Source organism: Emys orbicularis, chromosome 10 (genome assembly GCF_028017835.1).
Source record: "Emys orbicularis isolate rEmyOrb1 chromosome 10, rEmyOrb1.hap1, whole genome shotgun sequence".
In the NCBI taxonomy this organism is placed as follows: Eukaryota; Metazoa; Chordata; order Testudines; family Emydidae; genus Emys; species Emys orbicularis.
This window is the reverse complement of record NC_088692.1, coordinates 4440940-4511751: the sequence shown is the minus strand read 5'-3', so window position 1 is coordinate 4511751 and position 70812 is coordinate 4440940. Positions and strand designations below refer to the sequence as shown.

The 70812-nt window shown below is 43.4% G+C and overlaps 4 protein-coding genes and 1 long non-coding RNA gene across 9 annotated transcripts in view; 2 read left to right on the top strand and 3 right to left on the bottom strand.

Moving 5' to 3' along the window:
* LOC135884301 (hydroxyacylglutathione hydrolase-like protein) overlaps positions 1-15681 on the bottom strand; it is a 16336-nt gene extending 655 nt beyond the window's left edge. The window contains exons 1-9 of one of the 2 annotated variants that reach the window (XM_065411587.1): positions 15565-15681; positions 13886-14021; positions 8707-8771; positions 7562-7679; positions 5058-5166; positions 4371-4474; positions 3154-3255; positions 2845-2924; positions 1-2235 (exon numbers count right to left, since the gene is read on the bottom strand). The exon at positions 1-2235 is cut by the window's left edge and continues 655 nt beyond it. In XM_065411587.1, the coding sequence (XP_065267659.1) occupies positions 2070-2235; positions 2845-2924; positions 3154-3255; positions 4371-4474; positions 5058-5166; positions 7562-7679; positions 8707-8771; positions 13886-13990 (849 nt within the window). In that variant the 5' untranslated portion in view covers positions 13991-14021; positions 15565-15681 and the 3' untranslated portion in view covers positions 1-2069. Of the gene's footprint in view, positions 2236-2844; positions 2925-3153; positions 3256-4370; positions 4475-5057; positions 5167-7561; positions 7680-8706; positions 8772-13885; positions 14022-15113; positions 15186-15564 lie in introns of those variants that run through there. The other variant, XM_065411586.1, reaches the window with a different exon arrangement.
* Positions 15682-20103: 4422 nt separating this feature from the next.
* Positions 20104-36531, bottom strand: HAGH (hydroxyacylglutathione hydrolase). Of its 4 annotated transcripts, none has more exons than XM_065412536.1 (9): positions 36471-36531; positions 29453-29634; positions 28839-28903; positions 27406-27523; positions 26218-26326; positions 25427-25530; positions 24824-24925; positions 23824-23903; positions 20104-22946 (listed from the first exon to the last, which is right to left on the bottom strand). In XM_065412536.1, exons 2-9 carry the CDS (start codon positions 29555-29557, stop codon positions 22847-22849), a joined length of 783 nt encoding a protein of 260 aa, XP_065268608.1. In that variant the 5' UTR covers positions 29558-29634; positions 36471-36531; the 3' UTR covers positions 20104-22846. The 4 variants fall into 4 exon arrangements, with proteins under 4 accessions (XP_065268608.1, XP_065268607.1, XP_065268606.1 ...); XM_065412535.1 differs by having other exon boundaries at positions 36424-36504; XM_065412534.1 differs by lacking the exon at positions 36471-36531 and adding an exon at positions 35921-36005.
* LOC135884946 (uncharacterized) lies at positions 36156-46364 on the top strand. The gene is made up of 5 exons (XR_010561724.1): positions 36156-36342; positions 36491-36586; positions 42000-42113; positions 43220-43307; positions 45712-46364. It is a non-coding gene; the product is annotated as an uncharacterized LOC135884946 (long non-coding RNA).
* On the top strand, positions 36793-38178 carry FAHD1 (fumarylacetoacetate hydrolase domain containing 1). Its single transcript, XM_065412577.1, has one exon. It carries the CDS (start codon positions 36825-36827, stop codon positions 37494-37496), a length of 672 nt encoding a protein of 223 aa, XP_065268649.1. The 5' UTR covers positions 36793-36824; the 3' UTR covers positions 37497-38178.
* MEIOB (meiosis specific with OB-fold) lies at positions 40429-58283 on the bottom strand. The gene is made up of 13 exons (XM_065412531.1): positions 58215-58283; positions 54831-54888; positions 52282-52413; positions 51391-51463; positions 49112-49307; positions 47852-47952; positions 46712-46764; positions 46518-46613; positions 44937-45038; positions 44127-44280; positions 43084-43267; positions 41973-42059; positions 40429-41007 (listed from the first exon to the last, which is right to left on the bottom strand). Exons 1-13 carry the CDS (start codon positions 58281-58283, stop codon positions 40897-40899), a joined length of 1416 nt encoding a protein of 471 aa, XP_065268603.1. The 3' UTR covers positions 40429-40896.
* Between the last annotated feature and the right edge of the window lie 12529 nt (positions 58284-70812).

Genomic DNA, 70812 nt, shown 5'->3' with positions numbered 1-70812 from the left:
TTTACAATAGACGTTTTAGTGGGCCCAATCTCCCTTCCTTTGTGTTCTCATTCACCTGCGTGAAGTAGGTGTAAAATCACTGCCATTTTAATGGAGTAGTGCGTACATCTACTGTTGCACTTTGGTGTGAACAGTAACTCAAGGTAGTGGAGAATGAGGCCTGCTATTTAATAGTAAAAGCTATGGAATCATGAAACGGAGCAACTTGCTCCCTAGAACTGCTCCATCTAATCCAGGCATCGGCATTTTCACAGCTGTTTACAGAGCTACTCTAGATTTTCTTTCAAAGGAGACCACACTTAAGTCTAAATATTGTAATAAACTGCTCTGGTGCCTTGCAAACTTAAGTACTATACACAGTTTTCAGATTTTAAAAAAGTTGCAGTATTATTTTTAACAAACTAAAATTGGAAGGCTGACTTTTTTTTTAAAAAACTGATAATTTTTACTTTAAAATAATAATAATAATTAATAATTAAAAAAAGGTGATGCAAACACAAGTTCTTCCAAATTTCTTCCCCTTTCCACTATTTTAAACAGGCATGTGGGAGGGGAAGACTCTTTGATGTTCTGTAGTGGGAGAAAAGCAGCAAAACAGATGCTGCTTACTGACCCAAGGCCCTGATGCTGCAGACATGGATGTGCTTAATTTCATGGATGTGAGTAATCCCCTAGTCAATTGCATAGAATTAAATGTGCATAAGTCTGCACAGGCTTTTAACTGTGATTCCTTAATCTGCCTCTGCTGGTACAGGGAGTGCGTATAAGCATATTTTCAAACTAGGAGACTAGGGGAGGTGATCCATCAGGCCTTATGCATGAGCAACTCCCAGTGAAGTCTTGCTTTGAAGGACCACAAGCCTGGGCTCCAATTTAAAGCATTTTGGGGGGTTAATCTGTTCCCATGTTATGTCCCTAGTAATTGTTTTGCAAATCCTATAACATTTTCATTTGGGATTATTAAAAACCAGTGTTTTTTTAAAATGCTGCTTTTGACTTAAAGATATTCCTAAATATTAAGCAAAAAGACAATTCCCCTCCAACCCACTCATTCCAATTACCCTGCGGCTAGTTTCACCTTGCTGTGATTAAGAGTGATACGTTTTTGCCTTATACACTATAATTCTATTACATGAAACCTTTCCAACGTGTCAAGATGGCAAGGGGCCAGTGTCGGCTCCTCGAAAAGATGCACTGCTTTATATACTCTACTGAATATACATGCAGCTGCCAGATCACACTACAAGGGGCCCATTCACTGCCCGTTTTGATTTTCTGGAGATAATTGTCTTCAGTTGTTAAGGGGAGGTTGGCACAGAAATCAGCACTTTCAAGTTTCTCAGTTATAGTTTGAGAGAGTCACTGTTGACAAGGACAGCCATGGCTTAGTGCAAAATAAGTGTTTTTTCTAATGCTACATTGGTACACAGAATAGTTTCGTTCCATTCAGAGAGCAGCCCCTCCCCCAGTAATTACTAGATTAAAAATTTTAGATGTCCCCAAAATATCTTGTTTTGAGGAGCAACAAAACAGCCTTTTAAAAACAGGAATAGCTCTGGGCCGAACTGTTCCACGTATAACCCTTATGTTTCCCTTTTCAGCTTTCCCCGTTTTCCAGAAGCCCCCAGTTTACTTCCAGGTACAAAAACAAACCTGTTTCTTACATAGCCCCTTTCAAGAGGCAGGGCTCAGAGAATCAGCCCATTCTCAGAGGGGTGTAAGAGAGGAATTGCTTCGGGTGGTTAACACGTACAGCTAGAAGTGAGGGGATCAAAAGGAGTAAAGAAAAAAACGAGGCTGAATAACAAGCCCCACTTCCCAGCAGCGAGGCCCATGCAGTAGGGGAAGCTGCAGTGGCCGAGTCATTTAAAGCCAGACAGGACAAACCCCTACACATTGGGCTGCGGGGAACGATCCTTGCCCAGCTGGGAGACAGGCTGGCCTAACAGGCCTCCCCCACAACAACGATCAGGATACTGCAGTTTGGTAAAAGGCCTGGCCCTCGCTGGGGCCTTGGTTGCGTTTATATATTGGCACAAAATAAACGATCCGACAAACCTGGCTGCATTTCACTTCTTCCCCATGAAGGGGCCGAAGAGTCCCCACTCGAACGCCAGCATGGCCTGAGGGGTCAGCCTCTCTTTGGGCTTCTTGAAGTTGTCCTTCTCTGTGCGGAGAGCTCGCAGCACGGCCACCGGAGCCGTCTGGCCAGTGAATTTCTGCACGGCTTCTTCCCTGCAAGTGAAAGCGACACCCGTTGTGTGCCCCCGTGCGTAGCAGCAAAGGGAAGCGAGAAGACTCAAGGCCAGGTTTGGTTTTCTGGGACACCGGTGGCCATCTGGAGTCTTGTTTTTAGAGACTCCCTTTGGCTTTACACCAGAGTAACAACAGAAGCTGGTTGTAGGCTGTCTCCTCCCACCACCCTCACTGGTGGGGAGCAGGGAGCCAATGGGGAGGGTATCTTCCTCCGTTATATCCCTGTAGAGAGCTGGCTAGGAATGAGTTATCCTGGATGGGGAGCTAGGGGGAGATGAGACACCCCCCCACCCCATCACCCACCCGATGCTTCTCGTACTGGTGGGAGAGCAAAATTGCCCTTCCCCTGTGAGTCACCAAGTGAAAGGTCTGTTGCTGGAAGGCAGGAAAAGCAGCAGCATTCCTAGGCCTGGGGAAAGGGCGCTCCCTTGCTTTGTGCGCTCGGCCCAGTGCGGGACAGGGCAATGCTACGGGGCGTCTCCGTTCCCGCGGCTGGCGCGGAGCCCGTTGTCCCCTCAAACTCAACTGGGCCTGCCAGCAAGGCCCCTAGTGCCCAGGGGGCTGCGGGAGGCACGGAACTCTACTCACGAGACCCGCAGGAAGGGGTTGTAGTGGAACTCCTCCTGCAGGGTGGAGGGCACCGTGGGCAAGTCCTCGTCGTCTCGGAGCTGGGGAGAAACCACAGACTCGTTCAGCGTCTGGAGACCGTCCCCAGCACTGAGCTCACGGAGAATACCAGAGGCAGATGCTTAGAGGCTCCTAGACATTATGGGGACAGGCACCTTAAACACACAGACCGATTAGAGGGGCAACAAATCTAGCGTTCACAGAACTCAACGTTCGTTCCAGCCTCCCCTTCCCACAGGGGCTCTCTGCTTCGGAAGGGGAAACACCTACTTTTGCCCAAGCGAGTTTCTTTTTCACACTCTCGTTCTCCGGTTCCACTTTCAAAGCAAACTTGAGATTCCTCACGGTGTACTCGTGCCCACAGAACACTTTCTGCAATGCAAACGACACAATGCACCTTTACGGCCTGCATATCCCCCTAGGCGTGGTACCTCCCCACCCAGGATAGCGCCTCTTGAGCGGCGTCCCAGCGGCGGAGACCCCAGGTGAGCTCCGGGGGACTAGCGTTCCCTCCTGTAGAGGAGCCTGGATGTGGAACTCCCTCAGCCAGAGCCACAGGCTGATGGTCTTCAGGGTGCAGCGCAGAGCTCCGCTGCTTGGCCAAGCAGCTGCTTGACCTTGGACGGAGATTCTGGAGGGCTCTTCTCTCTAGTGGGCTGGGTGTCCTACCAGGGGAGGATGCATTTAATGCTTGTGGTTTGCCCACTGCAATTAATGCCGGGGGAAGCAGCTGCCTGGGGGAGAGCTCTGGGCCTGATCCCCATAGTCACAGTGTCTAGGAATGATTTGGGGGGAGCTCTCCGGCCCGTGTTACGCAGGAGGTCAGACTAGATTATCACCGTGGTCCCTCTGACCTTGGAATCTATCACTCATGCTGAGGGGACAGTGGGAAGTAGACGCTGGTGGAGGGTTCTGGGCCCAGTCCCCACACTCATGGAGCAGCTCCTGCTGAGGGGGGGTGGCCAGAAGTAGCTGCCTGAGCAGAGCACACATCTCCCTCAGAGCTCATCCCAGTCTCTTGGGGGAGACCTACCGCCTTGGGTCAGGTCTCCACAGTCACAGAACAGCTCACACTTGCAGGGGAGCCTGCGGAGGGGTATGTAGCCCTGGCCCAACTGGCTGACAGTGAAAAGGCCAGGTCACCTTGGCCCGGAGAGCTTGTCCTTTAGGCCTACAAACCCCAGAAATTGGCCAGAGGTGCCCAAAGCACAGAAGCCACCCAGCTACGATCTCACAACATCAAATCCGCGCTGCGGCCATTCCGGTCACAGAGTGGCATTTGGCCAACATCTCAAATTACAAAAGGCTGGTGGCCACCCAGAGAAAATCCGGGCAGCGCACGTTGCTCAGGCAGATTGAGAAGCCCGTTGGCGCCAACGCGCTGCGGGCATAAAGCTCTGGCCTGCTTGCTCCGAGACACAGAAAGGGAGATGAAGGGAAATCGGGGAGAGGGCGCATGCACCCCCTGAAATAGTCGCGACACTCACAGTGTCCTTCGGCAAAGCACCCAGGATTTCAGTCAGGTTCTTGTACATCTGCTCAGCCGTCCCTTCAAAGAACTTCCCACAGCCACCAATGAACAAGGTGTCACCTGCGCGGGGAAACACGTCACCTTATTTGGGGGAGGGCAGGGAGGTTCTGCCTGTAGGGCAGGCGGGTGGCATGTGGCCAGGGGCTGATGCCTGGGGGAAGCCCGCCCTGCTGTTGTATCTGTGCTGAGGGTGAACAGGACTTTACTCCCCGGAGCTGGCAGTCAGGCACTTTTTGATGGTCTATCGGGCAGGGCACCTATTCCTACCTCTGCCACAGGCTTCCTCTGTGCTCTTGGGCAAGTCACTTAGGCATATACATACCTCAGAGGATCTGGACCTCTGGGTTACAGTTCCCCATCTGCACAATGGGGATAACAGCTCTGCCCTGCCGCCGACCCTGCAGGGTTGGGGGCCAGATAAGGGCCTAGACAGATATGACTTTAAAGGAAAACAAATCCCGTCTTGCTCAGGCTTACTCTTAAAATGAGGTAGTCCCATGCAGATCGCGGCGGAATCTAAATGATTCTGGGTAGAATACTAGCTTAATGATAAGTCCCCCTATAGCTCATTCAAAGAGATCCCAATCAGAGACTGTCTGAGACTTTTTAGCTCCTGCTGGCTTCTCAAGAAGGTGCTGAATACCTGAAAAGAGGGCTGGAGCATCTGGGGAGTTCTCTTCCCACATGAAATAACACATGTGGCCTGATGTATGGCACGGCGTGAACAGGCACCTCACGTTAATATCTCCGAACTGCAGAGAAAAAGGGGCAATCCAGGTTGGTAAGACACAGGGGATTTCCATTGTTGGTATTATCACCGCACCTAAGGACCCTACTCAAGGACTGGAACCTCACTGGGCGCTGCATAAACACAGAGCAAAGAGATGGTCCCTGCCCCAGAGAGCTTCCAAACAAAGCAATATGGACTTCCCTTCTTCACGACATGATGCTACAGCAAATCAGCTTACTTCCATCCCAGCCGGGATCTGCTAGCCGATATTTTTCAGAATCATAGAAGTTTAGGGTTGGAAGAGACCTCAGGAGGTCATCTAGTCCAACCCCCTGCTCAAAGCAGGACCAACCCCAACTAAATCATCCCAGCCAGGGCTTTGTCAAGCCGGGTCTTAAAAACCTCTAAGGATGGAGATTCCTCCACCTCCCTAGGTAACCCATTCCAGTGCTTTACCACCCTCCTAGTGAAATAGTGTTTCCTAATATCCAACCTAGACCTCTCCCACTGCAACTTGAGACCATTACTCCTTGTTCTGTCATCTGCTACCACTGAGAACAGTCTAGATCCATCCTCTTTGGAACCCCCTTTCATGTAGTTGAAGGCTGCTATCAAATCCCCCCTCACTCTTCTCTTCTGCAGACTAAATAACCCCAGTTCCCTCAGCCTCTCCTCATAAGTCATGTGCCCCAGACCCCTAATCATTTTCACTGCCCTCCGCTGGACTCTCTCCAATTTGTCCACATCCTTTCTGTAGTGAGGGGACCAAAACTGGGCACAATACTCCAGGTGTGGCCTCACCAGTGCCTAATAGAGGGGAATAATCACCTCCCTCAGTCAGCTGGCAATGCTCCTACTAATACAGCCCAATATGCCATTGGCCTTCTCAGCAACAAGGGCACACTGCTGACTCATATCCAGCTTCTCGTCCACTGTAATCCCCAGGTCCTTTTCTGCAGAACTGCCCCAGCCAGTCAGTCCTCAGCCTGTAGCGGTGCCTGGGATTCTTCCGTCCTAAGTGCAGGACTCTGCACTTGTCCTTGTTGAACCTCATCAGATTTCTTTTGGCCCAATCCTCCAGTTTGACTAGGTCCCTCTGGACCCTATTGCTACCCCTCCAGCGTATCTACCTCTCCTCCCAGCTTAGTGTCATCTGCGAACTTGCTGAGGGTGCAATTAATCCCTGTCACTCACCCTTACCGCCGATAAAAGTGGGGGGCCATGACCCCTGCCTCCCCATGTTCTGGCACCCCTGCCCCTCCCTCACCTCAATAACTAGATGACTCAAGATGGAAATGGTGCAACCAAAAGATAAATTCCCAAAGACAGACATGTAAGAATATTTTCCACGTTCCCCAGCTGCTAATGCCAAAGACGATGCAGGACAATAAGTGACAATTATGCTTAGTATTTATAAGGCATTTTTCCTCTTCCTGGCATTTCACCAACAGGACAAATATTAGCAAATTAAGATTTACAAGAGGCGGAAATTATCCCTGTGTTACACGTGGGGAAATTTAGATTAGGAATTGGTAGTTTCTGGCTCGCAAGCCTGTGCTCACATCTACCCCAGAGTATATAAAGCCAGCTATGAAGTTTGTCCAGAGGATCTATTTGAACAAAGACGGGCTGCAAAATTTCTGGCACTTTGTTGACTGGCAATGTTCAGATCTAGGAGTTTGGTTCAATCCGTTCTAAAGAAAAGGGTCATTTGTAAAATTCAGATCCGCATTTGGAGTTCAAACAGTCCCAGAGCAAAGCTTTCCAGCAGAGGCGATCACATGTGGATTTATTACCTTGGGGAAATGCTACCATCTACTGGCTAGTTGTTCAAAATGAGAATCTGCTGCAGAGAAACCTGGCAGCAATATGCCAGGGAAGGTTTTTGATGCTGGATCCTAGCGCCGCCCCCCTTGCAACGATCCCATAGATTCCCATGCACACTAGAGCAGAGACAGACCTAAATGAATTAGTAGTTGGTCTCCGGGAGCAACTGACAGGCAGCAGCTGTAATTTTTAGCTTCCTCACTGTTCCCCCAGCCACAGCAGTGAGTTACACAGCAGGAAAAAACAAAGACATTAAGAGTGTGTGTAGTGGGAGCATGGACCGAATCCTTCCCTTGGTTACACCCCTACAATCTCATGCACATTCAACCCAGGGCAAGCAAAGGACTCTCTCTCTCTCTGATCCCCGTTTTCACATTGACTCACTGCAGGTCTTTGGGCACATCACTTCCCAGCTCTGTCCTTCACCATCGCCCTCAATAAAACAGGGATCCCGACACCGACCTCCCTGCCAGGGCTCAGGAGGTGTCATTCAATCACGCGTGTAAAGAGCTTTGAGATCCGGGGGGGGGGGGGACGTTAAGCGAGACAAGAGCAACAACAACATTAATAATAAACCTCCAGTCTTGTACCTTTAACTCCTCGTTATGAGTCACCTTGTGCGTCAAGGCTCCAATCCGCTCATCCGCCCCATACACCTGCAGCTCTGGATACACCTTCGCCAGTTCTTCATTTCCTCGGGCGTGGTCCCTTCACAGACAGGGAGTGCGCTTAGTGTCTCCGCAATCACTCGGCATTTACTGATACCCCAGAGGAAAGGGGAGGGCTAAAACGAGTCTCGGGCTCCTGCATCAATGTAACCCTAGTACTGCGGGGACAGCCCTGGTGTATGTTGCAACACGAAAAATACCGTGACTCAAGATTTCGGAGCATGAAAAAGGGCCACCTGACATTCTGAAAAAGGACACAACTTCTCCATATGTGAGCCCAGCAGCCCAATAGAACTGTTCTGCATTCGGGGCCCGATCCTGGGGAGTGCTGAGAGCGCTCTGCTTCCACCTCGCAGGATCGGGTCCCTTGATATTGCACAGATCACAGTGTGTGGCTGTCACATCTTACAAGCAGGGATTTCTGCATAGATCTTCCCCCGAGCCTCTTGCACTCTGATGAGAATACTAAGAACATAAGAATGGCCACACTGGCTCAGACCAAAGGTTCATCGATCTAGCCCAGTGTCTTGTCTCCCGACATTGGCCAATGCCAGGTGCTTCAGAGGGAATGAACAGAACAGGGCAATTATCAAATGATCCATCCCATCGTCCAGTCCTAGCTTTTGGCAGTTAAGAGGTTTAGGGCACCTGGAGCATGGGGTTGCGTCCCCAGCCATCTTGGCTAATAGCCATTGACAGACCTATCCTTCACAATACCCCGGCAACAATTTCCACAGGTTGGCTGTGTGTTGTGTGAAGAAGTACTTCACGGTGTGTGTTTTAAACCTGCTGCCTGTTAATTTCATCGGGTGACCCCTGGTTCTTGTGTTACGCGAAGGGGTAAATAACACTTCCTTAGTCACTTTCTCCCATCATTCGTGATTTTATAGACCTCTATCATATCCCCCCCTTAGTCATCTCTTTTCTAAGCTGAACAGCCGCAGGCTTTTTAATCTCTCCTCATATGGAAGCTGTTCCATATCCGTAATCATATTTCTTGCCCTTCTCTGTACCTTTTCCATTTCTAACATACAGTAATGTACCCCTTTACTCTCCACAGCACTTACCAATGGTGATGGGTGGTAAGAATCGCTTTAAGGGCAACGCCTTCTTTTCTGACAATTTCTAGTAACTAAAATGGGGGGGGAAAAAGTCACGTCAAAGAGCATAGTTTTAAAAAAGATTCCAGCTACTAACCTGTGTCAGAAAGTTAATCATTAAAGACCCTAAAGACAATCTTGAAAGCCTTGTTGCTCTCTGAAACATGACTCTGCAAAGCTAGCCTCACGCAGGGTCTCCCAGTGACTTCAGATTATGTGTGAACAGATCCCATTTCAAGAGGCAGCCCTGCAAACTCACCCTGCGATCGGAATAATACCTGGCGACGGAAAGGCAGCGTAAAAAACATCTGACACACAAAAAGCCACACGTACAAGAAACTAGGTGCAGCCTCTTGGGATGGATTTTCATGCAACATAGTATTAAATGTTGTCAAATGCTCTTTAATTTATAAATGAGAACCCAGCGTCAGTGAGAGAGTTAAGTGATGGATATTTTTGTTATAAGAAAGAGGTAACCAGAACAATAGGTCTCTGCCTGGCATTTTGAACGTGAGCAAAGAATACTATATCCAGCTCCTGACTGCCCCTCTCCTGGGAATAAAAAGAAGCCCTTAGTACATCATGTATCTTCCCATAAACTCTTTCAAGATGTCTTATAGCAAATGTCACAAACTCAGCCCATTTCTGGTAGGATCTTTAAGCACGATGCCTTCGGGAGTTTCCTAGAACACGGGGGAATCCACTCGGTGATCCCGGACAGATCAGATCGGGGTAACTCACACTACGCCACTGGAAATCCAACTGCAAATACGCTCCTAATTCGAATTCCCCCTCTCAAATATTCCCAGCATTGATACTGACAGGGATTCCTACCAATCGGGAGATTGCGATATTGGCTTCCACTTGTGCAATAGCGCTTTATGGCCCAATTTGCATAAGTGTGTGCACAAAACTGTATGCATGACATTTGCACATGCAATCACCATGACTGCTCGTGCAATCACAGCACTTCCAGGCACAAATTATGTGCCTGCCTTTTCACATCTGCAAATATGAAAGTCTGGCCTTTGGTTATTTGCATCATTTCGGTCTGATTAAGAGTCAAACTGTGATCAAAAAGGATGCAGGGCACAAGAAGGGTGCAAAGGGCAACCCAACTGCAGGAGAGAAAAGACTGCCCAGAGGCAGCGATGCTATCAGCATGACCACCCCAAAGGTGACGAGGAGGTGAGGCATAGCCCCACTGTCTCCCACCCCAGCCAGCACAGCCGGCCAGCCCTGGAGAGGAATGCACCCTGCACCCCTTTCAGGGAGATAGCAGCAGCCATACTCCCCCACACTCCCTGGAGGCATCATGCTTCCAGAGCCTATCAGAAATGGAGACAGATCCTCCCCCCTGCCCAGTGACTGTATTTGATGGCCAGGTTGGCAGTGGATGAAGTCAGTCAGATGCAAGCTGTGTTGCTATAAACGGATGCTTTTTTCCATGCTGCTAAGTCCAGTAGCTCCAACCTGCTGCACCATGATTAGCTGCCAGTCCCAAGGCCAGCTAAAGCAGGGAGAGTTGAGCGCAAGACTAACCCCTAGCAAAAAAAAAAAACAACCCAGAACTCTTCACTGGTTATAGAAACAGAACCAGGCTGCCATTCCGGTGAAAAGGAACACTAGCAACCCCTCATGCTGCATGAAGCCTCCTGGAAGCTTGAGGCTATTAGCAAGAAAACACTTCAGAGTTGGCAAGTGGAATGCAATCGCACGGATCATGAGGGAGATGGACAACGATAGACTCGAAATCCTGGGCATCAGTGAGAGAGGAGTGATAGGTGTGGATAAGAAGTGCATCGAGCAAGAGGAGACACTTCTCCTTTGCCTAGGGCACAGCACCACCACCACACGGGGAGCAGCGCTCAATACAACAGATTCTGTGGGGGGGGAAATCATTCACCAACTACAGTCTATTAACCAATGCAATGTAGACGCCAAACTCCAAACCAGAGGCCTAAAGATATCAATCAGTGCTCCGCTCCAACAGAGGAACACAGCGATGACGATAAGGAGAAGTTCTACAATTGCCTCTGATGTGTGATTGACAGAATACCTAAACGTGACTTACTCCTTGTCATGGGCGACTTTAATGCTAGAGTAGGATGTGATAACCAAGGTATGGAAAGAGCAACAGGGAAGCATGGGCTGGGAACCATTAACCAAAATGGCAAGAGACTCATTGAATTGTGTTTGGTCACCAACCTGGGTCTTGCAAGTAGCCTGGTCCCTCACAAAGACATAGATGAAGACACGTGGAATTTGTCAGATGGCAAAACGAAAAATCAGATCGCCCACAACTGCATTAGCCGAAGATGCAGGTAATCTGTCCAAGACCTAAGGGCATACTGAGCAGCAGATGTTCACAGCAACCACAATCTTTGCATTGCTAAACCGAAATTAAAACAGAGGAAGATCAACTTTAAACAGAAAGTGGTAAAGAAAATCAACAGTACAAAACTGAAAACAAAGAGTCCCATGAGAAATTCCAGCATGAACTAAGGAACAGATTGCAGGCACTGACAGAGGCAGAAAAGGTGATTCACAGAATGGGCCTGAAGAAAAATGGGCAGCACTCAGAGACAATGTGATTCGAGCTGTCCCAGTCCCAGTCGGATATCAACACAGACAGAGCAAGAACTGGATGAGCCAAGAGACGTGGTGTCTCAGTAAGGAAAACTCCTGAATTCTAAGACAAACAAACGATTGGAAAACATAAAGGAGGAGTATAAGAAAGCAGACAAAGCAGTGAAAAGCAGCTGAATGAGAGAGAAACGGAGATATGTTGAAGACCTAGCAGCAGAAGCTGCTGCTATGATGGGAAACCACAGAGCCCACTTACCAAGTGACTAAAACCCTGTGTGGAAATTTCAAAACAGGACATGGGCCAATAAAAAGCAAAGACAAAAGAAAGCTTACAACTGAGGTAGAACTGAAAAGCAGATAGGCTGAGGATTTCAAAGAAATCCTCAGCCTTAGACCCAGCTCCACTTCAGCATCCGATGTTGATGAAATACATGGACCTGATCAACTTGACTTTAACATCAGTCACTAGAGAAATATCAGAAGTGGAGGCTGCAATCACAAAGCTGAAAAGTAACAAAGCAGCAAGAGATGATCAAATTCCAGCAGAAATGCTAAACGTAGTTGATACCACCATCCTAACGAAACTGACAGAGCTGTTCAACCAAGTTTGGGGAAAAAAGACCCCTCCTGACCAGTGGAAACATGGAATCATTGTCAGAATACCCAAAAAGGGTGATCCTACTGATTGTAACAACTGGAGAGGAGTTGTAGGGAAAGCCTTCTGCAGTGATACTACACAGGATGAAAGAGGCAGTGGATGCAAAGATTAGGGAAGGCCAGGCTGGATTCAGGCCCAAGAGATCCTGTGTAGATCAGATATTCACACTAAGGACCATCATAGAGGAATATGTAGAATGGCAATCTCCCCTCTTTGTCAATTGCATTGATTTTCAAAAGCCTGCACAAGACTGTGGAATATTCTTCAATCCTACAGAATCCCAGTTGAAGCTGTCAAGATCATCAAGGAAGTGATTTCCCTTGGTACTTGCAGTATTTATCCCTTTAGTGTAAAGAACGCAGCACACAATGTGGAGATGTATCAGAGACCCAGACCCTCCAATGAACTCAGCCTGGGTGGAGGTCTGTACTACTGGGGTTCTGCATTGGCGCAAGGATCAGCCCACCTGGAGCTCAATGCAGAATGGAGGCTTCTGTTATCAGAGGGTGCATCTGCACGGCTAAAAAAGACCTGTGGCACAGTCGCCCTGACTCAGCTGACTTGGGCTAGCAGGGTTCTGGCTGCGGGGCTAAAAATTGCAATGTAGATGTCCAGACTTGGGCTGGAGCCCAGGCTCAGAGACCCTATGAAGGGGGAGGGTCCCAGAGCCCGGGCTCCAGCCTGAGCCCAAACGTCTACTCTGCAATTTTTAGTCCCACAGCCCGAGCCAATTGACCCAGGCTCTGACACTTGGTGCCCCAGGTTTTTTATTACCGTGTTGATAAGAATAGATCCTCAACATTTCCATCTCGTCATTAATGCTGCTTGTTTGCTTTTATGCCTCCAAAGCTCACAAATCACAAGTCAGGCCTCAAAAATCATGAGATTATTTTTAAAAACGGATCCTTTTTTAAGCCAATTAAATAATTTTAATAAAATAATTTATTAAAAACAATTAATAATTTAAAAACTAATTTGGGATTTTTCTCTTTGCCTCCTGGTTTGTGAGACTCTAGGGTCAGATTTTCAAGCTCTTCCCCAAACCATGAAGAGGACTAGAAGCTTTCATTTAAAAAACAATTAAGCTGAAATTCTCACATAATGATACGACTCCAGCAGCATCACTCCAAAAACCTAGTCTTGCCAGGCCCATAATAAAAATCACAAGAGTTGGCAACACAGCATTTTGGATAATGAAACAGGCCAGTTTCACATTTGTTTTTAGTCAGTTTCATTTTCTGTCCTCTCCACTAGCACAAGACTGTTCTTGTGTTTGGGTGTCCAGCACTGCAAGGCAAAGTGTGAATCAAGAAAAACAAAACAAAAACATTTTCACTTCAATTTAAAAAAAAAAAAATCATTTAAGGCACTTCTGTTTGTTTTAGGTTGTGTAACCCCTTTTTTGAGCTTTCCCCCTAAAACAATATAAATTTTGGGCCTAAGCCATAGTCAAGTGTCATTTTACAACACACAGTTGCAGTCCCAGGGTCCATCCTGCAGACCCACACTGAGTAACTTTTAATCCTGCAAACAAACAGAGAAGCATTTACAAGATTGGGCCTCGTTTGTACAGCACCTGGCACAACGGGACCCAATTGGACTGGGAACTTTAGGCACTATCGCGATATACACGTTTAAGAAATACAATTGCTTCTTGTTTTTCCTGATCATAACTTTCCACTGAGCTCAGCCCTGCTGCAGACATCCAACCTGGACTAACTAATTCCTATAGCTCTTATTTTATGTGTCACTATGTGCTCCTCGTGGAAGCCAAATTAACACAACACTAACCATTCCCAGAGCTCTAGATTCCTTCCTTTAGTGTCTATAAACAAGCCAGCCTGCTCTGAACAGATGTCCTTTAACTTCAAGGCTTTAAGTAACAAAATTCCGAGTTACCCTCTTGGGAACAGCTGCGTCCACTACAACTGCTTCCTTGGTGTTTTCTTCAATGACCAAGTACATGTAGTTATCTTCCAAGACTGAAATCACTTTGACCTTCATAGTCCCAGGGTTGTGAAGCTACACAGGTGAGCTGTAAGGGAAATTACATTATTTTAGAACCATCCCATAAAATTAAAAAAATAAAATCAATCCAGCAGCATCAGAAACATTTAGAACAAGGTCCCGGGCAGAGAGCAGCACCATAACAGCTCCAAGTCCCAGCCCTCCTGCGTCTATTTGCACAGACTCCACCTGTGGCAAACAAGCCCAGGACCGTGACTTACTGGGACAGGTGCAACTCCACTATGAAAAACAGCCTTTCGCCTCTTGGCCTGCTCCACTCTCCTTGCCTAGTCAGAAGTAAATCGACAACACTGTGGCAACACATGCCCAGCCTCAATGCACTAGCTAACAGTTCCCATCGAGCTCATCTCATGTTTAATTCACTGTTTTAGCTCTAATTTGGGCTTTCTGGGGATTGTGAACATCCAAACTGCTGCACACAAATGCCTCAGGACTCAGAAAACTGTTCCGCATGGAAGGCTCAGTCTAGTTTGGTTGAAGGCAGGGGGAGTCAGAGGCAGACCACGGCCCAAAGCCGGACTGCCAGACGCTTTTGAACGGACACTGAAATCTTTTTATTTACTTACTATCATTACGGGGGGGGGGGGGGGGTGTTAATTATTTTCTCTGGGGTCTGGACCTTGACCAAGAAATTTGGACTTTGACAAAAACTCATTCGCTACACCTAGTTTAAGGTCTCAGTTTAGAGCTGAGAGTTGCAGCCACTCCTAATACACCTGTTCCCAGAAGGGGACCCGGGCTAGCTGGAAATGAGTTCCCAGAATACGGGGTGGGAGAATTAATTAGACACATGGCAACCCCCAGCCCACGCGCAAAGCATCCCCCCCGTGTGAACCCCCCACCCCACACACCCCCAAACCCAGGTGCAAATCGCCCCCCACCAATGTGAAAATCCCCGGGGCCCCCACATGCCGACCACCTCCTCCACCCATGTGCAAATTAATCAGCTGTCTGCTAGTGTCACCCCCCCTGCCCACGTGCACCCCCTTTCACACGCGTGTGCAATAACCACCCGGACCCCCCCGTGCAAACCCAGCCCGGCTGCGGGTGCTCGCTGCAGCCCCGGCCCCAGAGCCCGCAGCGCCCAGGGGTTCGGTACCTGCTCGGGGCGGGGAGCTCCCTTCTCCGGGGTCCGGGGCAGGCTGCGGGGCCCGGGAGGGCCCGGGCGGCGGCTCGGAGCGTAGCCCTGTCACTGTGCGCCAGGGCCCGCCCCCAGGGCCCGGAGCCAGCGAGCCGCACCGGCCGCCTCCATCCCCGGCACCCCGCGGGTCCCACCCCCCGGCCCGGGGATCAGGGCCCCGGAGCCCCGCGGTTCTGCCCATCACCTGCACTCTGCCGCCCGTTCCCCTTCGCTGCCCGGGCACGATGTGCATGACACCAGCAGCAGCTGCCTGCTTCTGGGGCTGCAGGCGCTGCAAGGCCCGCTGCTGCTGGGGGTGGGGGGGGCAGCAATTCCCCCCCCCCTCCCGCTTGACCCTCCTCTTTCTCTCTCAACGCCAGCAGCCCAAACCCCTGGCCCAGGAGGACCCCCCCCCCATTCCCCTCCTTACCTTCCCCCTTCCTGGTGGCAAGTCTTGCCCTCAGGGGACAGGTGTGTCCTGCCAGCCCCTAGCAGCCCCTAGTTTCAGTCGCCGGCAGGTGAGGGCCCAGCCTGCGGCACGCTGCCCATGCAGAACGGGCACAGGATGCTGGTTGTGGCACGTTCCCAACCCTGACGCGCCTGGCTGCACGTGCTGCCGCATGTGCAGTAAATTACATCTCTTGACCAGCAGCCAGCAAGAGAGTAGAGAAATGGGCCAGGCTGCCAAATCCTCGCCCGTTGGCAAGCCTGTGTCCGCGTACCTGCTTCAAAGCCATGGCCTGGGGGGCCCACATGGCTTTGCAGCCTATGCTGTCATGGTAGGGTCAAGGGGAAAAGCCATTTGACCTCAGACTGGTGGCTAATTCTTCCAGGCCTCACGTCAGGACAGCTGTGTCACCTCGCCTCGTCATTCCCTCCCATCAGTACCCATCTGTAAAAGGCATAAATGTTAAATCCTCCACCATGTACCTGATCCCCTTAGCCCAATCCCTTCCAGCTACGCTGGGATGGCCTGGCAGTGGGCAGCAAAACAATTTTGGGGGGAGGAGAGGGAAGGTCTTAAAATACTTTCAGTCCTCTGTGTGCCATGGAGAGGAAAAGAAACCTCAGCCTTCCCCCTCAGCCTCAGCTTCTCCCACCCACCAACCACTTATCAACATAACCAGCTTGAAGCAGCAACCGTGCTGCTGGCACCTTGCCGAAGCACATGCAAAGGTTTTATATTTCTTTGCACCTAGAAAGAGCTTTCAACCCCAGGGTCGCAACATGTTATACAGCCCCATTTTACAGTTGGGGAAACTGAGGCAGAATCTGAGTGCATTGACTGTCTTTTTACTTCACATTTGTACAGCACCTAGCGCAATAGGGTCCTAATCCCTGCTTGGAGCCCTCAAGCATTACAGTACTACAAATAAATAATAATTAATGGCTTGTCCATGTCAAACAAAAAGGCTGGGGCAGGGCCAGGCCTAGAACTCAGATCTCCTGAGGCCAGGGTGGGATTAAGGTATAAAATAACTAAACTACAGTTAAGGGCCTTGCAATATGAGGGGCCTCTAAAAAAGAAAAAACTGACTCCATTTCAAATTTTATCAAAATCAGTTGATAAGGAGATATGGGAAAAAGAAGATTCACTCTAAATACAGACATTTTTGTTCAAATATGACAAAAATATACACATCATTATTGACGGTCTAGAGGCCAGGTCTGAGAAAAAAAACAATAAAAGCACTTGTAAAATTAGTATTTCTATGAGTAAGTCTGCTATCAGTCTCCTGAGGCAGCATTTTGTTGGCCAGTTGCTACTGGTAAAATTCTGTCTGTGCCTTCATAATTTATGAAAATAAATAAATAATCTCACCGCTGATAAAATCGGGAAAAATGTGAGGTTGGAGATGGCGGTGTCGTCAAGCCATCCTGCCAAGCTCATACTCATGTTAGTGTGTTCTTTCTTCTTTTGATCTGTACATCCATACAACTGTGTATTTTAGTGTGCATGCTTCATGCGCTATACGTGCGTCATATGATTGAGTTTGCAGGTGATCATCTTATGGACTTGGGTTGAGTGGATCTTGAGGAGGATACATTTGTGTTGGCTTCCCTCCGTCAGTTTTGAGAACCTTCACAGTAAATATCAGAGAATGCTGCCCAAAGGATACATAGAGGATTTTGAGAGAAACGAAGGAAGATATACATATATATCAAAATATTCTGAGTACTTGGTGAGCAAGTTATTTCAAACTATCTGCATATATGATTTATAGGCTATTAAAGCCTATAATATTCATAATATTTGCCTGAATATAGGCTAGTTTTTCTCACTTTCTCAATGCCCGTCTGGAGATTACCAGTCTTTTTTCTGGTAAATTCTTTCTTTCTCTTTTGCACATATAGCTTGTTGTCCCTCTGTATGTCCGAGGTGTTTACTAGAGATTGATTGGTGGTCCTTGGGGAGACAGAGGATAGAGAAGTGAATGCGAAGAAAGATGTCTACCTAGAAAAAAGACTGGGATTTTCTGCTTGGCGGGTTTGGAGCATGCAAGAGAATATTTTATTATAGGTAGTATGCTATGTAAAAATTCTTATATAGACTTATAAATCACACATCATATGCGTAATACATTGTATTTTTATAGTATGGCAAAAGAAAAATCCCAACAATTCATTGGTTTGTAGCAAAAATTAAATCAGAATAAACGTTTGTAAATATATTTTATATATAGTCTGGATGAATGTATTTCCCTAAAAAAATTAATCAAATATTTTTTCATTTATTCATATGAAAAGAAGGATAATTTTCCTTATTCATGGTGTAAACAAAATTATATATCCTCTTGTTTTCCTGTGAGAACATAGACAAAATAGCACTAACTTTCACAGAAATATCCTGGTTTCAGAGGGGTAGCTGTGTTAGTCTGTATCAGTAAAAACAACGAGGAGTCCTTGTGGCACCTTAGAGACTAACACATATCCTGGTAAAATAACACAGGCTTTTGGCATATAATTTGTTGTGGTACAGATATATACATCTCAATATTTACAATATAAAATTAATTTTTTTACTGGTTTCAATAAAAACTTTCTGCTACTAATTTTAGTACCAATATTAGGTAATTCAGCATAACCGTTCATAAAAACAAAACAAATCAATTTATTGGAAAAATACAACCCGCATACAATTTTCTGATGGTTTGCTTATTACCTGGGTGTAATTCATATCAATATAACTAATAGTTGAGCTTTAAGCTTGTGGGTTATCCGCATCCTATATCTCCTAAGAGTCTCATTGCGTATTCAGACCAGGAATGCCACAATTTAGATGCCCCAACACAGAAGAAAATTTTTCTGAGAACTCTTCTAGTAAATTGTATTATTTACTGTACTGTTTTTATATTGTATTGTTTACTTATGTACGCAATTAGTTCAAAAAAATTGTCTAAAATTTATTTCTGTCATGATGTCAACATTAGAGGGCTGCTGAAAATGAAGATTATTCTATTTTTACAGCTTTGCCTTTGTATATATGCAAATATAAAGCTTTTGTGTTTATATATTCAATGTCCTTTCTGTGAAAATAATAAATTCTTTTTTTTATGGTATGGGGCCTCTTACACTTGACATAGCTTAGGGCCTCAGAATGTTCTAATCTGGCCCTGCCTGAGGTCCAGTAAAGCAGCTGTCTTGTAACAATCATTGTACTTTAAAGTGGTTATTTCTTTTAATTAGATTTTTAAAAATTGCTTCCTTTGCTACTATAATTAAACTGAGGGCTGATAATGAATTTTAAGTTCATACATCTGTGTCTTCCTGTTTATTATAGCAGGTACAGAATTCGTCTTGGACTTTTTGATGTCCTGATTGTGTATTAACCTCACTGCTGGGAAATAGCAAATAAAGGATAAGCCATATTGTGTGAGGGAGGGGGTAGATGCCAGCACTCCCAAATTCTAATCTCACTTATGCCAATGATTTACTGTGTGATTGTAGACAAGTCACCAACTGGTCTGGACCCAGTGCAGCCCTCATAAGCAGGTGAAATCTCCTTTGGGGGTGCAGTGGAGATTGGACACTTCCCCCCAGGGCTGAATTTAAGCCTCTATGCCTCCATTCCCCTCTTCTCCCCCCTCCCCCCCCATGACGCTGCAGATAACAGCAAACTGCTCCCTGCAGAGGTGTTATGTAGTTTAATTTGTAAGTGGAGAGCCAGGGCAGACCCGTGGAAAGAACATTTGACTAAGTGCATCTGCTCTATTGCCAACCCCAAGTATTCAAAAATCATGAGGCAGTCCTCCCAAAACCATGAACTATAGTTTGACTGTGGTCTGTCTTCTGCTTACTGAATCCCCCTCACAGCTGTTTAGTGTTGCTAACTTTCCCAACTATATTGAATAAGGTGGTTTGGGTCTTGCTTGCTAGCTGATGGTGCAGAACTTCCAGCTTCTCTCCATCCCCCCAAATTGTAATTAATCGTGTGCTCTCTCCTTCCTCCATGTTAAAGAGAGACAGACTCTTCCTCTAATAGAAATGCCAGTACCGAAGGCTCAAAGGGCACAGTGTGTTTCAGGGCTGTCTTTTGATTTCCATTTTAAAGGAACAACCCTTAGTAATAAGTAAAATATTTAAATTTTCATTCTTTCCCTTTAGATTACTGCCCCCAGTGATGCTCTGTTTACTCTTCTCTCCACGTTGCAGTAATAATGCTCAAACTGTTTTTCTTTTTTAATTGAAAATGTACAGGTTTTAGAGACAGTTGGGAAATCTTTGTTTCAGAAACTGCAGTATTTAGACATTTATATCACTTTTTAGAGTGCGTAAAAAAAGTCACCCATCCCTAAATTTAAGTCATGTCTCTTTAAAATACTTTCATCATGTGACTGCGCTGGATGGCAAGCAAAAAATTAACTCGAATTCAAGAGAAGACAAAGTCCACCAGGCCCACATTACTTATCAGGCCATAAACAGAAGAGGAGGAACTAGATTCAGCAGAGGCTTGAAATGACTCAGCATTACTGTTTCAGCTGTGAAGCATTTATTGAAAAACATACATTTAGTTGGTAACTGTGCAATCAGAAGAGACACAGGAGGAGAATGTAATTAGGAGCCCAGTTCATTAAGATATGGGTGTCAGAATTTTTCAAGTGTGTATTCTACCACTTTGTGCTCATATCATGTTCTCGCTGGCAAGATGAAAACACCGCCCGGTCAACTCCTACAGAAACTGTCCCTGCAAGCTTCCCTCCCCTCAGGCCCTGCTCCTAAGGTACATGCATCTGTGGGCATCAAACGTGACCCTAAGGACACAGAACTTGCACCATAACAGTGACAGGTGTTCGAAGGGAAAGTATTAATAGCAACATGCATCTTTGCTGCATTTGAGCAGTAACCACTGCAGAGCTTAAAATAGATACTACAGTAGCCACACATTGGATAGTATTCACCCTCCCAGTTATCACATATCAAAATGCGGGCACTGTTACATGGCTTATGGCTCTTCAAAAATAAAAAATGGGGAAGGGGAAGAGAGTGAAAGAGGTTTATAGTGATATCCCTGGATGAAAGCGAGAGTCTCGGAGCACTTTACAAACCTAGATACACATTAGCCCTAGCCCCCTGGAAGGCAGGAAGTCCATGCATTGTTTAACCATGCAGAAATTGAGGGACAGAGAGGTCAGGGGCCTGTCCAAGGCCAGGAACAGACTCCAGAAAGGGGAGCCAGGACTCCTCTGCCCTAGCCACTTGGGGTGGGAGGGAAGTTACTTTTGAAAACGATCCTCCTTAAAGCGCAGTTCTCCGAAGACTCCAGTGACACCAGCTCTGGCTCAGAGATGCAGATGTGGAAGTTGCTCCGAGGAGGACAGAATGAGCAGCTTGTGTTAATAGGCTGCTTTTGGCCATGTATTTAAAAGAAGCCTTTTTCATAAGGGGGCCGAAACGAACACGGATTCATGGCAGAGATGGCATGGGGGCACTGACACCATGGCTAGGCCCCCGCCCCCCACCAGCTCACTTGAAGCCTATCTTCCAACACGGACACTGAAAACTCTGGGTAGCAGTTCTTTGACATGGCAAAATTCTGCGTATTCTCTCCCCACCCCAGCAGTTACCAGGAACCATCCTTTGCTCTGAAAGAGACCAAGAGGTCCTTTTTGTCCAGAGAATCAAACCACGAGCAGCATGAAAACAAACCGAGAGAAGGGGTGGGGAAAAAATCAGGCTTAATTCACCCCCTCTGTGCCATGCAAGGTCTCTACCAGGGAGGCAGGGTTTCCATGCTGTCGAGCTGCTTTCATAAAATTGTGCTCGGTTCACCAGGATTAACAGCGTGTTGAAATGAGCACAGCGGTCTGGAGAGGAAGTTCCCATCATGTCTGTTTCAGGCTGGCTGCCCACTCCCGATCATCGAGATATGCCTGCCGTTCACACCAGGGAGGGCTCTGAGCCACAAGGGCAAGGAAAGGAAAGTTTAAGGAACAAAAGTTGTGTTGGAAGACACCCTGGATCTGCCTAGAAACCAGGCTTCAGTGCAGCTGAGCGACCAGGGCAAGCTTTGATTTCTTTACATTTAACAGGACTCTCTAAAAGAAGCTTCTGCTGGAAGACTAGGAGGTTGCAGGAGCTAAGGGGTTAAACCAGGCAACTCTAGTTTCTGCTCCTATTGAAGCAGGCCCTGAAGGGTAGCCACTGTTCCAAAACAGCTGGTACCTTGATGATCTTGGGCACCACAGTAACCAGAACTCTCAAATCTTTTGGCCGGAAGGGTCAGCTGGGCTAATCCTGTTAGGTGAAAGTAGCATTTACAGCATAAAGAAGCTATCCTGATGGCACAATGGTAGGAAAGGTTATATCTATGGTCTAACGTAATAGCTACTCAAACTTGTAGGACATGCATTTACTCACTAGACCAAGTTAGTTCTCTTTAGGATCATACTGGTCTATCAGCCGAGTCCCTACCTCAGGCTTGGTGTTGTTACAGGCACTATTCATAGTATACTTTGGAGGGGAGTCAGTGGGTACATGCAAGCTGCTTTTTAAGCCGTTAATACTCAGCTGTTCATACTTGAAGGGGCAGTCTGAAAAACATGCTGTCTAGAAATTATTCATCTCTAAGATGCAGAAGGAAAGGGGTGGGTAGAAGGGGGGGGGGGAAAACTAGTCTCTAATGCAAGCTTGGACAGTCTTATTTCTACAGCCAGATGTATCCAGATACCAAGCAATATTTAATGAATTAGACCCTTAATTGTGGGTGGCAAAGTGAGCACTGCACTATGACGAATGAATGTAGCAGATCTTAAGGTTACAGAATCAGAAAGGTTAATTTCGTAAGTTGCAAAAGGATTCTTCTTTAGACAGGCATTTGGGTACGTGCATTCCAGAGTTTTGCTTTAATGGTAGAAGTCTCCTGGCCCAATCCTGCAGTCAGATCTCCTATAAAGCTAACTGAGTCTTCCCCTGGTAAGGACTGAGCCCTCAAATGTGCCTTCCCCTCCCATCACCACACACTGAACATTTGTAAGGATTCATGCAAAGCCTCACTGCATTTGACAGTTTGAAAGCCAGGAATAAATATTCTTTAACATCTTATAAATATGCCATAGAACATCTCAACAAGAGCAAAGTGCTTTTTTCCCCGCCCCCCCTTAAGACAGTAAAAAAAACCTAACTGTGAATGTGTCTCCACCACAACAGAACAACGAAACTTCTAGTTCCTAAAACATGATAAAACTGACAGCTAAGTGTTTCAGGCAAAGTACTCAGTCTTTTGGTACCCTGAAGTTATCCTTCTCTTTTCTGATGGCTCCCATTGTTCGAATGGGATCAGTTTCCCCAGCATGCTGCTGGACTGTCTTCTCTCTAGCAGAAGTAAAATAGACACGCCAATTTTATTTCACTGCTATAAGACTGTGTATAAATAGTATAACTCAGACCTGGTTTCACATTTGAGTTACAATCACACAAACTTCTAGGCAGTATTTCTTGCAAAGTGTCTGCTCACAAGATACTTGTCGACCCATGAAGATGGGAGGGCATGCCATTGTTTCTCTGGGCTGACCAGCATAATCCAGAACTGAGCCGTGTGGTAGCGGTCACAGCTAGCTTCAGAATTGTTAAAGCTGCAGTCGTCAGCCAGAACAGATTGCAAGTGATAAAATCAACATGCTGTGAGGAGGTGGGGGGAGGGATAGCTCAGTGGTTTGAGCATTGGCCTGCTAAACCCAGGGTTGTGAGTTCAATCCTTGAGGGGGCCATTTAGGGATCTGGGGCAAAAAATTGGCAGGGGACTAGACTCAATGACCTTTCAAGGTCCCTTCCAGTTCTATGAGATAGGTATATCTCCATATATTATTATTATTATAAGGTGCTTACGTCTCCAGATTTGCACAAATGAGGAACATATCACTCAAAGAAACAGATCTCCGCTAGAGTCAAATTTTATAGCATTCTTATACTTAGCCAATCATTACACCTTAATCTGTTGGCATAAATCTCTCCCATGATAAATAGCTAAGCATGTGAGAAGAGGTCACAGAATGGAACAATTTAAACGCAACTAATGCCACAGACTCACAAGCTCTCTTGTTTTAAGTGACACCTCTCTCTAGCTAAACTAAAATTTGCTGATGAAAGGCAGACCAACAAGCTTCGATTGTTGCTTTCTTTAGAGGTCATGGCCTCCCCATTTCCTTATAACCCAGGATAATATCAGGATCAGCCATGCATACACAGATACCTCACTCGCATGAAGGGGTTGTATGTAAACTCTTCTGCAATAGTGGATGGGATAGTTGGTTCGCCACTGTCATATTTTGCCTGTAAAAAAAGGGAAAGATTTCTGCTTTATGATGGGTACAGATGTTAAAAGCAATGGTCTTCAGTATCATTCAGAAAAAGCGAAGACTCAGGGTCAGTGCCGTGTTTGCACTGCATCTAGCTGCTCTGAATGCCGCAAGGATACAGGCCAGACTGTTCTCACCAGAGGAAAAGTGGCATAATCCTCCCCCAAACAGACACATCTGTGCAACATTCAAACAGATCCAGGACACAGGCAAATGCTGAGCGGCCCCATTCGTAACCCCTCTAGAAGCAGGAATAGCACATGGGGAGGTGGGACTGGGAAGGACAGAGGGAAGCCAGACATAGGGGCCAGTGCTGGCTCAGAGGGTCTTCAGCTGTCTGGAACTGCCCCTTTGGCTTTGTTTTCCCGCTGCTCCCACCAGCAAGGCTAGAGCTATGGCCTCTTTGGGATAAAGACAGTGTGCGAGCTCCGCCCATCTGCCTCGCTACCGCCGCTAGTCCCCAAACTCCTTCGCGCTGCTGGGTTTAACCAAACCCAGAACACGACCTGCCTCAGCCTCCTGATCCCGGTCATTGCCCTCATCCCACCCCTGCCCTCCACTCCTCTCAGCATCCTTGTCCCTCCCACCAACCACACTCTTACTCTCCTCCTAGCACCACGGCTTCACCCACAAACCTTGCACGACTTTGATGGAGGCGTACAGGTCACCTCTGCCACCACATCACATTGGTGCCGTTGCCCTCCTTCTCCCTCTTATTTGTTAGACTCACTTGTTGCATCTTGTCCCACACTGGACTAAGCTCTGAGGCAGCGGCCAGATCTACCTGTGTTTGTACAATGCCTCCCCCTGATCCCAAAAGAGGCTTTGGGATGCTACCCCACTATAAAAATAATTCTAATAAACCACTAAGCCTAATGCCAAGATCCCACTTACCTTAGCCCAGGCTAGTTTTTGTTGGATGGCAGCATTATTGGGTTCAACGTGACGGGCAAATTTTAGGTTGTTGATGGTGTATTCGTGACCACAGTAAACTCTCTAAGAGAAGGGGGGGGGGGGGGGAACAACAACAAAGTTACACTCACACCACTTAACATCCCAGGATCTCAAAGCACCATTACAGAAGTTAGGGCTGCAAACCTGGCTCTAGTGGAGTTAATGGCAAAGGCTCATAATCCTCTAGAACATGGAAATAGATTATATCCACCTTACGGAGGCACAGGGCAAATGGGGAAGAGACCTGACTGATGTCACATGGCAGAGCTGGGAAGAGAACTCAGGAGTCTGGGTCCCAAGTCCTCTGCTCTAGCCCGCATTCCCTCTTTATGAGGGAAAGAGGGATCAGTGGACCCGTGCTCCCTTCTCCATTGACCCCTGGCTGTTCTACATGCCAGACAGTCCCTGGATATAGCCCTCGTTCATTCTGAAAGATCACTTCCCCCATTTTGAACAATTTGGTATTAGGAAGGTAGTTTCCTTCTTAAGTCTGTAATAGGTTCAGCTTGGTTAATGTGCTAACATGAGATGCGGGATCGATACCGTTTCAGGGTCCAGGCGGCCTAAAATCTCTATCAGGGCTTTGTACATTTCCTCTGGGGTTCCCTCGAAGAACTTCCCACAGCCAGCCACGAACAGCGTGTCACCTGGGAGAGGGGACAGGACACAGTGTCATGACCAGACAACACACTGGAGCAGACAATCCCAGAAAAAAAAAAAAAAAAAATTGGTACTGTAGCTGGTCATAGCCATCATTACAGGCAAGCTTCCCACACACACAGTTTTGCCACTGTAACCAAGAGACGTGGCTAGAAGGCCGTACTATAGATCCAATGAGCATTGGTCTGTAAAGAGATACGTGATGGTGCCTAACTCTTGGTTGTTTGGGTATGTTGACGAGAGCCTATTAAGGAGCAAGTACATGTGATCAAGTTCAAAGCATCAGACCTACTTCACTCAAGGGAGGATCACCACCCAGGTTTCCAGAGACAAAAAGTCAATGCACTACCCACTAGCATATTCGCCCACCTAGTCTCCCCTCCAGTTAGCTACACAACTAACAAAGTGGTAAGAAAATACAGGAAAGCAAACATGGAATTTTATTAGCAATCGCTAATTTGGCCCAAGCCTCGCTAGCTGGACAAGTTTAGGGAGATTCCCATTTAGTGAGCTGGGGGAGGGGGGCACGGATCAGCGTTCACGTCACACTCCCCATCAGCACCGGCAAGCTAGTGATCCAACCAGCGGACCAAATTCGATGATGAATCCTGGTCACCTGCATTTCTCAGCAACACAGATCGGAGGCACACAAAAAACCCCACCCAACTCCTCACCTGTAAAGACAGCGGGAGGCTCAGAACTATTTGGTTGAGTCACATAATAACAGATGTGTCCAGAAGTGTGACATGGCGTAGAGAGGCATTTCACATGAAGAGATCCCACCTGAGGAGAAAGCCAAAGATTGAAGTTAGGCCACTGTGACCTGGTGGCACGGGAGATTAACTCAATGCTTTTCTAGTTGTACGATTCAGGATGGCACAGGAATTCTGCAGGCAAGTTCTCAGAGCCGCAGAGTAAAATGCCACAGGGGCTCAGCACTATTACGAGAGGGGAGAGAACTGAGTGTATTACTTAAAAGCAGGTCTCTCGTTTACATGCAGAGTGACCCAGTCCTTGGCCGTGAACGAGGCCAAGCCAAGAGCAAACAGATCGAGAGACATACAAAACCTAAACAAGTTAATCAAGTGTAAACAGCTACTGCCAGGAGCTGTGTTAAAGGGGAAGTGAGCTATACCCAGAGACACATACTAAAACAGCCTGCTCACCAGGCTATGGGGCCATTTATCACAGACACGAGTTAAAATTTAGTGCCACTCTCCCCCCCCCACACACACACACACTTGCCAGCGTCTCCTGGTGCTTCCTTTTTTGCTAAATATATCCCTAAATGTATATTTCTGAGACGAGCAGAATTCCTGTGCATCGGCACCACTGCAGCATGTTTTACTGCACAGGCTCCAAACGTGGCTGGCAGATCCCTCCGCTGCAGTGAAACGAAACCTTTCTTCAAAGAACGTCAGTTTGTTTAGCTTCGGAAGAGCACCACGAGTCCTGAACCACTCACTTTCTCGGGCCCAGTACTGCAGTCCCGCCAGAGCAAGGAGGAGAGAGTCTCCACTCCACGCTTGCTGACCTGCGGCGGCTCATTTTTAAACCTCAGGCTTAGATACTTACCTGGCCTCCAGCACCGTAGTGTCTAAGCACCTCACAATCTTTAAATGCTTTTATCCTCACAACACCCCCGTGAGGCAGGACAGTGGTATTATCCCCACTGTACAGATGGAGAACAAAGGCAGGGACTTGTCCAAGGTCACACAGGGACGCTCTGGCAGAGCAGGGAACGGAACAGGTTATGACCGATGAACCCTGCAGTGGCTGCCTATGTAGAGACCAGTGGCACCTGTCCAGCTCTAGACAAGCTTCTCAAGTGGAAGGCACATTCCAGATTTGTTATTTTTTACCTGAAATGATGTCGAGTGAGACACTTTCTGTGTCAGGGCTCCCACTCGGTTGTCTCCCCCATATACTCTTAACCCAGACTCCATCTTCACAAGCTTCTCGTTACCCCCGGCATGGTCCCTAAAAGGTCAAAAGGTCACATTTTGGGAGGCCACAAGATGCATTTCTTACAACTCTGGCCCTCCTCTATCTACACTGCAAAGTCTGGCTAGTCACCAGGCATTGAATTTTGCCACCGTTTGTAGTGTAAGCAGCTACTTTTTTCTGTTTCCCTGCACTTCACCTCCACACACAGTTTCAGAAGATTCATGATCACCATCTCCTCCCTGAGGCTATGCCCCATCAAAGCTATTGCTTGACTTCATTGTTCAATTATGTTTTAAGAGGAAGACTGGGGCAATTTCTGCTGTGGGGTTCCCCACTGCACCTGTGCTGAAGTCAATGGGGTATGTGCTCATTACAAAAAAACCAACCAACCAAAAAAACAAGCCACATTATTGACAAGACGTGACGGTTTTCAGGAGAGCTGGAGGAAGATTACACATCTCAATTCACAATGTAACAGCATTTTCTAGTCTTCAACGTGAGATTTTAGAATTGGATACGGTCTTTTCTGCAGAGCAAGAAGAGGGGCTATTGGGACATGGGCCCACATCCTTAGAGGTATTTAGGCACTTAAATGCCACTGAAATCAATGGAAGATAGGTGCCTAAATACTGCAGCGGATCTGTGCTTTGGACACTGTCATGATGGGTGCTATACAAGTACACAGCTAGGTCAGTTAAACAGAAGCCCTCTTGTGAGTCACTCTTTTTTATTGCTATGAGAAAGCTGGTAGTGTCACCAACTCCAGTTCAATAGCCTAAGCTTGTATTAAAAGTGCTTCCTTAGAGCTTTCATTCCCACCAAACTTGGGTGTTATATAAATCTAATTTCATCACAGCCAGCTAAACAAGATGCCAAGCGAGACAAAGCCAGAGCAACTGTCAAACTGGTTTCCTCGCTCCACTTTCCCTGGGGCTTGATTCGGCTCTCAGTTATGCACACGCAGCATCCCGCAGTGATAAATGCATGCACATACCCAAGGACCAAACTCTGCCTCCGGTAATCTGCTTTGTTGATGTCAGTTCTCCTGGCTTCACTGGGCTTGGAATCCAAGCCCAGTGAAGCCAGTGGGCAGATTGCCATTGACTTCAGTGGCTCTGGATCAGGCCCATTGAGCCTAACAGGGAATCTCCTTGTAAAGGCGCCTGAGAGATGACAAGTTAGTACATTTCCACTGCGCCCTGGCTCCTTTGAGCAGGAACTCAAGGGTGGGGACCAATATTATCTGGAAGAACCACCCCCTGAATTGTGCTTTGGATGAACAGCTGCCTCCAGAGGCAATTCTGCCCTAAGGAAAACAGATTAGGACATCGTAGAACGCAAGTGTTACCAATGGTGATGGGTGGTTAGAACCGTAGTCAGCTTCACGCCATGCTTTCTGACCACTTCCACAACCTACAAACAGAGCATCATAGAAACATTAGAATTCACATAACCTGGCGTAGGCATGGCCTCGACCATGAGTAGGGGCTTTTGGGCCTCAATTACGGTTTGTAAGGAACTGAGCCAGAACCTGCATCCCAGAACTCGGGCAAGGCTCCCATTAACTTTGCTGGGAATGATGCCAGAGTAAGGACTGCAGATCAGGTCAGTAGGGCTTGCCAGACTGGATCAGAACATCAGTCCAATGTCCCACCTCCGGCAAATACTTGTTACTACATAGGAAGCCAAGAAAAACCTCCATACTGCACCCAGGGCAGATAAAGGGGGGAAAATATCCTTCCTGATCACGTCTCAACAAACAAATTGATTACCCTTATCCGAGCAGCTGTATGGACCAGTAATCATGACATTGTCCAGCCTTTTTGCCCCTAACCCAGAGCAAGGCTCATGGTTAATCATTTCCTGCATTTAAATGCAGGGTTAGCTTAGGCAGCAGCAAGCCAAACCCAGCTCCCCTTTCACCAGGCAAAGCACGTTAGCGAGAGCGCCATGGAGCGTTACCTTCTGGGGTTGCACCGGGTCAACAATCGCTGCCTCTTTGGTTTCCTCATCGATGATGAGATACATGTAGTTGTCCGTGAGGGCCGGAAGCAGCTCCACCTTCATGTTGGTCTGTGTGACTAGCTTAGACTTTCTCAGATCAGAGTCGGCGTGGAGGAAGCCAGCTCCTGGCCGTGTTGCACCTGGGGATGCAGAGGATATTTAAAAACAAGGTTGGTGCAGCAGCGAAACGGGTGGGGGAGGAAGAGTACAGGGGACCCTGTGGCTCTGAACTCCAAGGCTCTGAAGGGCCCTGGAGAAGAGCAGCATGTGGCTTAATGCCGTCTCCCGCTGGAGCGGATATGGGCTGCCACATCTAGGAGGATAATCAAGGGTACAGGAGGGGTGAATCCTCCCAGGCAGAATGCCACCTGCCACAACGAGGAGTCAAATGGCTATCACCTGGCAGTATGGCCCTGCTTCCCCAGCAACACCCAGGAGAAAACCTGGCAAGTCACCACAGAGATGAGAGACACGCCCTGGCCCACAGCACTTACAGTCATCAATGAACCTATTTGCATGAGCAAAGTTACACAAGGTCTACGTGATTGCAGGATTGGGCCTAATTTGAGACCTGACAGAGGGGTAACGGGGCAGGCAGAGGGGGGTGGAGGAGGGCAGACAGCTGTCACAGCAGGAGGACTATGGGGTTAACAGCAAAGGCCAGGGTACAGCACAGTGGAGCCAAAATAAAGAAAGATGTTTTAGAGCCATGTTTCTCAACAGCCAGTCCAGAGACCAGCGCCAGCCCCGGAGATCTCCCCGACAGTTTAGAAAGGCAGCATGCCAGTCCCTGGTATCAAAAAGGTTGAGAAATGCTGGTTTAGAGCATAGACAGACACCTTTGGCTCATTCCTTGTAGGCACCATAGCAGCAACGTAGGGCAAAGGGGGAGAGACTGCAGGATTATCTGCGGAGAACGCCGGCCTCCCCTCGGTATACAAGTTATTAACCAACATACGCTCTGGAGGAAAGGTTTGGGTTAGTGGGCTGCAGCCACTCAGATGTGACAAAACGAGGTGTTCTGCTGTTCGCTTTGGGTGAAGCGTTTAAGCAGATCCAGGACATTTCACACGAAAACAGCCCAAAGTAAAAAAGAAGCCTGTTTAACTCCACATGGAATCAGTATCTAAGAGAAGAGCCAATGGGCAAAAGGATCAGCCATTTAAATGGTGGGGATGAGCAAGAGATGATCGCCCACTTGGCCTCCTGTTTCTCGAGCCTCTAGTCACCTACTCACCAATTTCAGGGCTCCTATGTGTAGTTGTTAAAGGAAAAAAAAAAAAAAAAAAGATAGACAGACAGACACTCCATTCAGGAGGATTACTGTAGCCTGTAAAATCTTGCTCTGTGTAAGCCAGTTGTCCAGGATGAAATTCACCTCTATGGAGAGGGCCAGTACAACATTAGTATTACAGAATCACTGAGAGATGCAAGACATGGGTCCCATTGTGTTGGGTGCGGTACAGACACACACAGTTAGAGACAGTCCCTGCCCCAAGGCACTTACAGTCTAAACTGACACGGTGGCAGCCCAGAGAGGGGAAGTGACTTGCCTGAGGTCACACAGCAGCTCAGTGGCACAGGTAGGAATAGAACCCAGTGCTGCCACTGGACTGTGCCGCTTCCCCACAATATGGCTTGTGCTGGCTTCTGTCCGTGGGATAATTTCACCCACCATAGACAGGAGAATAGGAAAGAAGAAATATCTAAGTTTCTGGAAGAGGTTTCTAAACAGGCTTTGGGATGCACAGTACACAGGCGTCGCAACAGTGGAGACACGCCAGACCTAGAGTTACAATCCAGCTTTGTCGGTGTTATGAGCATTTGGCACATGAAAAAACCTTTAAGCCACAATCTCATGCACACACAGTTTGAACCCCGCCCTCTCCCCCAAGGACATTTAAAGTATTTCTAAAAAAAACCACACACACCCCTAGAACTGCAGGAGACATTAGGACTTTAGAGACACAATGCACCAACAGGAAGTGTAGGGAAACAGACCCCCTACGACACTTCATAGCCAGCTCTTACAAGATGAGTTCAATGAAAGACCTTCTCTCCCCCCATTTGTTCCTTCCCCCAAGCATCTTACACCCACCCCATATCCTCTTTCCTCACCTGGACTGAAAGCCTCTAAAGGGAAGAGGCAGGACAATGCAGTACCTCAGCTGAGACTAACAGCAGCTACAAGTGTCAATAGGGATTTTAAGCAACAAGAAACAGCTTCAGCGAGGGAGCAGTTCTACTGATCCACTACATCGCTTGGAGGTCTATTAACACGATCCTCCTTAAGTAGGTCACTGCATCTCAAGAAGGACCAGTCCCCCACTCTGTTAGCGTGACAAAAACTGAAGCCAAATTGAAGTTCCTTAGGGCAACTGCTGACCCATTTAGTCCAAAGTGTCTCTCACCCTGCTGACAGCAGCAGCTCTTTGTCTAAGCAGCAGAACCCGTTTCTGTCCCAACCCTGTGAGACTTTTCAGGCAGTTTCTCCCTTGCAGAGCTGCCAACTGTTGCAATTGTATCACTAGTTGGCATTTTTCTTAAAGCCCCAGCTTCTGGAGGTAGGGGATGGTGTGAGAATCTCAGCTTGCATTTTTAAACTAGGATTCTAGCCCCCACATTGTAGGCAAAAACCTGATGACCCACGTGCACCCTAAAGGCTCAGAACTCAGAAGCCAAATAAAAAGAACCCCCAAATATTTAGCTTTAAAAAAAAAAGTCTCATGATTTTCTGAGGCCCAACAGGATTTTTGTCTGTTTGCAATTGGCAATGTTGTGCTTGCCAAGATGAAATGCCCTTCTCTTCCAACGTAGAGTCTGCCCATGGCTATATCAAATGCTCTAGATGAATGCACTTTTGGTCTGATCTAGCTCCTGATGAAGCCAGTGGGGTAGAACTGCCCTAGCAAGGCTGGAACCCACTCGCCCGATCAAACAGCCTCATATGGGAATTCAGCTGGCCATCTCCCCGGAACAGAAACCGGCTGTCCTAATGCCAGAGAGAACTGATGCACAGCAAAGGAGACAACCGTGCTGCTTTGAACTGTGTTGACACAAGGGGCTGGTGTTTCATTTTACTCAGGACTCCAGCCCAGTGTTTTCTGAGATTTGGCAAATTGTAATTTTCCTGGAGTGCCATAGGCACAGCTGGAAACAGAAATTGCAATCAAGGCAGCTTCTGAACAAGCCTCTCACACAGCTCAGTAATGTCCATGTTTGAGGAGAGACTTTTTTTTTTTTTTTTAAATAAAGGCCTTGTAGTCTTGTTATAGCTTATAAAAAACAAGCCCTGTCGAACTTTCGAATATATGATGTTAAATCTACTGCGGAGCTTCACTTGCAACAATCAGAATCTCTGCAACCATCTCAGTACTAGCAAGTGTAATAACCTGTTGAAAAACTTACGAGGCAGACAGTTGTTGCTGTAGGTCCCCTTTGGCTTACTTATCTGGCCCAGAGTCCTTGGTTCTCCCCTCCACATCTGCCTTCTGCCTCATATTAAATTAGAGCTGTAAGATTAGTAAAGGAAGAGAGTGCAAGAATCTAAAATGCAATACTGCAAAGAAAATCCCCAACTCTGAAGCATAATAGAGCAGACACGTAAGAGGTATTTGACACAGAAGACACTTCAACATCCATACCTGCCAATTGGTGTTATGGAGCAGGGAAATCCCTTTTATAAAAATAAATCTATCATTTCTCGGCAGGAGAAACACCAAAAACAAACCAGTCCTTCTCCCCCGACTCAAATCTGGTGTACTTCAATAGGTAAAACCATTTCCTTATCTCACCCAACCCCCTTTATAGTTAAATTAGGCTCTGACCCTGCAAACACTTATGCACATGCTTAAATTTTAAGTAAGGAAATAGTCCCATTGACTTAAAGGTAACCGTATTAATATTTGCAGGATCTGGGCCCAAGTTATTGACCAGATCCTTGAGAGAGGGTTTTCATTCAAATACTTGCCTTTAAAATACCAAAGTGCGATTGAAAAAAAGAAAAAAAAAACCCAAACAATAAAAGTGTGCACGCACTTCGAAACGCCCTCCAAATTTCCAACTGTATCTCGGACCTAGTTTTCAGAGCTGTTCTCATCTGGTCTACAGGTATATAATTTCTTATCTGTGCACATCAATGCTATCAGAACTAGTTCTGTTTAAGACGTCATTCAGCCTCATAACATAACATAACAGCCTCATAACTGGTCCCACTATCCAGTACCACACCACAGCATTTATTTCAAATGTCACTATGTCAGCCTTCATAAAGTGTGCCCTAAAATATTAAGGCCTAATGGTTTTATTTTCATACTGTTCCTTAATATGTTATCATACTTGGGGTCTGATCCAAAGCCCATTGAAGTCAACAGAAAGATTTCCATTGACTTCAGCAGGTTTGGGATCAAGTTCTTTGGTCATATCTTCTGGGACCACTGTTCAGTGTGCACGTGTAATTCTGCTCTTGAAGAAGGGCATGTTTGCAGATAGGAAACTGCACATTAACTTCACATTATCCAGCATATGGATGTATGCTGAGGAGACAAAGAAGGAAAGAAGCAGAGTTTAATGCAAGATTTCTGTATGGAGAGGTGTTATGAATCCATTCCTTCTACACTATTAGGGATCAGATAGGAAATCTATATTTATATTCTGAATCTGGAACCTGCATGTCTTGTGTTCTGCATTCACTGTTTCTTCTTCAGGTAGAATGGACTACAACAAGCTACTTCTTATATCAGTTGTGATATTTTATCTTTTTGGTCATACTGCTTGCATGATTCTCAGAATTTCAATCTGACTTATGCTCTTGTTTGTGTTGCTACCACCCGAAAGTGATTAATGCAATTTGCATAGTAGCTCCCAGAAATACATCTGGGAAGGGCCAGTCACATCATTATGCCTTTATAATAATAGAATTACCCTAATACTACTTAGCACTTATGTAGCACTTGAATGTTTGTACAGCGCTTTGAACATGTAAAGTTCTGGCAAACTGTGGGGTCCCTAATGATCCAAAGGGATGACAGAGTTGCTTATAAAATACTGTACACTTTTCAAGTTTGACAGCAAATGTAGTCAATAATAGATGGTTTAGGGTCATTCCTACAACTGGACCCATGTAAAATCCTCTGCTCCTTACTTCACTGGGACTCAGGGTGATAAATTCACATTAAAATCAGAGTTTCAAAGAAGTTCTGTCGCTGTTTACGTTTGTTATTGTTTCTAAAAGTTACTAATACAACCCCTCACCCACAAAATATTTTTAGTTTATCAATAAAAACAGTCAGGGCTGGGTTTTCAAAATATACTCCAGGAGCATTTCCCACCCAATCATCCAGGTGCAGGAAGGCCAGAAATGAAACCAAAAATAAGAAAAAGGGAAATGTCACCTACGTGCAGTCAATCTATGGAGTTAACTCCCCAAAAAGCCCTCAAGCTCTATGCGGCGAAACAACATTCAAGCTGTAAGCTCCTGAGGTGTCACAACCAGGGTTACAGCCCAACAGGAAGGGAAGCGTCTGGGGTTCTGATTTTTTAACTAGGAGATGGTTTTCCCCTGATTGTCCTTGTTCAGGATCAGGGGGTAGCCGTGTTAGTCTGTATCCACAAAAACAACAAGGAGTCCGGTGGCACCTTAAAGACTAACAGATTTATTTGAGCATAAGCTCTCGTTTTTAACCCATGAAAGCTTATGCCCAAATAAATCTGTTAGTCTTTAAGGTGCCACCAGACTCCTTGTTGTCCTTGTTCAGTCGCCTTCAAGGTTATTTCAAGCCCAGCCCTGAAGTTAACACAACTGCCCAGCCAGAGGCAGACACACCCTGGCCCAGATCAACAAGACAGGGCTGGTGCAGCCCCCAAAAGGATCTCTCCTGCAGCCCAGAGCAGACACACAGAAGGGTAGGGTGACCAGATGTCCTAATTTTATAGGGACAGTCCGATATTTGGGGCTTTTTTCTTATATAGGCTCCTATTACCCCTTATTACCCCCCACATCCCTTGTCCCGATTTTTCACACTTGCTATGGGGTCACCCTACAGAAGGGGGGTGGGAGACATTCCCCTCCCCACCGCTCTCTGCCCCCACCCCCCAGCTCAGACACTGCTTGCTCATTTCCTTCCCCAGCTGGAGATCATAGAATATCAGGGTGGGAAGGGACCTCAGGAGGTATCTAGTCCCACCCCCTGCTCAAAGCAGGACCAAGCCCCAGACAGATTTTTACCCCAGTTCCCTAAATGGCCCCCTCAAGGATTGAACTCACACCCCCGGGTTCAGCAGGCCAATGCTCAAAGCACTGAGCTACCCCTGAGCAATGGGGGGGAATATTGCAGCAGCAGTAATGCAACGAGCCGGGGTGTCCCCAGGGGCGAGCCCCGCAGCGGAGCCCGCCCCGGCAGGTGGTGCCTGCCAAGAGCCACGTACCCGCTCGGATCCCCGCCGCCGCTCCCAGCCAAGCCAACGCGCTGCCGAGCCACCGCCTGCTCCCGCAGACCATGGTCCAGGGCGGCGGGGCTGCCCGTCCGCCAGCGGGGTTACATAAGCGCCAGCCCCGGCCGCCTCAGCCCCTTTCCCTTTCCTCCCTGACCCGCCGCCAGCCAATCGCGCCGCCGCGCGCAGGACCAGCCCTCCCCAGCTGGGCGGCTCACAGGCCGGGCTGGGCTGCAGGGAGGCACCGCTCCGGCTGGGTGGAAGTCCCCGCGGGGCTCCTCTCTCCTGCGCCGCCCCATGCCCCAGCGCTTGCAGGCTCCCTGGTGCACACCACACGCTCAGAAACGCGGCTCGCTCCTTGGGCATTTCCCTCGGTCACGTTCACACGGTCCTTGCCCCATTGGCGGGGTGACCCGGTGCGTTTGAATGCTGTGCACTGCCCCAGCAGCCGCCGCCTGAGAACGGGTGGGGGGAGAGGCTTTGCCTGCTCAACTCACTTCTCTTGTGATTTTTTTGGGGGGGGTCTTGTCTCCACTTTGTTCACCTTTCTGCTGATTGCATTAGGGACGAGGTGCCCTGTGCAACTTGCCCTGGTGCATTGGATTCCTTCAGACGGTGGGTCAGCTATAAAGTCCCCCTGGCACAGCATTTGAAATTAAGGTAATAATGTGCTGATAAAGGAGCGGGGAGGGTGGCTGGCAATGCATTACATTCGCTGATTGCAGGGGGAAAAGCAGGGGTGGAGCCATGTAGTCATATACAACTCTATGGTTTTCAGCTGAGAGCAATTGGATTGGTGCAGAAAAAAATGTCTCCTCTGGCCAGCCGTAGCTGTCAGATGATTGTTCTGCCCTGGTCACAGTTCATCATCTGACACAGAGGGAAGTTTGCAGGGATCATGGCTTCTTCCAAGGCTTTGGCCAAGTTCTGGGAATGGGGCAGAAACATCATCTGCGTAGGGAGGAATTATGCAGAGCATGCCCAGGAGCTGAAAAATGCTCTCCCCAGCGAGCCCCTTTTTTTCCTGAAGCCTTCCTCAGCCTATGTCCGGGAAGGAGACCCCATTATCAAGCCTTACTACTGCAACAATCTGCACCATGAGGTGGAGCTGGGAGTGGTGATTGGGAAGAAAGCCCATGCTGTCTCCCAGAAGGCTGCTATGGACCACGTGGCAGGTTATGCCCTGTGCTTGGACATGACAGCCAGGGACACCCAAGCTGAGTGCAAGAAAAAGGGCCTTCCTTGGACCTTAGCCAAAGGCTTCAATACGTCGTGTCCGGTTAGTGATTTTGTGCCCAAGGAAAAGATACCAGACCCACACAAGCTGCAGATCTGGCTCAAGGTAAATGGTGAGCTGAGGCAAGAAGGGGAAACCTCTTCTATGATTTTCTCTATCCCTTACATCATCAGCTATATCAGTGAAATCATCACCCTGGAAGAAGGGGATCTGATTTTGACAGGTAGCCCCAAAGGTGTTTCTGCTGTACAGGAGCATGATGAGATACAAGCTGGAATACACGGCATCCTCAGTATGCAGTTTAAGGTGGCACAGCAATCGCGCCAATCTTGATGGGGGAATCGGTCGTTTCTTTTTGGGGGAGCACTCTACAGTTGCCTTTTAAAACAGCCAAAGAATGAAGAAATACCTAGATGTCTGTTCCCCAGCAGCCTAAAAGAATGTATCGCCCAATCCTCTTGGAAACAATGAAGAATCAAATGTACTGAGCTAAATTAGGTTCTGTGAGCCTTCTTATAAAGGCCCCAGATAAGGACTACCACTGTTGTGACGGTCAAGCTTTTCACATTATTGAATGGCACACAGATCCAGCTAAAAATATGTGTATGGTAGAGAGGCACTCAAGCAATCTGGTTAATGTGTTATATTTAAAGGAAGCAGCTTTAAAAAGGAGAGCTGGGAGTGTGTGAGAGAAAGGGAATTGTTGTGATGAAACACCAGTTTAGGAAGTACTCTAATGAAATCGGTTTAAATTAAATGTTCTATCATACTGTTTTTGCCCTAATCCTAAAACTAATTTAGTGCTCCAGGCATATTGTCTTTAAAATAAATAAGTGTCCACAAATTTAAAATTGTTTAAGAAAATCAGCATTATTGTCACCACTTTTTTTTTTACTGTCCATTAATTTTTTGGTGGGGCAAGGTGACATTATAGGCACATGAAATTTGGTCTTGTTAAAGGAAAGATTCACTGTGGTATACTGCACCACAGGTGCATGTTTGCTTCTTTTATGTGACTGTCATTAAAAACTAATTGTTTTTCAAAGGAGGTTAAAAAATTAAAGGATAGCTGGCATACACAATATATAGTATATTTACAGCTGGTCTGGTAATTAACTTGGAAATACATGCCCTCAAAATCATGCACGTGATTGCCAGGAGGTCTCGTTAACTGCAGCACTGCATAAGCCTTCTGGTGGCTGATTAACAAGAAGAATACTCATATACTTAAAGTTAAGCACATGCCAAAGTGTTTGCAGGATCAGAGCCAGGGCCTGCTCCAGGCACCAGCTTGGCAAGCAGGTGCTTGGGGCAGCCACTTCGGAGAGGGGCGGCACGTCCAGCTATTCGGCGGACGGTCCCTCACTCCCGCTCGGAGCGAAGGACCTCCCGCCGAATTGCCGACACAGATCGCGATCGCGGCTTTTTTTTTTTTTTTTTTGGCTGCTTGGGGCGGCCAAAACCCTGGAGCCGGCCCTGATCAGAGCCCTAGTTGTTACTTATGAAACTGTAGCCGGTACAACACTTTTGGACTGAAATACAATTTTCACGTATATCAATTCTTTAATACTGCTGCTAAACCCGCTATTGTGAAACAAGGATCTGAATTAACCTAGCAAAGTGTCTTGTCCAATAGAAAATCCCCTTGATACTCTCAGCCTTGAAAGTTCACAGCTTCTGCAGAAGGCCAACTTAATGAGAGGAAAGATCAGCCTGTTCCAGAAGCCCAAAACCCCACAAACAGCTTTCCACTTCGCATTGTGCATAATGGCAGAATTTCTGTTCGTTTATGGCTGGTCACCTGGTACTGGCTTTCCTTGTTTCCAGGGGCTTGGTCACATCAAAATACAGCAAAAAATATAATATTTTCATAACTATACTTTCCCATGTAAACAGTTCCTGTTATCACAGCAAAGTTACAAGTTCATGAGTGGGGGAAAAGGTGGCCAGTGCACTCATGTATGCAGAAAAAGGTAGTCCACAGACATTTTAAGATGTGGTATATATTGTGAAAAAGTTTGAGATTCCCTAATTTAAAAAAATCCCTTTTCCTCCTCAAATATAGCTGTGCAGCAAATAGGTGACCCTAGAATAGGAGTCATGCATAACCCAAAGGAAAGGGGGCGTGGGCTTAGCAGTGGGTTAGCAGCTGGTAAAGCTTTTTGGACAGAGAACTTTTCAGTGCAAAGGTATTCTAGTCACATTTTTTATATCTGGGATGTGCATCTTGGGCCTTCTGTTGTTCTTCCCTCACAGACTTCCATTCCTGAAGTAAGTCAGGGAGAGCCGTTCATAGCATGCTTTGGGCTCTATCTTCCCATACGTTGTAGGATCTCATCTATACTACAAATAGAATTGTACTGAGGACCTGGTTGCAACCACAGTTATCCTCTAATACAGTTAAACTATGGTTCCATTTTAAAGCAGACAGCCATGTTTGGAATCAACAGCTCATTTTGTCAGCTTTGGACTGTGGTCCCTTCTAAGTTCATGTCAAGCTGACTAATTTCTGTGGGAAAAAACACCTCCATGTCAGAACCACCCCCATTCTGAGGAAATCTGCGGACCAGCTCGATGCAGTGTCATTCTTAAGAAGTCTGATTGCCATATGTAGAAATTGAGTTGAGGAGTCTACACGTCTCCATTGTGGAGAAGCAGGAAGCACAGAAGGTCTATTGTGATGGCTCTTAACCTTTCCAGAGTACTGTAACTCTTTCAGGAGTCTGGTTTGTCTTGTCCCCCCCCCCCAAAAAAAAGTTTCACCTCACTTAAAAACTATGTGCTTACAAAATCAGACATAAAAACACAAAAATGTCACAGCACACTATTACTGAAAAATTGCTTACTTTCTCATTTTTACCATATAATTATAAAATAAATCAATTGGAATATAAATATTGTACAGTACTTACATTTCACTGTATACTCTATAGAGCAGTATAAAGTCATTATATGAAATTTGTTTGTACTGACTTCGCTAGTGCTTTTTATGTAGCCTATTGTAAAACTAGGCAAATGTCTAGATGAGTTGATGTACCCCCTGGAAGACCTCTGCTCTGCGTACCCATAGGGGTACATGTACCCTTGGTTAAGAACCACTGGTCTATTGTGTTTTGTAGTTTAGAATTACAGGGATTTTCCCCAAAAAGGAGTGATTATCCTCTTTGGCTAGAGAACACAGAACTTCAGTGGGCCAGCAGTCAGAGAAGATCATTTTTGGCTAGAGAGAATTCTGTTTTTACTGCATTGTGATCGCTACTCTCCAATGCTATATGAGATCACAGATCGTATCTACCACAATAAATCAAGAATTATAGTTTTAGAATTTCTTTCCTATGGGGTATATTGTAATAAAAACATGTTTGCAATTTAGATTAAATAACTGTTTATTATTCCTTTGAGCATTTTTCAAAATTTATTATAAACAATGAAAATTGTTTCCTTTTCTACTTAAGGGGCTTAATTCAACAGAAAGTGCATCTAGATGCCAGACAGATTTTTTCCTAAAATGGCCCCTAAATAAACTTTTCTAAGAAGAATAATATAAAACAGAAAGATCAAGAAGATATAGGCCCATTTGTAAAGTTCAGTAATAAACCTGTTTCTCTTTTACCAATCTAAATACATTTAACAAAATACAAATATTGCATCAAACATCTTTTTTTATAATAATGTCGTTTCAATGCAGTACAACCTTTTTAAATCCGTCCAGCTGTTAAAAAGCCAAACAATGTTATTTTCTTCCTTTTCCTGACAAGCTCTGACTGGCCTCTACAGGATCTGCTAGTTTGCATGAAAGCAAGTTCACTCTCAATCCGGTTCTCAAACTGGGTGACAAAACCAACTGTAAAAATAAAGAATTGTATTTTTTCTGCAAAACATTTCAAAACTTCTTGTTTTCAAAGTTATATACAATATCTCACACCTAAATGAAGCATATTGCTTATATGCCTATGAATATCAAAGATAAATGCTTCCATTTTATGGGAACCAGAGACTGTGTGGGCTAAGGAGAGGTACGTGTTATAAAGAGTTAAGTTTAATGAATGTTAAATAAAAGTTTGAAGCCAGGTTACAGTAGCTCCATAACAGGCCATTTTATTTAAAAAAAAAAAAAAAAAAAAAAAAGGAGTACCATACAGTGCACAGTAAAGTGTATGATTTTAAAAAAATCAGGAATGTTGCATCAAAGCAGCAAATGTTTTAACAATTCACTTCTCCAGCTGTGTGGGTCTGTATTATTGCCATTCCCAAGACAGCTAGAGACTCTAGATACTATCATATTCCCTTCCCCAAAGGCAAAGCCATGTGGTTTTTTTTTTTAAAAAGTTTTAAGTTGCATAATTAAATACGAAAGGTAATATTTACACAATCCTAGACACAGTACGATATAATCAAACATGTAACTTGGTCCCTGATCCTACAAACATACACATGCTTAAGTTTATGCACATGAGTAGTCCTAATTAAGTCAATGGTACTAATATGTTTACAGTTAAGCACATGCACAACTCTTAAGAAGACCAGGGCCCTAGTCAGCAGTGGCCAGATCCTGCAGGCCTCACTCAGATTTTGCCTGAGTAAGGCCTACAGAAATAGCCATCCTGCTGTCAAAACCCAATAATGAGGACATTTATTTTCTTGTATTATATTGTATTATACAACAATTATATGCATATAAATTCATACACCGTTTAACTGTCAACAAGTACACTAGGTGACTATCTTTTATTTTAATATAAAAAAATCCTTTCCCTAACTGACACTAACAAATGGTTTACTTGTTTAGTGATAACACTACATACTTACTTTAAAATAAATTTTGCTTCGTTCCAGAAGAAGGTGCCATTTTAATGCTGTCTTCTGCTCTTCCGTCAGAGTGAGGAATTCATGGACCTGTTGAAATGATCAAACAACATACTTATTTCTGAAACACATAAAAATATATATGTGAGTGAAAATCACTTTCAGAAGATATTAGAATGATCACAAACCTAATGCCCTCAAAGGAAAATGTAAAACTCATTGTTCCAACAATCATACCTCACCAAAAAAAAAAAAAATTAGCAAACAGAAACGCTTCCCACCGACTGGTGAATGGAGAGAGAGAGAAGCTGTTCACTTTAATAAACTTGTAAAGCTATCAAATATCACAGAGATGCATGTTTTATAATTACATAGATATATTGAGTAGAATAAACTGCTTAATGTTCAGGGAGGCAGATTAATGGAAATATCAATTATGTCTCCAGAAAAGTGTAATTTTTAAAATGAAAAAATAGGGATCTTCTGTTGAATGTCTTTTAATCAAAGTAAGGTTTTAAGAGGATCGGCACCGTTATAAATTCTTAAATAAATTTAAACATGATTCCTTCTTTCTAGGCATTTGTTAGTTCCTATTCTTTGACAGGTGCAGTAGCTATACAGTAGAATCTCAGAGTTACGAACCAGAGGTTAAAACTGACCAGTCAACCACACCCATCATTTGGAATCAGAAGTACGTGATCAGGCAGCATCAGAGATTTTTATATATATATATATATATATATATATATATATATATATATATATATATATATATAAAAGCAAATACAGTAGAGCACTGTGTTAAATGTAAACTACTAAAAATAAAGGAAAAGCAGCATTTTTATTCTGCATAGTAAAGTTTCAAAGCTGTTTAAGTCAATGTTCAGTTGTAAACTTTTGAAAGAACAACCATAACTTTTTGTTCAGTTACAAACATTTCAGAGTTACGAACTACCTCCTTTCCTGAGGTGTTCGTAACGTCAAGGTTCTACTGTGTAAGGAGTACAAACATAATATAGCAATACTAGTAATTTTTGGCTTGCTTCACACAGCTTGAACTTCACACTCGTAGACAGATCAGATCAAGCAGGGGAAACTGATTTCTATTATTTACCGTGCAACTTAATGTTTCCTCAGCTACAACATCTGAGAGGTTACATGAACGTAGAGTGCCTGTGTGATCTGTAAGATCAACTAGTAAATCAAAACTGGTAAAGACAGACTTAGCATCTGAAGTGTTGTCATTGCAGAAAGTGCATGTGTTTGACGTTTCATTGACCACATAGCGGCACCCTGAACTGCAAGGAACAGGAAAAGACAAAGTATTAATTACAACAGGTATACGGTTATTTATTGTCAATTTGAAATTGTTCCCTAGACCACCTGACCTTCCTCCAAGCCCACCCCTCCAATGGACTCTTCCTTCCAGCCAGATTCCTTCATCTTTTACACTCATATAGAGACAAACTGGCCCTTACTCTCCTCTCTCCCTCCAAAGGCCGAGAGGGCAGGCCCTATCTCTAATCATCTCTGACAAACTACTATATCTGAAACCCTCCATTCAGGGCTGGCTCCAAGTTTTTTGCCACCCCAAGCAAAAAAAATTTCCTGTGCCCCCCCCCAGTCCCGCCCCAACCTTCCCCGCTCCATTCCAACCCCTTCCCCAAATCTCCGGCCCCACCTCCTCCCCCAGGCACACCGCATTTCCCCTCCTACACCTCCCTCCCAGGCAAGCCTGGGAGGGAGGGGGGAGAAGCGGAGTGCAGGCGCGCTCGGGGGAGGAGGCGGAGATGAGCGGGGGGGGAACGATTCCTCTGCCCCCCCCCCCAGGGTTACTTCCTGCGGCCCTCCCCGCGCCCCCGACTACCGCAGCTCACCTCCGCTCAGGGCCGGCTCCTGGCTTTTTGCATCCTAAGCACACACAAAAAAGGAGCCGGAGTGCTGCCCCTTGGAAAGTGCCGCTCCAAGCGCATGCTTGGAGTGCTGGTGCCTAGAGCCAGCCCTGCCTCCATTCTAACAAGACCAGATCCCCCCCATGCAGAGAAGTTTTACTTTCCTGGAAGTAGGCTAAACATTGTTTGATCTCAGTTGTGTTGAGGTAAAGGAGAGGAGGGTAAATGTTTTTTATATAAATTTAAAATATAAACAGCTGCTTACCACCTGTTTCGTATAATTTTAGATGTATTAGTATCAATGTTCAATGTAGAAATATAAGCGTAAATAATGCCATAGACTGGTTCAGGTTTTCCCTCATTCTGCAAAGCTTTTACCTTTAACTGCTCCACAGTATAAATGTCAACTATAGTCTGCACTAAAGTTGAAAGGAAAATGTTAAATATGTCCAAGAAAACACCACTAAATAAAAAAAAAAAAAGGACAAAGTTCAAAAAGGAATATTGGGTCTGATCTAAAGCCCATTTGAAATCAACAAAAAGACTCCCATTGACCTTAATGGGTTTTGGATCAAGCTCATAATTAATATAAAAAAGTGAGACATTCAATAAAGAAAATACCGAAGAAGTAAGAGCTCCAACCCAGAGAAGATAAGTTTTACTCCAAAACATTTTCAAATAAAATATTTGTCCTATTTATTGTGTGCTTCCTTTTCTAAATATATTCATATATAGGTATTTTATATATAATAGTTTGCCCTGTTTTCTTATTTATTCAAATGTATTCAGTTTAGGTCTCTTTCCCCAAGGCCAGTGCATTTCCAAGAATAGTACGTCAAGCTGTTTGCAAGTAAGCATAACCATCCACATTTGAGGTACACAACATTGCCAGGCAATTTGTAAAACAGCTCGATAATGGTCAGGTCCTGAAATTCTTAAACAGGTGAAATTTTCCATTGAAGTCAGTGAGTTTTACCTCTATAAAAACAGCTGCAGGAACAGGCCCGAAAAGCAAATGACAGTACTACACAACCAAGTCACATTAAATCAAAGGAATATCTGGAGGAATGCTTACAATTTATGGATTCTTTTAACTGATCCTCAGTTATATCATCCAAAGCTCCCGTTGCTGCACTCTCTTTTATGAAGTTGAAAAGAATATTCGCTTCTGGTGTGTCTTGAAAATATAAAATAAAAATTAACTATGAATAAATGTCCCCTGCAAAAAATGACAAGTAAAATGTCTGAATTCTGAAATTATTGCTATTTTTATTCTGGTAGCAGCAAGGCCACATCAGTCTGCAGTGAGCAGAGAGATGCTTCTCTCTTTCATTCTCCAACCATTAATACATATATGGGATGCACGAAGGAAGTGTAGATGGAGGTGCAGCAGGGAAACCAGAAATTATTGTTCACTCGGCACCTGACTGCCCCTTCCTGCAAGAGGGTAAAAATACTCTAAAAATATGAGCAAAATGCTACAGTAGCAATGCCATACCATCTCAGTAACACAAGACAAAGGCCTAGGAGGAGTGGGAGGGCCACTTAGGCCACGGAGTCAAAGTAAAACAGGCCCAACCCTTCCACACAGATTTGCAAAGTAGAGATTCCCCTGTGCACCATCCATGCACCGCACTTTTCCCTGGCATCAGGACGAGCTCCAAGGTTGTACTGCCATTCTCTCTCCTGCCATGGCTACACCTCTTTATGGAGTTCTTGTCACAGTGAGGAAGCTAAGCATCTATATATGCGCCAAATGTCCAGAGACTGTGGGGCACATTCAATAGGAAGTAAACTGTGTTTAGCAGCTCTTGGATGACTTTGTCCTCTCTCCACTCCCCAAAATCTAGAGTCCCCAACATATGATGATCACACAACGGTCTTCCATGGACTCGAGTGAAGTGACTGGGAGCCCTGCTGCTGATCTGACGTTCTCCTGCACAGACACCGACTCAGCTCAGATCTTCACACGTTCACTCCTTCCACCCCACCCACACAATGGAATGAGAACATCTGGCCCTCAGAAACGATGCAACTGTTAATTTTACAAAACAAGCGCAATGCTATTTACAGGAGAGACAAAGCCTTAGAGAATGCTTCCAACTGGTGAAGATGACTCACTGTGTAGGCAGCTAGTGTTAGATCAGGCCATTCTTTTCTTAGTTAAAATTAAATTTTCATATGTCTCTGAAAACAGACAAATTATGAATACGCTGGGCCAAATTCTGCACTCAAATGCTCACATTCATTGCTCACTGAAATCAGAAGATGCATGTGAGAATCTGAGGGCTGAATTTGACCCAAGAACTCTACCTATTAACCTACAAGTTATTTTTACTGGGTTTGCATTTTGTACCTAATAGAGAAAGAAAAAAATATTTATGTCACAATGCTTAATAGGAGACTCAGCTAAGTTTTAAACTACTGATTGGACAGTTGTGCTAAATATTACAATGCTAGGTGTTATAGAAAAACCATTAATAAACGAGATAGACAGAAATTAGCTATTGTATGTGGTGACATTTTTCTTTAGCTAAAGCTTCAAAATGTCTTTTAAATTCTAATGCAAGCTAAATTTGAACCAAAAAGTTAACACTTTCACTTGAATTATTTATCTATTATAGCCTACAATATGTGGGCTTTAACAATCTCTTACCTGGATTAGTTGTAAAAATGGTTTTTGATATAACAGTCGCAGTCATGCAGTTCCTAAATTTGTCAAAATTTATTCTCAGCTCTGATGCAAATATTACTGGATGCAAAAACATAATTCTTTGTTATTTTAAATAAATACCACACTAAAGATAAAAAACAGCAGAAATCTTTCACAAAAACATAGAAAAGGGATACCTGTTTCTCGTGGCATCCAACTCTGCGCAAGCTGGATAGATTCATTATCCCAACTAAATAAAAAAAACCTGTTTATTTAATAGTGAAAGCATTGGGAACATGGGTGACAAAATATGAAAAATAGTAGGGATTAGCATTTATGCCATTAAGGAGCATTTATTCCCCTCATTCTTCCCCAAAATATTAAACAAAGATCTAATTATAGGTGAAAATGGTCAGAATGACCCCAGTCCAGCCTTTAATTGTGCATGAACACTTCTGTGTGCATACCATTATTTGTATATGCAAACTACTGGGTTTATATAACCTGTATTTGTATGCTATGTGCACAAGCACAAATGCTTTTGGGTGTACAGATTGCATAACCATTTGGGTGTACAGGTGATATAAACACAACTACAGGCATATTTTGAAAATATAGCCCACCAAGTAACTACAAAACTTTCCTACGTTATTTCTAAGTGTTTGTTTTCATTTTAAACCCATTTTACCTAACTCCACTTCCCATTATTAATTCTGCTTTAGTCTTTTATCATCTTTTATATTCCCTTTTTAACTGTTTGGTTTGTGGAGGAAATGCACTGCACCTACAGCTATTTTAAAATGGCAAGTGCTACATAATTGCATATCTAATAGTATGTTTACTTTATATTTGCTAGGAGATTTAATTATAAAACTGTTTACCTGTGAATGTGCTGGTAGGCATGTATAAGTACATTCATGCAAAGGTAGACCTATGTTTGGGAGCAAACAATACACCTCTTTGCATAAATAAAATGTCTATTGGTCTGATTGGCAACAGTTTCTTTATTATTCCATACCATTGATGACCTTTCATAATTTATTTGTAGCTCAGCTTCACTCTGACACTCTTGAGCTGTAAGTTTGTCAATAACTCATAGAAATAGAGAACATATCCAAGGTCATTATCAGATATCCTTTATATGTAATATTGTTTAATGGATACTGCTGCCATTTAATAAATATTGCTGCCTCATCACAGTGGCCACCCAATTAATACTGTATTTCAATTAACTAACTACAAGATTATGGCAATATTTACTACATTCAATTTATTCTCTCTTTATCTACCCTTGCTTTAATTTGTGTATTTGAATAATGATTTAGTACATAATTTACCAAATCATTGCAAAGGACAACTCTGTTTCATCACACAGCTTTACTTCACACCTCTGACCTTTCCTTTTGTCTGAAGTGGTAAAGTACTTTGGCTCCCCAACCTTGAAAAGTAAGAAAAATATTACTATTCATTTAAAATATATAGAAGAATTAAAAAGAATCAAGCTAGAAAGGAAGAGTCAAAATGATTAAAATATATAAAAAATGACAACAAGCAAGAATACAGAAGGAGTTTGCATCCCTGACCATCTTAGCTAAGAGCCACTGATGGCCTGTCCTCCATGAACTTATCTAATTCTTTTTTGAACCCAGTTATAGTTTTGCCTTCACAACATCCCCGGTGACAAGTTTCACAGGTGACTGTGTGTTCTGTGAAGAAGCAGAGTTTGACAGTGTTGTCTTTAACCCCCAGAGAAAGGGCCAAACTTGTGTATTTCATAAAAACTGAATGAGTTATATATGTGAAGGTATCCATGGAAACTCTGGTTTACTTTGAAAAAATGTTGATTTCCAGATATGTATATCATCTATGCATGTGCTGAAATGATCCCAAAACAGTGTGAGATTTGGAAGGTTTCCATTCTCATAAATCTCCACTGAAATCACCTATGCAAAACCTATTTACTGAAAGTACCAGGATTTGGCCTAGTGTGTACACTTGAATGTATTTCAGAATAGCGGGATTGATGTTCATAGACAGACTATCAGTACAGTAGTTGCAATAAATTCCTGAACATATCTGGGGCTCTTTTGTGATCTCAAATATGCAGGTGTACCTTGTGTTCTCAAACCTCTTGATATTATATTTGCAAAGCAGATCTTTTAAGCTACAGTATGTGTTGGTGTGTGCCTGCAATTAGAGCTTTACACATCCCAAAGAAGTCCTAGCATCCCAAAACTTAAATATTACATTTATTAACTAATTTTATAATCTAATTTTTACTTTATAAAAGTGGACTTGTATGTATGATATGAACATTGAAATAAGTTATCCCCTTGCATTTTTGTATCAGATAAAACAATATATTATATACACATCAATCCTTATGTTACATTTTCTTATGAATATTACAAAATAATTAATGTCACTTGTTACCCTTACTTTGTATTAACTCAATCCATATGACTGCAGACCAAGACAAAAGAAAATCATTGCTTCAGGCAGCCATGACCCTGTAAATCTAGATCTACACTGAAATCAATCAGGGCTGCAGCAGAAAAAAAAACCCTCTTCATTTTGTTATAGCACTTCTAACTTACCGACTTCACTGCTGCAAGCACATTAATGATTCTTCCATCAAGGCTTTGCCCATTTGCAACAATGTCACCCAGAGAATAGTAATCCTGAGGATCCTTTACAGGTAGATGCAACAGGGAAAGCAGCTTGGTGTCCACTTCATAGTGGCAACAAATTTTGACCACTGAATGAGTCTCACTGAGCAATAATTTGTAGCAGCTAAATTGAATACATAAAAAACGTATTTTACACATCACTAGTACACTATCCAGTGAAAAGTTACATCAATTCATAGCGAACAATGTCAGTTGATGTTTTTCTATAGGATTATTACTGAGGATGATAAAAGGTTAGGAAATGCAAGTTGTTATATCTTGATAACAACATGTCAGTTTTTCATCCTAAGGAAAAATGACATGATTATGTTACACTTCATAGATATTTACTACCAAGAAGTCAACATGCATTATTAACAATGTAAAACATAAATCCATCACCCTTTCAGCACTTCACAAGTAGTTTTTATTTTGTGATATATACTCCATGTAATGAAACATTTAAAAAGTGCTTTACAAAGTGTTAAATTACATACTATTAGGGTAGCAACTCAGTAACAATGTCTATAGTCTATAGTACTTAGATTGTAAACTTTTTGGGACAAATACCAGTAATACTACTACTAATAATAATAATAAACACACACACACACACACACACACACAAGGGAAACATTAGCCAGGATAAAGGAGTTCCCTCTCCACAGATTCAAATGCCTGAAGAATATATGAGAAAAGGAAAAGGTCCTTGCTTTTCCTTCTCAAACAAATAACCCTCAATCGATATCCCATGCTGGAATTTGGGTAGATAAGGTTTGACTCAGTTGTTCAACATCTGTGACAAACTCCGCTCTGAGTTAGGACATACAGGGCTAGTTAATCTCATTGTGCCATCTCAAATTTTCAGATACCTTTCACAAAGTTAACTGAAACCAAAATAACGGTGATACCATGTAAACTATTTTTAAAAAATAATGCTATAGTGTACTAAACTGCCTTCCAGCTAAAGACATGCAAATGGCTTTTGACAGGATTAAACATCTTTCCATAAAATTATTAAGTGTTTAATTAAACACAATGGGGCACAGTCATCCTTGGAATAAATTCAATTAACTTCAACATAAGTTACTGCAGGCATAATGTAAGTCATGCTTAGCTACTGAGGATCTTTACTATATTACTACAAAAGCCAAAGGTCCACATCATGACTAAATAAGTTTTCCTTGTAAGACTGTTTGGCAGAATATAGAACTATATATTGTTCAGGACCCACAAGTGAATGACGACAGACACATGGATACATTTTAAACAGCAGGCCACAACTTTATTAAAATGTAACATCACTGTCTGCCCCGTTTCCTCATACCAAGCATCTGAAGTGGGTCCAGTGTGGGTTTTATAGGGCAACTACCATATAGCTCACAACTCTCAGGGTATACTTTTCACTGCCTACCCCAAGGATTTAACTTGCTCTTCTGAATCCTCTCACCTTTCCCCCTGCAAAGAGGATAGAGGATCCCAAAGAGGGACCCCATTCTGCAGGGACATCAGGTCTCCCTTTTTTCCACAGACCTAGGATCCACCAGCAAAATCCTACGTCTCTGATGTTCTGGTTGCTGGCCCTTTGGCCTTTTATCCACACTGGACACTGGCCATAAGTTGTGATGACTAACATTCATAAAGTTCCTCACATGAAATTCCTAAATTCTACACCTATTTAACATAATTGTGTCTCCTGGACAATAGGAGGAAGGAAGGATGGGGGGGAACCACTAGGCCACAGCCAATGTGTCCCTGATGGAAAAAATTCCTTCCTGATCACTTAAACAGGTGATCAGTTAGACCCAGAGCAACTTAAAAACATAGTTCCTATATAACATAACAGGGAGAGGGGGTGGGTTCAGCTAAAAATAGACAAGAGGCTTGAAAACCCTAGGCCATGGTTTAAATAAATGACTGGGGGAAGCAATAGCCACTCTCTCTAGCTGGCCAATGGGCAGCAGAGCACTCAGTACCCCAGTACACACCCCCTTTTAGCCAAAAGTTGTCCAGCACCTTACAGATCCAATCAAGTATCCCCGCCGTTAAATCGGTGGTGGTAGTGGATGGAGGAAAGCATGGATGCATAACAATCTTGCAATTTTCCAAGGGAAATTGCCTTATAATAACTGTCTAGTCTGACAATTATAGACAATATTAATCGTGATCATTCCACAAAAGAAGCTGGAAGTCTACTTTAAATTTACCTAGGAGTTGTGGGATTGAATTTTTCTTCCTTTTCTAGTTCCTTTGTTTGCACTAAAGGATTTTCAATTGTCACTGAAATGAAATATAACATAGAAAAATAATATTAAATTATTTTAAAAGGAAGAGTACAGATGTGTACAGAGAAATGTTTCTAGGCAATTGTTTATTTGTTTTAGGTTAGATTGCAAACATTTACAGTTATTAGAAATATTTTAAAAGTGCTTTAAGAGTGAAATTCTCACCTGTGCAGAGGGGTCACACAAGGACAATATACCATGTCTCACTTAAGCCCTCAAAATAGAGCTTCTGTGGAACTAAAGTGGTGCACAGTCCTTGTGCAGGCTTTTTTTCACCCTATAGGCCTGATCCAAAAACCACTGAAGACAATGGGACTCTTTCTACTGATTTTAAGAGACGTTGGCACAGGACAAATAAATCAGGAGCTTTGGGGATTTTTTTAGTGGATTGAGTTGGGGATTTTTTGGTGGGGGGAAGGGGTTGTATCTAATCATTTTAAAAAATTACAACTGAAATAAAAATGTGAGTAAAAATGCTAAATTATCTTCACACACAATTCACTTTTAATGATTAATAATAATTGAACACAATGTTAAAATGTGGATCCATTAACTATGGATGGGTTCTGAGTGGCAATATTCAGTGTTTATATCTGGGGGAGGGGTGCTGTTGACAACTGTTGTAGCTTTGATTTTAAATTCTAAAAGGTTTACTCCCTCTTCCTCTATACTTATGTAACTGAACAATTTGTTTCCAATTAAATTGTTCTCATAATCATCAGATGAAAATATAGTAAAACCGCACACGCATAACGCTGATTTACAGGAAAAAATATTCAAACAGAAATATGTTAAGAGTAAACTCCAACTCACCACAGTCACCTACTCTAAAACTTTCTGAAAGCGATCTAACATACTCCTCTCTGCCCCAAGAATTTACATTTATAAAGTAAGCTGGTGAATCTCGAATGGTAAAACTGAAGGTGTATCTCTCAGATCCAATGTCTAAAAAGAGAAACAATGCTTTTAATATCAGATATGCATCAAAGCATGTCAATTTAATCTGATATTAGTATTATTATACTTGACCAGATTTTACCATAACTTTAAATAAAAGTGTTAAATAAGTTAGTGTACAGAAATTTGGTAAATACCACTAGAGGTCAGCAGATTTTTTAATTATGAAATTTGGTGTTCATGAATGGGAGCTGTCTGGCAACAATAAATACTATGGTTCAAACAGATGCTGTGCAAGTCTCCCCACACTTGGCAAAGCACTTGTCATCCAACTTTTAATGGACTATTATATTATGTAACATCATGTACATTTAGGAGTGTAATTCAGTAGATATGCATCAAAAATGTTATGTGTACATCAGAGAAAGATTTAAGATCAGCCAACTATAAAAATATATAGCAGTGCAAAATGATAAAGCAACACTAAACAGAGAACATATTGAGCTAACTTCTCTGCTGGTATAACTCCACAGCGGTCAACAGATAAGAGAATTTGGCTTACCGCAACCTCCCCAGCAGTAAAACTGGCATGAAGAAGTGTAGGTATGAGGTTAAAAAAAACCAAACCTCATGGGTTGAGATCCTCACCTCTGTTCCAACCCCTTTACACTGCTCAAATGGGCTGGAGCAGGGGTAGGCAACCTATGGCATGCGTGCCGAAGGCGGCACACGAGCTGATTTTCAGTGGCACTCACACTGCTCGGGTCCTGGCCACCGGTCCGGGGGGCTCTGCATTTTAATTTAATTTTAAATGAAGCTTTTGAAACATTTTAAAAACCTTATTTACTTTACATACAACAATAGTTTAGTTCTATATTATAGACTTATAGAAAGAGACCTTCTAAAAACGTTCAAATGTATTACTGGCACGCGAAACCTTACATTAGAGTGAATAAATGAAGACTCGGCACCAGGGCCGGCTCCAGGGTTTTGGCCGCCCCAAGCAGCCAAAAAAAAAAAAAAAAAGCTGCGATCGCGATCTGCGGCGACAATTCGGTGGGAGGTCCTTCGCTCCAAGTGGGAGTGAGGGACCGTCCGCCAAATTGGTGGACGTGCCGCCCCTCTCCGGAGCGGCCGCCCCAAGCACCTGCTTGCCAAGCTGGTGCCTGGAGCCGGCCCTGCTCGGCACACCACTTCTGAAAGATTGCCGACCCCTGGGCTGGAGCATTGATTCCCCCAGGGCAGGCAATCAGGTGAACAGCCTTAAGGCTGCCCCTGGAGGACCTGTTCGCAAACCCTTGCAAAGATGACATGCCTGGGGACAGAAGGGACTCATTGTGGGACAGGGCCAAAGCTCTGCAGAGATTCCAGGCAGCAATGCAGCCCATACGGTAGTCTTGGGAAGCCACCATAACTTAGTTATACCAGGGGCCTCTCCCGCATTTGGAACAGCCCAGGATCAGGAGGGAGCAAAGATGACAAAAAGCCACCTTTGCTCCCTCCTCCTGCTGGGCTGCTATTTCTTTGCTGAATACAAAATCTCATCCATGAAGCTGTCTTTGGATCATGCTGCACTGTAACATTTGTTATTTGTAAGTTTTCAATAAAAACTGTATGGTGATCCACACACAGCAAGAATAATTCTGATTACAATTACATGGAGACATATCCTGGTATGTATTGTGAACCACTGAATTTAAAAGTTATGCAGACATGTTCCTAGAAAGGATTCTTCTTCTTGGGAGTGCCAGCAGCAGGACTGAGCAGTGACTGTCATGGAGACTGAAGTATCCTCTCTCCCTGAAGGCATTTCCTAACAATATCTGTGCCATACCTAGAGTGACCAGATGTCCCGATTTTATAGGGACAGTTCCAATATTTGGGGCTTTTTTCTTATATGGGCGCCTATTACCCCCCAACCCCTGTCCCGATTTTTCACATTTTCTATCTGGTCACCCTAGCCATACCTGTTCTCTGGATAAACAGACAACCTCACTCTTCAGTGCTGTCAGTTTGGTACCTTTCAATTCCAATAAATTACATACAAAATACTGTTCTCATACAATTTAAAATGTATGCAGTGTATGAATCTGTGCCATTGAGATCCAAACAGCCCTATTTGCTTCACTCTTCAAAATACATCCTTAACACTCCTATTAAGACAAAGAATTAACATAAAAAACAGCAACATTTCTGAAATGTTCTCAATTAGAGAGGGGCCAAAATTGGCATCATCTCCCCCATGCCCTGAGCTGGGGTTAGGAACTATGGATCTCAAGCACCTCTGCTTTGAAAAACAAAACTGATGAGAGTTTTGCCAAATTAATACTGTTCCTTCTGTCTCTGAAAAAATAAGTTTGAGCTTTTCTATTCTTTTAACACAAAGAAAACTAAATATTTTTTGTTGTAGTCATACAAGCAAAGTTACATCACATGAGAAACTGAAATTAAAAAAAGAACCCTACTTTTTCGGTCTGGAAAACCTTTGACATCTGTTTTCCCAATAACTACACCGATTATACTCTGAAAAACAAAAAAGATTATAGAATACAAATATTAAACACAGATGCATATGATAAATTAGATTTCATGGACTTGTTATACTCAGATGATAATAAACATATTATTGACTGATAACCATTTTAATGTATTTATTCCACAGTGCCACATAAATGAATGGCTTAAACATAAACATTCAGTTTTATAAGAAAAAAAAGTAACTAGTACAAAATGGTAAAAGAGGCCCAAACATTTGCCTGTGTAAAAAGCCGTGGGAGGAAAAAGGTTACCTAAAAATGTCTATAATTTTGGCTGTCTTCCCCTCAGATAGGCAGGGATAGCTGGACTATGTTGTGGGCATGGCATGTGGCTCCCAAAAATGTACTGGGCCAAGATCTGCTTAAATTCACAATGGAGAGAGACCCTATGGCTTTCAGCCGCTTTGTTATTATTTATATTACTGTAGCAGTCATTGACCAGGATCCCATTGCGCTAGGTGCTGTACAAACACAAAAAATGGTCCCCGCCCTAAAGAATTTACAATCCAAGAATAAGAAAGACAACAGATAGATACAGGCAAATGGGGAGTACGAGGAAATAATCCACATTGGTCAGCGTGATAAGCAGTGGTCTCAGCACACCACCAGCCTGAACTCCTGAGGTCCCTTCCAACCCTGATATTCTATGATTCATGGTCAAGTTTTTTTGTAGGCATCACAGAAAAGGAGGTTTTGGAAGCAGTATAATGAGCTAGCTTTGCAGATGTTTATGCAGAGTGCCTACCAAGTGTGAAAGACAGCATGGGAAAATAAAAAGCACAAAGATGGTTGTTTGAAAATTTAACAAGTGGGCAATGGAGACTGGCATTGTGGGCTGACCAGAGCCAGGAGTCAGCATCTCAATAGTGGATGAGAGGTGGTAAATTGAAGAGGATAGGGTGTGAAGGCCTAAAAAGTGAAGACCGTCAAGCTGCCTACCACTTCTGCAGTCTTAGCATCACCAGTTTAGTTCCCACTAGTTGGGCCACTGCCACTAGCTCTCTAGGACAATTCCAGTGGTCACAGAGCATGTATCATTTATATTTGCATTTTGGAATGGACAACATCTCTGCATAGCACTTGCACTTACATTCAGTGGATGTCCCTGCAATTTCGTTGTTCCAACAACTGATGGAATATATGACCCAGTTAATTGGTATTTGCAAATGTAACAATTTAGTGGTCAATTCAGGTTGAATTCTGCACTAATTTACAACCCCATGCTAGCCACCTATTTCTCTGGAGATACACAGTGCAAGTCTGCTCAGAAGCTGAGCCCATGTTTATAGTTTACTTTCAATCACTAGGTGGAGCACGGTAACTGTCCTATCCTATAGTTATTTAAAGGATTTCATTAGAAGCATGTGTTTAATACAGTGTAACTTCCTTGAGGTCTTCAGAGCTTTCTTTCATACAGCGTTTTCTATCAATCCACATAACATTATTTAGTTTAAGCCAGGCTGGACGGCAATTAAATGAGCTTGCAACACATCCTGTATGTCATTGCTGGTAATAGGGAGCTAGTTCTTGGAATCTGAACATGTGATTTAACGTCTTCTTAAAAACTTTAACCTGAAGTATAATTTATTTCAGCCTCTCCTAACAAAATAAAATTACACTACAGTAAACTAAAAACTAATTTTAACCAATTAAAATATGTACTCATTAGTTTAACATGTATTGATAGATTTATTGTTTTTTAAATTATCCACCCATCAAAAGCTAATTAGAGAGTCAGGTTTAATTTGTAGTAATTGGATGTTTCTCAGATGAAAACAATCTGCTGCACTCAAAAATTACAATTTTGCTTTTAAAAGAGAATATATTTTAACTGAGCTGGTAGATCAATTTATTTGTGAGTGATGACAAACGACAAAGACTTTAATGCATTTTGCTGGGACAGGGAGAATTTATGAAAAGTTGAAAAATGACAGCACAAAATACTGAGGTGTGTGTAAAAATCTCTCATCTGCTTCAGTTCCTTTTGTGATTACCCAGCTTTCATTATTTAAAATAGACAAGAACATCGGACTAAATTGTCCTCTCCCATAGAAAAGCTGTGGCAACAGGGAAAGTACTTGGAAAATTCCATGTGTTTTCAACTCTGTTTCAATGTCATCAGAACTTCTGTAGCATGTATGGCCCTGCAACCATGCAAATGCCCTTAGATCTGTGGAGATATCTGGATACAACACCACAGCTCTCAATGCATCCAAGCTGAAATTCAGTCTCTGTTCTCCAGGCTCCTGCACTGAGTAGCACAAAACATTTGAGACATGCTGTCACTGGTGGTCTAGTGGAGACCATTATAGCCCACGACTGAGGGGACTATGAAAACTGGAGACGGAGTTTCTGGAGCAGAAGGAATGATATAGCCCAGAATATTAAAATCTAAACTTGAAAAGCAAAGAATGAAAATTAAATATATGCACTGGGATTTCCTATTTTGATAATACAAAGTCAATGAGCTAAAATGCAAAGGACAGTTATGCTAGTTTATATTATAGGCCTAATCTTGCAAGCTTTACTCTCAGGAATACAGTAGTCTTGGTCCTCACTCAAAGTGTTAACAGTTAAATGATAGAAAACATAATATAGATATATACAGTAATAAATCTAAACACAGATCATAGAACTAACAAGTAGTACTAAATTTCGCTGCTCAATTAAATTGTTTTTTGTTGCACCTCATTCCCCTTCCTTTTCTGTATGATATCTTAATGTATTCTGAGGCTGAGTCCTTATCTTCTTATAATTTATTAAGTGTCTAGACCATTTTTTGTTTTAAATAATTAAGAAATAATAATAATAAACCCATTGGGTATATAATCTTGAAATCTTTACTCCCACTGACGTCAATAAGAGTTTTGTCTGAATAAATAAGGACTTCAGAATTTGGCCCAATGGGACTACTTATGTGAGCAGAGGTTGCAGGATCAGGCCCTATGTCCATAACTTGTAGCCAAAGAATATCACACATCCCTGATGTGTTGTGACTACATAGTCCTGACTCTGTATGTGCAATCACTAATTCAGCATTCATTTAAAATGATACAAAGAGGTCTCTGATACTTCCAGATAATGAATTGCCCAGTCAATATCTATAGTTGTAGTACTCGCACTATGGACAACAGCAGCAGCAATTTTCATTTTCCTGCTGTGTACACAAAGAAGGTACGGTACTTTATAGCTAACAATTACACTGATGCTATGAGTTTCTAAATACCTGTCAATTACATAATTTTGCAGTAATAGAATATAGTCAGATACAATTTCATCGGAGAACAAAAGTACGATGTTGCTGAGACTTACAGGGCGAGCCAAATTTGGATGCAGATCTGAAAGCGCAACAAAGTTGTGTGTTGAAATGGAATAGGCCATTCTTTATCTGTAATTTGAGAAAACTAATTTAAATCTAAACATCAAAACAAATCACTTTGAATTATTCATACTGAAATTGTTAATAGAAGTAATTTTCTATAAGAAATTAATTTTGACATAAAGAAGTTTGACAAACAGCACCCGTCTTCTGTAAAAGTTTTAAATGCATTTCAGGGCTTCTGAACTAACTGTTTTCTTACAGTACATGTTTGTATACATAGTTATTATTAATTTCATTTTCCATCCACATTTCCCAGAGATATTTTGGGGTTTTAGTACTGAATGACTCTCTTAGCCCCTGACCTTGCAAATACCCACACTGCTTTTCCTACATGGGTAGTCCCATTGAACTTAATGGGACTGCTCACCTACATAAAGTTACTCAGATGTGTAAAGTGTTTCTAGAGTTGTAGCCTTAATTTGAAGTTATAATTAAATACATATTTTTAAAAAATGAAGGCCCTATTTCCTTAGGCGTATTTTTCGGCAGCATGATCTACTTCTGGCAATATGAAAAAGGGTTTCTAAAGGATGTTCAGTACTAGAACACACTTTTTTCTTGTCCTCAATTTTTTTCATTTATTTACTAGAGTTTTGAAATTAACAACAATGTAATTTTCAAGATGCAAATTTTGATTGTAAAGGGCCCACTCCTGGGAAATACTGAGCACCCAAGACTCCCACTTATGCCAGTGCTGGGCCATAAATGCTTTGTTAGCCTGCCTGAATGTCTTTTGTAATTTCAGTGTTTCAATTCCAGGGCTGCTCCCTGTGGCATTTATTGATACTTTGCAAAGCGGTATCAGATTCCCTCTTTTATATAAGGAGCCATCAAGATGTCTAATACATAATAAGACATATTATAAGTAAAAATAATTGAATAATTGTCAGCATTTTTCAGAAGACAGACCTGTAAAGTCTGGAGACATCCTTCTTACAACTCACAATACTTGATACTTTGTGAGAGTTTTTAGTTGTTTTATCTTGCACCACCACCATTATATCTTTCATAGTTATTGGAAAGATCTCTCTCTTTCCTTTTTCCAGATATTATATATTTATATATTAATTTTCCTTTGACAGCTCATATGAGTTTTTAAAGACATTTTGTTAAGGTGAGACTGACTGCAGTAGGAGTTTTGCCTGGTCTTTTGTGGAAGGTCTTTGTCAACATCTAATTCACCTTACTTTCAGAATGTCAGACCCTGAACTCACTGATTGCTTCTGTTAATTATAGAAGATTAGGTAAGCTTTCCAGACCTCCTTGAAATGAGCAGTTAGTTTTTTTTCTCCAAAATGAAATACAATTTCCCAAGGCAACTACTAAATATCATCATCATTACATCATATGAAAATTAACAGGATAGGGATGCAAGCAGGACTATGAAGAGTAGCAGAGGGAGATAAATACAGTACTTCCTATATGGAAGCTCAGAACATCCAGTACACATTTAAGGAATTTTAGGATTCTCACATTATTGTTTAAGTAATTTTTGAGATCTTCATTTTCTCAATTGATTATGATCTATTATGAGAATCACAACAGAAACCTGTAGTGATTCCAAGCTATCTCCAGTGTCTCTATGCAGCATTCTCAAAAATTACCACTGGAGGCTCTAGTTTAATAAGAGTAGTGTCAATGCTAAAGGATTTCACTACTATGTGGTCCACAATCACATCTTTCTTCAAACATCAGAACATCTTAATTATACTTTTACCTTTTTAGTGACTAATCAAAAGGCAGAACTTATTATTTGTTGTGGCTGATCCTATTAAAAGAAAAGTTTATCAAAACAAAAATAAAACAGTGCTTAGATATTGCAATGATTTAACAAAGATGTACAGAAATAAATAAGTAGAAAAAGATAAAAAAATAATTCCTACAAAATATCCACTCCTTTCCCCCCCACAGAATTTTACATACTAAGTCATCCCAGGCAAGCCTCTAATTCCATTGAAATGGAAGTTAATGATGTTACAAATGTATCTTCTGCTTGTAGCTTTTGTTGTACTGAAAGTGTAATGTCGCCAACTACCAAAGCTATAATATGAGCACTGAAAGCTAACATTCAGATTCGCAGCCCTCTGGTGTGTATACCCATGAGGCTACTGCAGAAGTCCAGGAAAAGTAAATGAATGGTACTTCTCACCCATAGGGTTTCCTTTTTCCTCCTTGTCACACCTACAGCAATTCTACCTGGATCTCTCAGAGGGGAAAAAAGTAGTATGAGTTTTGTGTTTTGGATCATAGATTCATCAGAATATCCTAACATGACATCCATTTATTCCACCATCCTGTATTCCCTTCTATTACCATGGATAGAAAATATATAATAAAATATAAACCATTCTAAAACCATGAACTAACAAAATACTTTATAATAAACTTGGCTTGACAAATGAATCAAAACTTGTCATCTCCCACTGTATTTTGTTTTTTATTCTTTATTACACCAAACTTACTTTGCTCATCTACATGAAATGGGATTCCTTCAGAGTGAGTTCACAACTCATACAGCTTATGAAAAGAAAAAATGGCTCTAAAAAACAAGAGCCAGACATTTAAAACAGAACAAAACTAGAAACAATTCATCTCTAGAACAATGTGCTTTAGTCCCACTGACTTCAACAGAACTTAAACATGTGCTTAAAAATTAAGCACATACTTAACTGTCTTCCTGAATCGGGACCAGGTTCAAGGATGATGTTCCAATCACAGGGGCAACAGGACACACAAATTATGAAATAGTGATTTTAAGCAAAAAGGTGAATTCTCTATCCTCCTTCACAGAGGTCTGTTTTTCCTATAATGCTCCCATATAAACCGCAGTAACATCAATGAAAGTAACTTTTGTGTGATGAAAAATAGATTTCCTCATTTTCTATGAAATACGTTATACAGAAGGTACTAAAGCAGACTGCGTATCAAAGAAAAGTATCTGAAAAGCAAAGTAGAAAATCTTTAAAAGCATTTTAAAATGAAAATCTCACAGAAAGATATCAGTGATTTATTTTAGAACCACTGTTAACTATGGCCCAAATCCTTCTCCTATTCAATTAAATGGAAAAATTGCTATTAACATTCAATGGGAAGAGGATCATGCGCAAATATCTCCAAGGCATCTATCAATACTTTCTTCAAACACACTGTTAAATAATTTACCACACACTGAAACTGAATTCAGTAAAAAAGATTAACTTGAATGACCTATGTATCAAACGGAAATTAAACAGGCTATTAAAGATTTAAAAGTAAAAAAAATGCTACTGGCTCAGACAGCTAAATTGTAACATTCAATACTATGAATCACTTGCCTTTTAATGAGAAACAGAGGGCCCAACCCTGAGATGCTGAACACCCTCAGGTCCCACTGAAGTCAATGGGAATTGAAGGTACTCAGGACCTTTTCAACTCCTCCCAGGATCAAGCCCTTACTGAACAGGGAGGAGAAGGGCATTTTTCCCCACACAGGGTGATATAATTATGTTGGAAAAACTAAGCAGAAATCTTTGATGGGTCAAAAGCGTCAACCCAGCTCATTAATACGTTTTATACCACGCTATTCTATAAACGTCTTGATAAAGTGACATCTTGTTGCCTCAAAGGGGAACCAAGGTAAAACTCTCTCAGTCTAGTGGGGTAGGTATCAAGAACTAAGACAAGCCCCTTTGACTCAGAAGAGCAGACGGTGGCCGTGCCGGTCACCGGTGGACTGGTACCGGCAGCGAAGTCCAGGACCTGCACTCGTCGGGGAACGGGAACCCGCAGAGGAGGAGCACTGGAGAGTCCCTCGATGTCTTGGAATAGAAGCAGCGGACCGCAAACCCTCTGGTGAGGACAGGAGCCGGTAAGGTGAAACACGTCGTCTTCGCTCTTCTCTTCACTACAGGAAAGGTGGCATCTGACGACGACGCACTGATGCTGCAAAGCCCTGAACTGCGCACGCAGTCACTAGGATGGACTGTGCCATGTGTCTGTGGTCACAGCTCTTTTATGCAGTTTGTGGCGGGAAAACATGGTACAGTCCCAGCAAAGGCGGGAAACAGTCTGAGGTAAAATTGTTCTTGAGATCGCCCAGTGGCAGGAAAAACCAGTTTGAACAAGTTATAACTAGGCCAGGGCACACGGGGGGGCGTCACAAGATGGAGTTTGCAAAATGGTGATTCAGACTCCATTTTGAACGGCTGCTATATCCTTACAAAATTACATATTGGGTTTAACATACATATATTTTAATAAACGATAACAGTATAACAAATTACACCCGACAATCTCACCCCATTAGCCATCAATTATCCTTTACATATTTTATTATCTTGATATAACATCACTGCAATAATATGGGGGTGGGTTGTTTAGTTTGGTTGTTGCACTTGTAAGAGCAGTTAAGACAATGCAAGGTCTTGGCATCACTGCTGTATGGATCTGATCCTACACTATTCCAGATAGGTTCTTATACCGCGCTCATCACCTTAGTATCTGAGCTCCTTCCAGTAGTATGCTAACTAAGCAACATGGCTACATATCTGATATATGTTGTTTGTCCTCTCATCCTCTCCCTAGAGGGAGAAGCGAGTGCAGTGTCTTGTTTCAGTTGGGTTTTTTTAATTTCTGTTTGGTTGTTTTTTGTGTATATATAAAAATAGCCTACATGCCACCCTTACTCAATCTGAGGTGCCAATGAAGTCAAGAGGGGCTTTGCTGGAGTCCGAATGGGGAGGACTGAGGAGGTAAGTGGTTATTGTTAGAGCCAGGCAAATCCGCAGATATTCGTGGACCGTTTTTGCGGATCGGATGCGGATATAAATGTTGTATCCGCGCAGGGCTCTAATTATTGTCACTTATTCAACACTTTGCCAAGACACCATAAGGAGCAATGATTATTGGGGTGGTGACACCTGCTCACCGGCCCCAACACAACAGGGAGCTCTGCCTGCAAACCCACACTGACCTATGGCCCATCCTTAGTGCCTTGCACTGGCTGCCCTTGGGAGGACTAGAAGGTTGGGGCAGCAGGAGGAAGTGTAAGGATGGGGGGACGGGTGTCAGTGGGGCCAAGGGTGGGAGGGCAGGGAGTGTGTGGGTGAAACAGAAGAGAGCCCCAGGGAGGGGTGGTGGGGTCCCTGGGGCACGAAGAGGAGTAAAAAGGTGGGGGTCCCAAGGGCTGGGGTCCTGCGGAGGGGTGCCCACAGGTGGGGGCACCCACCTCCATGTGCCCCCTGCACCGCAGCCCTTGGGAGGCCCCACCTCCGCTCACCCCCTGCACCCCAGCCCTTGGGGGGCCCCCACCTCCGCACACCCACTGCACCCCAGCCCTTGGGGGACCCCCACCTCCATGCATCCCCGGCACCCCAGCCTTTGGGGGGCCCACCTCCATGCATCCCCCACCCCCCAGGCCTTGGGGAGCCCCACCTCCACACGCTCCCTGCACCCCAGCCCTTGGGTGGTCCCCTAAGGGCTGGGGGGTGCGCAGAGGTGGGGGGGCCCTGAGAGGGCTACAGAGGGAGGGGCGAAGCACATAAGATAAGCAGGGGCTTGACTTTAAGCACGTTTGAATCCCGTTGCAATCCAAAGAGATGCCAAGCACCTGCTAAAGGGCTTGGCCACAGGAACGGAATGAAGCACATGCTTCCATTTAAATATGCATTTAATCCCAGTGAAATTAATGTGACTACTCATGTGCTTAGCTTTAAGCACGTGCTTAAATGCTTTGCAGAATCAGGGCATTATTGCAGAGGTTACAAGACAGAAATTGCCTAATGCTGAAGAAAAATGATCATTTGTCCAATGTCATCGCACCAGTCACTTTAAAGAGGAGCTGTTCTTGTTTTCCTTCCCTAGTCAAGGTCTTTGCAAATACTCCTTCTTGGAGTTATTTTTAAAAAGTATTTGTATACAGTTATAGCTGCATTTTCAATTTGCTGTAGACAAATTGTTCTGTCACCCCCAAAAGCCCTTTCCACACATAGCCCGGATTTTTTTTTTTGGCTGTACAATATCTTCAGTTTAAAAAACAACAATATAAATAGTCCTCAGTTATACTAAATATATATTATTTGTACAAAAGCAATATATATTAGGGCATATAATTCATATTTTTGTCACCGATTGTTTTGGTGTGTTTTTCATTTAAATAAATGAATAATTGCGGAAAGCTACATCTCAGGGTAAGCTAGCACAGTCAGTCTCAACACAACACCATGACCACTCTTTCATGAGAATCATCCTGCTTCACTGCACATTACGTTTGGTTCCGGAGATCAGCTTTACAGAGAGGGCCTGTACTGTCTTAATAATGAAGTCAGCATCTCTGATGTGCAAAGAAATGGTTTCTGCCTTTTCTGGCAACAAGGCTGTGCAATAGTTTCTTCTTAACAATAGCACTGACTTGTCAATACAGCCCTGATGAATATGAACAGAAATGAGGGCAACACATGTCTAGTTCTTGCCACTTGATAAAGAAGTCAAAGGTAACTGAGCAAAGGTCAGAGCTGAAATAGTTTGCATATATGGCAAGAGAAATGATATCAGATTGCATCTGTCATCTCTTCAGAAAATGCCAGGTGTCAAACGGTCAACACAACACAGTATCCATATAATTGGTACAGGTAATATTATTTAAAAGATCATAGAAAAAGAAGAATATGTGAGTCCATATTACTTGATAAGCTATAAAGAAGACAATTGTACCTGACTAGGGCACATTTTTTTCAAATTATATAAAAAAACACATGCAAAATAATTAAAAAATCATAATCCGAATCGTGCCTGCCTTACTCAGACAAGAAGTCCCATATGTGTAATGACATGGGAATTTGGCCCATAGCGTCTGATCCAAAGCCCAGTGAAATCAACTTGGATTGATTTGAGTGGGTTTTGGATCAGGCTCTTACTGAGCTAAGAATACACTGTACGTGGAAAGCTCTTTAAAAAATATTGTTCCTGCAGTTGGATCACTTGCTCCTGTCATCTGAGACAGTGAGAAAAGAGTCCAGCTTACTATTAGAGGTGGACTGATTTGGGTATTTGACCAAAAAAAATTAATCTATAATTGTGAAATATGTGGCTTCCCTCCTCTGTCCTTTATAGTTTTACATTAAGAAAACTGTGCATGGTTCCCCACTCATGGCTTACAGATCTTTTGAAATTAATCTAGAGTGCACTTCATTCCATAAAAAATATTTTCTATAAAAGCCATTGAGATTGGTTCTGCCCCTTGATGATATTGGTTCTGTAAACGCCCAAGAGAGGTCCAAACTAAAGCCACATCATGTTTAAGTCCCTCTGAAGTCACACAGTTAAGTGCTTTTCTGAATCAAGACCTTAAACATCAGAATGTAGCATCCCACATTTTTCACAAATTTGGATTCTCATTCAGATTGGCCCAGATCTGTTTCTAATATAGATCAAACCACACACACAGAGCTGTAATGGGAATCAAACTCAGCATGGATTCTTACCCACAGCATATGGACATGAAATAATGCAATCCCTGATTTCCACAATGATGCAGTATACAAACTGTAAACCTCACAGTAACATCCTGAATTTTGTATGCTCTTGATTGAAGGGTGTACTCCAGTTTGTTAGCCTGTGACACTCACAAGAATCCTCAAAAGAAATGTGTCACAAGAAGAGCTCCAATGTGAAGGCATAAAGTATGTATCCTTGGAAAATGTGTTTTATTTAAGCTACACTTAAATGCATCCTTACTGAAGTTTGAAGAATAATTTTGTGGCATTAGAGATGGGCCAGTTCCAACACCCGCTTCCTCCCCTGAGATCCAAATACCCACAAATTTTGTCAAAGTTTGTATCCAGATTCAAACTTCACAGCCAACCTCTCAATCTATAGCAGGTAGAACCAGAAACACTCCCCAAATCTGGGAAAGTTCAGATCCAAAATGCAAATTTTTGTATTTCGGGCCTGTCTATGCAGGACATACCACAATCATTGACTTGTTTGCCACATTTAAATCCGCTAATTGTTACTTCAGCTATAGTGTGGGGGGGGAGGGGGGGGGAGGTAGCTGGGTCACAGATTGGGAATGGATGAAAAAACAGACGAAACAGAGTTTCTGAATTAAGATAACCAAGCTATGCCTCCAAAGCGCCCAATTATTGCTACTGGGCTAAATCCTGAGACTTTTTCGTAGTTCACTCTGACAGTCCCAGATCCTCAAAAGTATTTAAGCACTCAGTGGTAGTTAGCCCCCTTTAAGGATCTGGGCCTCAGTCCTTACACAGGCAAAAGATCCATTCACATCTATGAGAATTTGCCTAGTAAGGACCTCAGCATTTGGTCCACTGAGTTTTATTTTTTGTTTGGTATTCTTTTGCTGTTTACACCGCCATGAGTATTTTACACTGTGGCATGCTGGATCTATTTTTTCACTAGTTTAAAAAGACAATGGGCCAGATCCATAGCTGGTATAAATCAAGGTGGCTCCACTGACATCAATGGAGCTACTGCAGTTTACACCAACTGAGGATCGAGCTCAATATTTTTAAATCTCATTGACTGTGATATCCACTTTCAGTGCCGAATGCACTTGGATGGACAAATGCACTGCAGAATGCTTTGCTGTATAGTAAAAATTCCCTGGCTCTTTATTTTTTTTGCTAGCCCTAACAACTCCGTGTGTGCCATATTTCATAACTGAATTAAAATTTATGTGTTTAGACATAATTTGTATTGATTCGAACACAGCACTCATGGGTTTTCATAGACAGCAGGAGAATGGAGCAGGCCATTTTGTCCATTTATGATACGTATAAAAATTAAAAAAAGAATCAATAGAATTCACTTCTATGTCATAAAATTTTTTTACTCCTGATCAGTACTTTTATGACCTCAAGGTCACAGCTATTGAAATCTTTAGTGTGGCCTGACAAATGCTCTGAGTCAACTCCATACTACAGGATCTTTCAGTTCTTCAATTAAACAACTGAAAATGGATACCACCTGTGCTCTCTATATTTATTATGTCAATAAAGTCCATTATAATTATACTGTGCTGATGACAAATGGCATGCCAGAGAACTGATGGCCTGTTTTTTTAGGTAACCATTTTATACAATATGAACTGCTGATCTAACTTTGTTTCAAATGCTTTGAAAATGCTTGGAATGGCTTCTGTATGAGGAGAGATTAATAAAACCGGGACTTTTCAGCTTAGAAAAGAGATGGGGGGGATTTGATAGAGGTCTATAAAATCATGACTGGTGTGGAGAAAGTAAATAAAGAAGTGTTCTTTACTACTTCTCATAACACAAGAACTAGGGGCCACCAAATGAAATTAATAGGCATCAGGTTTAAAACAAACAAAAGGAAGTATTTTTTCACACAACGCACAGTCAGTCTGTGGAACTCTTTGCCGGGGGACGTTGTGAAGACCAAGACTATAACAGGGTTCAAAAAAGAACTAGATAAGTTCATGGAGGATAGGTCCATCAATGGCTATTAGCCAGGATGGGCAGGGATGGTATCCCTAGCCTGTTTGCCAGAAGCTGGGAATGGGTGACAGGGGATGGATCACTTGATGATTACCTGTTCTATTCATTCCCTCTGGGGCACCTGGCATTGGCCACTGTCGGAAGACAGGATACTGGGCTAGATGGACCTTTGGTCTGACCCAGTATGGCCATTCTTATGTTCTTAAGTCCTGATAAACAGAAAGAGGGACTAACACATAGCTACCATTTTCATTACCGTTTTGCCAAACTATTGAATGGGGAGAAGACATGTCATGTGCCCATAGGATTCTAATCACACTAGAAGAAATAATACATAGGAAATCTGAAAAGTTAAATACTAGAGATTATGAGCCTGCTTCTTATCTCAGTTACACTGATGTAAATCATCAGTAACTCCACTGGTCCCACCACTGTAAAACTAGTATAAGGAAGATCAAAATCGGACCTCATATTTATTTGAAGGCTGTTGTCAAAAAAACTACTATTGGATTTCACATGAATTCCAGTTATAAACGACTTTTGAAAGCACATACTTCATGGGACATAAGCACATGCTTAAAGTTAAGCATGTACTTAAATGCCTCTCTGAATGAGGATCTTAGTACTGCACATTTGTTCAAAGCCCAGTTACCAGTTTCTTTAGGTTTTATCTAGTTTTAATTGCCATTTCTCACGCATACGCAGGTGTAATCTGACTCTGACTTCACTCCTTCCTTCACCTTTATGGCAGCAAGTCATTGTTTGGATTCAAAGCCAGTAAAACAAGGGTGCTGTTGTGTGTCATATCTCTGTTTGACTGTAGCTGGAGTGTAATGCTTTATGGTCAGGTAACTAAGACTGTCAGCGTTTTGCCTTGCGATTTACTTTCATTTTCCTACTCTTCTTTTCAACTAACGTACCTGCATTTCGAAAAGACCATAATTTACTTTCCAGTCACACTTCTTGTTAAAATGAAGTTACAAGGTCTGTCAAAGAATGACAAAGAATCAAATCACAACCATGTAGTCATGCCCAATAGGCTATAGACACACAAGCAGCTGAGATGACAATAGCAACAACCAAACAATTACACTTTGAGACCTGATTACATATTGCATTCCAAATTAATAAAAATTGCAGGTGGGAGGGAGGGAAAAGGCTATTTTAATTAGCATATCAGTCCCAAGATTATATTTGATAACTCTGCCTAGCACGACTGAGTCCTGCTCCATGACTGGGGATACTAGGTGCTATTGCAATACACATTAATCATAAGTTATAATAATAATATTAAATTAATACATGAACTCGCTAACTTGAAAATATTCAGCCAATTTACAAAGATTTAAGCAGATTATCAAAGTTGGGTATTTTTAAAACATTAACAGAACCTGCAAAAATATGTCATTATCTCAAGGGCAATAATCCCTAGCTCTTATCAGTATATCTCAAAGCGCTTTACAAAGGAGATCTGCATTTTACAGATGGTAAAACTGTGGCACAATGTGGGGAAGTGACTTGGCTAAGGTCATCTATTAGAGCTGGGAACAGAACCCACGTCGCTTGACTCCTAGTCTGGAGGAGCTACACTTTAGGCCAGGGGTCGGCAATGTTTGGCATGTGGCTTGCCAGGGTAAGCACCCTGGCGGGCTGGGCCAGTTTATTTACCCGCCGTCCCGGGCCGTCCCGGGCCGTCCCGGGCCAATGGGGGCGGCGGGAAGCGGCGCAGGCGAGCGATGTGATGGCCGCGACTTTTCGCCGCCCCCATTGGTCCGGGACGTCGAACCGTCAGCAGGTAAATAAACTGGCCCGGCCCGCCAGGGTGCTTACCCTGGCGAGCCGCGTGCCAAACGTTGCCGACCCCTGCTTTAGGCCATACTGCCCCTTTGAAAGGGGTTAAACCCTGGGATCAGCATTTTTCAGTTTTAGGGTCCAATTCTTGCATGGCGCTGAGCAACTTCAACTCTCACGGACTTCACTGCCAGCACTTTGCAGGACTGAGCCGGTAATTAGCAAAGAGACTTTCTACATATTACAGAGCATCCAATGGGCCCAGATAAATACATTTATGAAGAAATAACTATTTATTATGCTCATCAGTACGGTCACGGAATCCAAATGGCATCTCGTAAATTCACTTAGCAATTTGTTATACCATGATTAACATTGCATGCATGCAGGGAGAGCTAATCTGGAACTCATCACTACTGTGGACATTTAAGACATATATTTTTAGCTTTAACAGGCTCATCAAAGCCATAGTACATCCCAATATTTGCTCCATAAACTTTCTGCCGCCCACTGCTTTTATTGAGTGGACTCATCTAATATTTATACATGCTTAGACTGAAAAGAATGTGTAAAATGAAAAGGGCAGACCTGTAATTTCATGTAATTGGCCTGACAGAATGCATTAAAAACAGCAGATTATTAAAGGTATTCACTGTTCTTTGCCTTTGGCTGATACATGAACTGGCTGGGAACCAGGAGCGTTGACTGAGTAATGATGACATTTTTAATAGAAGTAATACAGGTGCTGATGCAATGAAACAGATGCTTGGTGCATTGAAGGATATTCCATCTAAACCTTCTCGCCATCACCTCAGTAAGCCATTGTTAAAATCTTTCACCGACACAGTTCCCCGTCCCGCACAGCCTTACTCACTGGAGTAGGCCTTGTATTGATTTCAGTGGGACTGCTTGTCAGATTTTCTTTGATGCAACCTTGTTTATTTACAAGGAATGCATCAGGTCCTGTGTCTCTGAATGCAGAAGAAACCAAGGACGAAAGGATCTGTTTCTTAGCTTACAACCCTCCACCCTCTTTCGCCAATACCAGAACCAAAAGCTGCCTCTCTCTAGGTGTTTCCTGAGTCACTCTGTGCTCACAAGCTCCTGCTTGTCTTTCTTGCATCCCCCTCTCTCTGTTCTTGCCAGTTCTCAGTTTCTGTGTATTTTTTTCTACACACACAACACACAATACTCAGCCAAAAGCACCTGTGCAGATTCACACACCCTTTTTGTCTTAGGAGGGGGTTTATGCTTAGTTATGTTAACTGACGGATGAATTGTC

Excerpts from the sequence above, each read along its gene's own strand:
- HAGH (XM_065412533.1), bottom strand. The coding sequence starts at position 32,978 with ATGTGGAGGGGAGAACCAAGGACTCTGGGCCAGATAAGTAAGCCAAAG. Across the intron at positions 27,524-28,838 it reads CTAACCACCCATCACCATTG|GGACCATGCCGGGGGTAACG; the intron begins GTAACACTTGCG and ends TTGACCTTTTAG. Across the intron at positions 26,327-27,405 it reads CTCACTCGACATCATTTCAG|GTGGGATCTCTTCATGTGAA; the intron begins GTAAAAAATAAC and ends CTTTCTCCTCAG.
- FAHD1 (XM_065412577.1), top strand. The coding sequence starts at position 36,825 with ATGGCTTCTTCCAAGGCTTTGGCCAAGTTCTGGGAATGGGGCAGAAAC.
- MEIOB (XM_065412531.1), bottom strand. The coding sequence starts at position 58,283 with ATGGCCTATTCCATTTCAACACACAACTTTGTTGCGCTTTCAGATCTG. Across the intron at positions 45,039-46,517 it reads CATTTTTACAACTAATCCAG|ACACACCAGAAGCGAATATT; the intron begins GTAAGAGATTGT and ends TATATTTTCAAG. Across the intron at positions 42,060-43,083 it reads AGGAAACATTAAGTTGCACG|GTCCATGAATTCCTCACTCT; the intron begins GTAAATAATAGA and ends TCATTTCAACAG.